Source organism: Aegilops tauschii, chromosome 2 (genome assembly GCF_002575655.3).
Source record: "Aegilops tauschii subsp. strangulata cultivar AL8/78 chromosome 2, Aet v6.0, whole genome shotgun sequence".
NCBI lineage: Eukaryota > Viridiplantae > Streptophyta > Magnoliopsida > Poales > Poaceae > Aegilops > Aegilops tauschii.
Window position 1 is genome coordinate 147,124,302 of NC_053036.3, and position 72,089 is coordinate 147,196,390.

At 42.4% G+C, this 72,089-nt stretch overlaps 3 long non-coding RNA genes across 3 annotated transcripts; 1 reads left to right on the forward strand and 2 right to left on the reverse strand.

Annotated features, from left to right (window-relative positions):
- Window positions 1-23,711: 23,711 nt before the first annotated feature.
- On the forward strand, window positions 23,712-25,624 carry LOC109775990 (uncharacterized). Its single transcript, XR_005767315.3, has 4 exons — window positions 23,712-23,967; window positions 24,171-24,233; window positions 24,808-25,332; window positions 25,537-25,624. It is a non-coding gene; the product is annotated as an uncharacterized lncRNA (long non-coding RNA).
- A 7,585-nt stretch (window positions 25,625-33,209) lies between these two features.
- Window positions 33,210-40,657, reverse strand: LOC123497037 (uncharacterized). Its single transcript, XR_012202134.1, has 4 exons — window positions 40,608-40,657; window positions 40,380-40,529; window positions 34,105-34,237; window positions 33,210-33,453 (listed from the first exon to the last, which is right to left on the reverse strand). It is a non-coding gene; the product is annotated as an uncharacterized lncRNA (long non-coding RNA).
- A 1,066-nt stretch (window positions 40,658-41,723) lies between these two features.
- Window positions 41,724-43,043, reverse strand: LOC123497347 (uncharacterized). The gene is made up of 4 exons (XR_012203777.1): window positions 42,277-43,043; window positions 42,137-42,196; window positions 41,981-42,064; window positions 41,724-41,889 (listed from the first exon to the last, which is right to left on the reverse strand). It is a non-coding gene; the product is annotated as an uncharacterized lncRNA (long non-coding RNA).
- Window positions 43,044-72,089: the final 29,046 nt, after the last annotated feature.

Below are 72,089 nucleotides of genomic sequence, written 5' to 3' on the forward strand. Positions count from 1 at the left end.
TCCTTCTTATCCGCCAAGTACTTGGGGTAGTTCCACTTCCAGTGACCATTTCCTTTGCAGTGGAAGCACTCAGTTTCAGGCTTAGGTCCAGCTTTGGGCTTCTTCACGGGAGTGGCAACTTGCTTGCCATTCTTCTTGAAGTTCCCTTTCTTTCCCTTTGCCCTTTTTCTTGAAACTAGCGGTCTTGTTAACCATCAACACTTGATGCTCTTTCTTTGATTTCTACCTCCGCTGATTCCAGCATCACGAAGAGCTTGCGAATCGTTTTTGTCATCCCTTGCATATTATAGTTCATCACGAAGTTCTAGTAGCTTGGTGATAGTGACTAGAGAACTCTGTCAATCACTATCCTATCTGGAAGATAAACTCGCACTTGATTCAAGTGATTGTAGTACCCAGACATTCTGAGCACATGCTCACTGGCTGAGCTATTCTCCTCCATCTTGTAGCAAAGTACTTGTCAGAGGTCTCATACCTCTCGACACGGGCATGATTCTGAAATACCAATTCCAGCTCATGGAACATCTCATATGCTTCGTGGTGTTCAAAATGTTTTTGAAGTCCCAGTTCTAAGCCGTAAAGCATGACGCACTAAACTATTAAGTAGTCGTCATATCGAGCTTGCCAAACATTCGTAACATTTGCATCTGCTCCTGCAATAGGTCTGTCACCTAGCGGTGCATCAAGGACATAATTCTTCTATGTAGCAATGAGGATAATCCACAGATCATAGACCCAGTACACATTATTGCTACTATCATCTTTCAACTTAGTTTTCTCTAGGAACATATCAAAAATCGGGGAGCTATATTGTGAGCTATTGATCTATAACATAGATATGCAAAACCTATTAAGACTAAGTCCATGGTAAATTAAGTTCAATTAATCAATTTATTTATGAACTCCCACTTAAATTAACATCCCTCAAGTTATCTAAGTGATACATGATCCAGATCAACTAACCCATGTCCGATCATCACGTGAGATGGGGTAGTCATCAATGGTGAACATCTCTATGTTGATCATATCTACTATACGACTCATGTTCGACCTTTCGGTATCTAGTGTTCCGAGGCCATGTCTGTACATGCTAGGCTCGTCAAGTTTAACCCAAGTATTCCGCGTGTGTAAATCTGGCTTACACCCGTTGTATGTGAACGTAGAGTCTATCACACCCGATCATCACGTGGTGTCTCGAAACGACGAACTGTAGCAATGGTGCATACTCAGGGAGAACACTTTTATCTTGAAATTTTAGTGAAGGAATCATCTTATAATGCTACCGTCGTTCTAAGCAAAATAAGATGCATAAAAGATAAACATCACATGCAATCAAAATATGTGACATGATATGGCCATCATCATCTTGTGCTTTTGATCTCCATCTCCAAAGCATCGTCATGATCTCCATCGTCATCGGCTCAACACCTTGATCTCCATCGTTGCATCATGGTCGTCTCGCCAACTATTGCTTCTACAACTATCGCTAACGCATAGTGATAAAGTAAAGCAATTACATGGTGTTTACATTTCATACAATAAAGAGACAACCAAAAGGCTCCTGCCGGATGCCGATAAATTACAAAACATGATCATCTCATACAATAATGTATATCACATCATGTCTTGACCATATCACATCACAACATGCCCTGCAAAAACAAGTTAGACGTCCTCTGCTTTGTTGTTGCAAGTTTTACGTGGATGCTATGGGCTTCTAGCAAGAACCGTTCTTACCTGTGCAAAAACCAAAACGGTGATTGATCAAGTTTGTTGTTTTAACCTTCTTCAATGACCGGCCGTAGTCAAATTCGCTTCAACTAAAGTAGGAGAAACAGACACCCGCCAGCCACCTTTATGCAAAACTAGTTGCATGTCAGTCAGTGGAACCGGTCTCATGTGCGTGGACATGTAAGTTTGGTCCGGGCCGCTTCATCCCACAATTCCGCCGAATCAAAATAAGACATTGGTGGTAAGTAGTATGACTATCACCGCCCACAACTCTTTGTGTTCTACTCGTGCATATCATCTACACATAGACCTGGCTCGGATGCCACTGTTGGGAAACGTTGCATGGAAAACAAAAAAAATCTACGCACACGCAAGATCTATCCATGGAGATGCATAGCAACGAGAGGGGGAGAGTGTGTCTACGTACCCTCGTAGACCGTAAGCGGAAGCGTTTAGTAACGCGGTTGAGGTAGTCGAACTTCTTCACGCTCCAACCGATCAAGTACCGAACGTACGGTACCTTCGAGTTCTGCAGACGTTCAGCTCGGTGACGTCCTCCGCCTTCTTGATCCAGCAAGACGGCGAGGTAGTGGATGAGTTCCAAGAGCACGACAGCGTGGGGACGGTGATGGTGAAGTGATCTCCGCAGGGCTTCGCCTAAGCACTTCGAAAATATGACCGAGGGACAAAACTATAGAGAGGGGCGCCGCACACGGCTAGAATAATGTCGTGGGTTGTGTGGTGCCCCTCCCTCATATACACACACACACACATAAACACTATTCTGATCACGGGATCAGAATAATATTCTGATCACAACCTGAACTGCCTGAGTAACGCGCGTGGACTTCCCTCTGTACGAACCCGACCTTTGGGCTAACTTCGCAACCGTGGCTTCCCCCGCGAATTATTCTGTTTAGTCGTGTTCTATATGATGTTAGTGTAATCTAGGAACGTTTTTAGCAACTAATTACCAGTTTTAAATAGGAATCTCGCTCGTTGGCGGATTTTGCTCTCGACTCGTGATGAAATTGCGTTTTTTGCAATTTTACTGCCTGAGTTGTTTGACCTGAACTTCTCCCGGTGTTAGGTTGAACTTCCGCCAACATTGCCCAAATGGGGCTTGCAATATACCGTTGGAAAGCTATGGACATCAGTATCATGACCCAAGTTAAATTTTTGGCAAAATGTAGGCGGTTTAAGAGCAGTTTTGAAAACCGTTTTTTCTTCATACAAAAAACGTGAATCGTATTTTCGATCACGTTTTTAAACCGTTTATCGGAATGAGGCAAATAATATGGCGTTGCAAAGCTGCTGCAAAACCGCTCCTTCCACATGTTCAAAGTTTTCTTTAATTACCTATGGATAAAGAGTAATTTGGAAAATCATTGAATTTCGCAAACGGAACACCCGAGTTCGTATTTTCGATGCCATTTCTAAACGGCTAATCCAATTGAGGCAAATAATATGGCGTTGGAAAGCTTATGAAAATACTCTACTTTTTCATGTTAAAAGTTTTTTCTAATTTTGAATGGTTTAAAAGTAATTTAGAAAATGATACAAGTTCCACCGAGTTCGTATTTTCGAGCTAATTTTTTAACCGTATGTCCGAATGCAGCAAATGATATGGCGTTGGAAATTTTGAACAAATGCGAAACTTTTTTGTATATATTGTTTCTCCCAATTCCTTACGATGTTAAGTCAATTTTGAAAATGGCTAAAAATGTATTTTCCCGTAATTTCTGCAAACTTTATCGGAATGAGGCAAATAATATACCGCTGTAAAGCTACGGAAAATGTGAAACTTTTACATGTTGATGGTTTTCTCTGATTCCTAGCCGTTTTCCTGTAATTTCAAAAATGGCGAGATCATTCGTTCTGCCTTTATCGCGAAACAGATTCTTCGAAAACGCACCGCGTGAAGAACCTAAACTTCTCGGCGCATGTACCTGAACTTCACTCTGTTTTTCACGTGATTTTTTTGCTCGTAGCTCTCCATCCACCGCTCGTAGTTCTCCATCCACTCACTGGAATTGAGCAAATGACATACCGTTGGAAAGCTGCTGTAAACATGCAACTTTCCCGTGTTAATCGTTTTTTCATACTCGCGATGATTTTAAAAGTTTTTCATCTAAAATTCATCCACTGTAGTAATTGAACTTCCTACTGTTTTCAGTTGAACTTCTGTGACGTATTTTCGTTTGTAATTTTCTCATCCATCGTCAGTGTTACACAAATGATATTTCTTTTGTACAAATCTCTCTCACAATAATTTTTTTAACTTTCTCCGACGAAGGACTTGAACTTGTAACAACAAAACTTTTAGTCTTTGCTTTTTTATTCTTTTTTTAAAACAAAATGCACACCGTGTAGTACATGAACTTCTGGCAGTTATCAACCTGAACCTCTCTCGGTTACGTGAAAATATTTGAGTTTTTTGATGAATTTTTCATCTGATTTTTCTTAATCTTTTTTATGAATTTTGAAGCGCTCCATTTTTAATAGTTGAACTTCTTGTTATTTTATTTTTGAACTTCTTGTTTCCATTCTTTAATAACGAGGAAAATCTGAGTTTTCTATAATCATCGAACTTCTCCATCTTTTTAATATGGCCTTCCTGGTTTTATTTCTTAATCCTTTTTTATGAAATTTTGAAGCGTTATATTTTTAAAAGTTGAACTTCTTGATTTTCTATTTTTGAACTTCTTGTTTCCATTCTTTAATAACGAGGAAAATCCGAATTTTCTATAATCATCGAACTTCTCCATCTTTTTTATTTTCTTAATTAAACACCAAACTTCTCCCCATTTTTAAATTGAACTTCTTGGTTTTATTCTTCAGTAACAAGAGAAAATGTGTTTTTAATGTACATTGAATTACTCTATATTTAAAAATTGAACTTCCTAATTTTTTTAAAAATGGGGAAAATCATTTTTATAACTTTTTTGTTGTTCCCTTATTTTAATTTGAACTTATTAGTCATTCTTTAGAACGAGAATCTAAGGTTTTTATAAACTTTGAACTTCTCTATTATTTTAATTTGAACTTCTAATTTTTATAGAATGGGGGAAATCAGTTTTGTATAATCTTTTAAAATGCTCCTCTTTTTAATTTGAACTTCTCTGATTTTTTTACAAACGGGAAAAATCCATTATAAAGATTTTTGAACTACTTTTTTTGACCTTCTTGCTCAAATTTTTTGAACTTCCAAATTTGTCTTTTAGATATTAGAAACTTCATTTATTTTAATGTTGACCTGTCTTCGGTTTTAAATTTGAACTTCTTATAGAATTTTGTCGCGAAATTTTATGCATTTTTTGCTTTTCGGTGAAATGGCCTAGGCGGTCCCTTTTTTCATTTGATGATTTTTATTCTGTACGTGGTACACGTGAACTTCAGAATTTCTGAAACATGACCTTCACGTGCGATTAATGTTTTTGAACTTTGTTTTCTTATTGAACTTTTTTTGAATTATTCCTTTTGTTTTAATTTGACCTCCTTTGTTTTTTTCTAAATGGAAAAAATATATTTTCTTACAAACATCAAATGCATGTATTATCTTTTTTTTGGGTTATTTTTTTGAAAAAAAGGAAATCCATGGTGAAAATTTTATACACGTGTAATATTTTCTTCGAACTATCTAATTACTTAAATTTACATAGTTAACATTTTTTGGGCGAGGCTTGTTTTCTTCTTTGTATATAAATTTTTAACTGCTCCATCTTTTAAATTTTGGACTTCCGCGTTCCTTTTAGAAATGGGTAAAATCGGTTTTCATTTTTGTCTCTGATTTGAATCAGGACTCCGTGTTTTGGGTGAACCCTAAGGGGTTTAGTTGCTTTTCAATTTTTAACATCAAAATGTTCGCTTTTTTTAGATTGAACTTTTGTTTTTTTTAAATGTTATTTTTAGTTCGTGGGTTTTATTTTGACCACTAGATCTTTTTTACTTTCTTCTGCCTTGCATTTAATATTTGAACTTCAGGTGTTCACTACGCAAAGTGGACTTTTGTTTCTCTATGTCTTTTCCTAAAATGAATAAATTGAACTTCTGCTATTTTTTCTACTAGGCTCCTATTAGCTTTATTTTTGTTATGAACAACAGAGTTGAAAGATGCAAGTTTTAGAGCTGATCCGTGACCACTTGATAATAAAATGCTTCTCTTTTCTCTGAACCACAAGTTCTTTAATTCACCGAGTAGTAATATATGTACATACCCTCGTTCACCACACACTTCTTATCCACACCACGAGGCCTTGTCCCTTTGACCTTTTTCTTCTTCGTCTTCTGCCTTTTGCTTTCTTCTCTGTACGCCCAAATTGACAGCAAATTCAAAGAAAAAACTCACTAAGCAGAGCCAGCCGTTGGGTGCATTAGCCTTACATCGGGAGAGCCACAAAAAATAGACTGTTTGAACAGGCGCCAGGGAAGCCGCCGAGCGCCATGCGCAGCTGCAGGAGAGACTCGGCGGAAGGTCGAAGAGAGGAGCCAGGGAAGGTCGCCCGTGGAGAGAACAAGGAAGATTTGTTTCTAATTTGCCCATCCGCTGAACCCGCCCATCACTGAACCTGCAAGTCGACGGAGAATTCCTCCACACTGGGCACAAAATGCACAAACACATCGCTACTGTTTTTTGTGAAGTTCAAGTGCAGAAAGATGATTCTCCTGCCCATTACATCCAACGTCTAGCATGCCCAAAATAGGAACACACAGATTTTACATGTCTAGTAGATCAATCAGGGATCAATTAAACTCATGTGAACTGAAGTATCACCAAACGAAAAATATAGTCAAAAAAATCTGAACGTGAACCTCCTGTGAGTGTTGGCAGTCGAAGGAAGAAACAGAGAAAAAGCGTGGTGGCCCGAGACCTCAGGGAAATCTTCTAGCCCGTGCAGGACCGCCCTGCCGACGGAGGAGAAGGTGGACTGCCGCGACGCTCCGGTGGTTGGGGAAGTTCAGGTGGAGGCGGGTGTGCAGGGAGCCGCACACGGAGGCTGCTTGCGGGAGGTGGAGGTGTGCAGGAGGAACCGCCGGAGGCGATGGCGCGCGGGGGAACGAAGAAGGTCACGAATCGGCAGGTGGAGCAGCGTCGCACGGTGGCAGGATCCCTCGGAGGCGCTCCGGCAGTAGCAGGCCGGTGGTGTAGGCGGTCCGGCCACGGGAGCAGCGGCGGCAGGAGACAATAGCGGGATCCGGGGCGACGGGGCGGCGTGCGACGGCGGGAGTAGCAGGAGAGGCTCTCAGCGGAGGAAGATGGGCGCCGGCCGTGGAGGAGGATGGGCGCCGGCCGCGGAGGAGGATGGGCGCCGGCCATGGAGGAGGATGGGCGCCGGCCGCGGAGGAGGATGGGCGTCGGCCGCGGGGAGGAAGGCGCTCCGGGGATCGGGGCCGGCGGCGGGAGGCACTCCGGGAAGGGTGGCGGCGGCGTGACATGGGGAGGGCGGCAGCTGCGCGATCTGGGGAGTGCGGCAACGGCGGCGGTTCGATTTTGGTAGGACGGCGGCGGCGGTTGCCCGATTCGTGGAGCCGATGCGGGTACTCCTGATGGGGTGGGGGAGTGGATCTTGTTTTTTTTTCCACTAATGTGCACCGTTGCGGGAGTTCAGGAGAGACCTGTGGAGCAGGGCGGATCGCGATCCAAATAACTATTCTAACTAATAGAGTGACCGTGCGTTGCCACGGGCTTTTGAAATAGTTTACAAGAGTTACATGTTAAATTCCACACGTACAAACAATAAAACACAAATACAATTATTTAATAACTGAAGTTCATTTTTGCAATGTAAATTGATAACATGAAGAAAAATTAACGACATTGTCCATGTAACAAAGCCAGCGATGTTCCAACTAAACATCTATTACAAAACTATTAATATCTAGATGATGCGCTTAAGTAATTCTTTCACAATATCAGGAAAGTTTCCTTTAGCTTCATTCCCACGATGTTTTAGCAAGTGTAATAAAAACTGTTTCCTCAATTCATACCCATCCTGCACAAACAATACATGTAGTTATTATGAAAATTTCACGCCGAAGGTCTTAAAACATGTAACTGACAATACTCACCGTGCAAATCGGCTTGACCAATTCTTTACCGTTCCACCAGAGCATAAAATGAAAAACAAAATAGCCAGACACATTCCTGCAAAACTTTAGATTAATAATATATAGAATATAGTGATAACAAAAGTAAATGTTTTTGTTATAAATCCATTACCCGTCTATACTCGTTGGAACACCGAACGGAAATAAACGTTGCCATTTAGATATATCATAATTCCAACCAGGCAGCTTTATTTCGAGTGCTTCTTTGAAATCCCTTGCAAAACTTTTTAATTTCAGTGCATGCCTCATTTTTTTTCCTCTAACGATTGTGATGTTTGAATAGGATCCAGAATATATAGACGACGTGCCTCTTTCTCGATGACGTACAAGATGTATCGGCCGATGGATGCATAGGGAAGATAAATCTACAAGTGGAGCTATTAGAAACAACAATAAACCATGATAACAATGGACAAAATAATTTACTTACCTTGTTGCACGATGAGATGTCATTGTCCATCCCAGGCCAGCTATCAAATAATGTTGCCAACGTCTGGATAGTTTTCTTCTCGCAAAACTTCTGACCTCGTGTTGACTCTAGCATCATGGACTAAGTAAAAAAGAAAGATATATTGCTTCAACATGTTGATGCTAATGACACATAGAATGAAGAGTTACGATAACTTGCACAAAATCGTAGATCCATGTAGTGCACAGGAGGGTCTGTGAACAATACTCCCTCTGTGACGCCCCCGATTTGACCGTACACTAATCATGCACGCAAATGTGTACGATCAAGATCAGGGACTCACGGGAAGATATCACAACACAACTCTAAAACATAAATAAGTCATACAAGCATCATAATACAAGCCAGGGGCCTCGAGGGCTCGAATACAAGTGCTCGATCATAGACGAGTCAGCGGAAGCAACAATATCTGGGTACAGACATAAGTTAAACAAGTTTGCCTTAAGAAGGCTAGCACAAACTGGGATACAGATCGAAAGAGGCGCAGGCCTCCTGCCTGGGATCCTCCTAACTACTCCTTGTCATCGTCAGCGGGCTGCACGTAGTAGTAGGCACCTCCAGTGTCGTAGGAGTCGTCGTCAACGGTGGCGTCTGGCTCCTGGACTCCAGCCTCCGGTTGCGACAATCAGTAGAAAGGAAAGGAGAAAAAGAGGAAGGAAAGCAACCGTGAGTACTCATCCAAAGTACTCGCAAGCAAGGAGCTACACTACATATGCATGGGTATATGTGTAAAGGGCCATATCAGTGGACTGAACTGCAGAATGCCAGAATAAGGGGGGGATAGCTAGTCCTGTCGAAGACTACGCTTCTGGCCATCTCCATCTTGCAGCATGTAGAAGAGAGTAGATTGAAGTCCTCCAAGTAGCATCGTATAGCATAATCCTACCCGGCGATCCCCTCCTCGTCGCCCTGTTAGAGAGCGATCACCGGGTTGTATCTGGCACTTGGAAGGGTGTATTTTATTAAGTATCCAGTTCTAGTTGTCATAAGGTCAAGGTACAACTCCGGGTCGTCCTTTTACCGAGGGACACGGCTATTCGAATAGATAAACTTCCCTGCAGGGGTGCACCACATAACCCAACACGCTCGATCCCATTTGGCCGGACACACTTTCCTGGGTCATGCCCGGCCGCGGAAGATCAACACGTCGCAGCCCCACCTAGGCTCAACAGAGAGGTCAACACGCCGGTCTAAATCCTATGCGCGCAGGGGTCTGGGCCCATCGCCCATTGCACACCTGCACGTTGCGTACGCGGCCGGAAGCAGACCTAGCCTAGCAGGCGTTCCAGTCCAATCCGGCGCGCGCCGCTCCGTCGCTGACGTCAAGAAGAGCTTCGGCTGATACCACGACGTCGAGTGCCCATAACTGTTCCCGCGTAGTTGGTTAGTGCGTATAGACCAAATGGCCAGACTCAGATCAAATACCAAGATCTCGTTAAGCGTGCTAAGTATCCGCGAATGCCGACCAGGGCCAGGCCCACCTCTCTCCTAGGTGGTCTCAACCTGCCCTGTCGCTCCGCCACAAAGTAACAATCGGGGACCGTCAGGAACCCAGGCCCACCTCTACCGGGATGGAGCCACCTGTCCTTTCAGCCTCCTCATCAGAATCACTTGCGGGTACTCAACGAGCCGACCCGACTTTAGTCACCACATGTGTCATGTATATAAAGTATATAGTATATACCCGTGATCACCTCCCGAAGTGATCACGGCCCAGTAGTATAGCATGGCACACGGACAAGAGTGTAGGGCCACTAATGGAACCCTAGCATCCTATACTAAGCAGTAGGATAGCAGGTAAGGGTAACAACTGTAGCAACAATGACAGGCTATGCATCAGTATAGGATTAACCGAAAGCAGTAACATGCTACACTACTCTAATGCAAGCAGTATAGATAAGGAATAGGCGATATCTGGTGATCAAGGGGGGGCTTGCCTGGTTGCTCTGGCAAGGAGGGGTCGTCGTCGACGTAGTCGATCACAGGGGCAACATCGGTCTTGGGGTCTACCGGAAAGAAGTAACGGAGAGGGAGCACAATAAATAACAGATCAATCAAAGCATCACAAAGCGTACCATGGCAATACGCGGTGCTAGGGGTGACCTAACGCGGTAGTAACCGATACTGGTGAAAAGGGGGAACATCCGGGAAAGTATCCCCGGTGTTTGACGTTTTCGGACAGATGAACCGGAGGGGGAAAGTTGCGTGTTTGCTATGCTAGGGATGTGTGGCGGACGAACGGGTTGCGTATCCGGATTCGTCTCGTCGTTTTGAGCAACTTTCATGTATAAAACTTTTTCACCTGAGCTACGGTTGAATTTCTACTAATTTTCTAAGTTTTAAAGGTTTTCTAGAATTCTGAAATATACCTCAATTCGAAATTTAAACAGTGTATTACTTTTTATACACACATGCAGCTAGCCTATTAGAATGACACGGGGTCCAGTGGCTGAGTCAGCATACACAGTCAACTAGTCAACAGTCAATGTTTGATCTGGTCAAAGTGTGAATAGTGGTCGTGCGGCCTACTTGTCATTGACTGCTATGTTAACTAAAGTGTTAAACAGATTTATTTAGCAAGGGGACCCACATTTCATCTACACCTAGGCTAATCTAGCCACTAAATAATCCCTAAACCATCTTATCTCTAATTAACTAAGCGGCCAGAAGCAAAGCCGGTTGTGCACGTTGTGCACACACGCACGCTTATGGCCAAGCTAATGCAGCGGCCGGCGGTAGCATCAATCAGTAGCAGCAACTAGTAGTAAAAAGAGGTAGCAGCTGCAAGCAGGGCAGCGCGCCTGCAAGCAGAAGAGCAAAGCAGCGGCAGGGGCTTGTAGTAGCGCAGCAGCAGCGGTGACCGCTAGCGGCGGCGGCGGCAACGCGGGCAGTCGCGAGCAGCAGCGGGCGGACGGGTGCGCCTGGGCGTGGCCTCGGGGCAGCGAGGGCGCGGCAGGGGATGCGGGCGCGGCTGAAACCAGTGGCAACAACAACGAGCAGCGGTGGGAGCATGAGCAGCACGCAGCAGCACAACAGAAGCAAGCAGCATCACACGCACGTACACACAAGAGCTCGAGCTCCCATTCATGGCGGCCGAGCGTAAGGGCGGCCTCAACGGTGACAGATCGAGGCAAGGAAAGGGAGAATCCGGTGGAGAAGCTCACCGCGGAGCCGTAGGCGTGCTCGGGGAGGTCGGGGACGGACCGGGGCGGCGGCAATCGACGGCGGACGACGACGATGTACGCGGTGGAAACGAGGTCGATGGCGAGCGTACAGGGCGGCCCTGCCCGATTTGAGGCCCGGGATGGACGAAGTCGATTGTGGCGGTCCTCCTAAACCCGTCAGTGTGGCGGACGATGGCCGGTGGGCGCAGTGATTCGTAGCGGCGTGCTCCGGTGCGTCGTGGTTAGTTTGGCCAGAGTGTGTGTGTGAGAGAGAGAAAGGACGTGGGGCGCGAGGGGGAAAGGGAGGGAGGAGCTAGGGTTCGCCGAGGGGAAGGGGGCGAGGCTATATAGGACGGGGGGCGGCGGATGCCCGCCACGGCGGCAGGGGCGCGCCATGGCCGGGCGATGAGCGGCACGACCCCCCTGCCTCCCTGTAGCAAGGGAAGGAGGCAAGTGGGGGTGGGCCGGCTGGGCTGCCCACTTGCCCGATGGGTCAGAAGCCCAGGGGGTTTTCTCCCCTTTTTATTTTTATTATTTTCCAGTTTCTTTTATTTATTTTTCTTTTCTGTTTTATTTTATTACTAGTAGATTTTAGTTTTATAAAAATATGAGACCAACACTTAAATTGGTGTTTTAAATTACCCCTCTGCCACAAGAAGTTTCACACTTTAATAAAATAGGTTTATATTTGTTTGCTATTTAAAAGCATGTAATAAATATTTTTAGCCCCTGTTTTAATTAGTTAAAGGCATTAAACCACTTTGCAAAGATGTTGGTTCACAACCGTAATTAGTTATGGAATTTTCCACACTTTGAACATTTTACTATGCATGTTTGACAAATTTGAATTTTTGACTTTAAAGTTGAATTTGAATACGAACAGTGATTTGGATCAAGTGAGGATTGGCAACGGTAATGTGATGACGTGGCACCACTAATAGAGGTTTACTGTAGCTTAATTATCCGAGCGTCACAATTCTCCTCCACTACAAGAAATCTCGTCCCGAGATTTAAGAGGTAGAGAAGGGGGGAAGGTATAGTTACGAAATTCTAAGGGATCTTCTCGGCCTTGGTTGCTCTTCTCGAAGAGGTCGATCCATTACATTGACGTCTGCATTCCTCTACTTCAGGTCATCATGGTGAAGTCGTCCTTTTCTTTGGGAACTCCAACGTACTTACGAATCGGTAAGGGGCAGCTCGGCTACGGCAAAATGATTATGAGGGAAACAATCTAGGGTTAACCCATGAATGATCATAAGAGTATCTCTCGAGTTGAACATATAAAATACATCGAGAGTAAGGTACGAAGGTACAATAAGAGGTTGCAAGCGGATAGATAGTTGCTCGAAGTCTGAACCAGAGTGAGAAAGGGGTTCAGAGCAGCGAGAGTAAGTATTGCGTCTGATACCAGAATAGAGCACTAGGAAGGTGGCCCGTGAATTAAATACAAAGCCAAGTGTGAGGAATAACCATTAGAAATAGGGTTGTATAGAAGATTCAGGTTTCGATCCTGTGGAACTGTGGGTTATGGGCCCACCATGTGGGTTTTTTTATAGGAGCAGTGACATCTTGCACGGTCATGATAGCAAGGCATGTCAGAGAGTACCCTGTCAGTTATGTCGGCAACATGTTGGTACCAAGGGCGAGGGACGAAGAGAACCATTTTCCTGCTCGTTGAAACGAGGCGGACCAATAGGCAAAGTTCTCATCCATCGGTGGCTACCGAAATGTCATCAACAAAAGTAACATGGTCTACTGAGAGAGTGGTACAACGAGGCGCTCAACTAAGCAGGGAATTATCTCTGCTCAGCTAAGTCAGATTACAAGAAAGGTTAAACAAAACAATGGAAAGGAAAATATGATTACCAGAGTAAACAGAACAATGTAAAGGAAAATGTGTTTAAACACATATTTCAAGGGTATATCCTTCCCAAGGACAAGCGGGGCATGATATCCGTGACAGGATATAATGTAGAAAACCCTCTAGGTAGGGGGAGAGAAATTTTCATGACATTTCCCATACAACGGTGTTTGGATAATTGAGCAAGAAACAATTAGCATTGGGATAAGTGTTCTTGTTGAAAATCGGAGTACCACAGACATGCTTCGAGATAGCATTGACATGGTCTTCAAGCAAAGGTCGGACTTGGATACAAAAAGGATTCATCAGGAACAACACATAGAATAAGTCTTTCAATTTCCTCATGGAAGAATGGTTAACCTTGCTAAAAAGGAAATTATAACAAAAGGTCCTCTGACTAGGGGTGCTAAGCAAAGACATCACCTTACCGGGTTATGTAGAGACCAATGTCATAACTCTTGGAAATATGTTCCAACCATCATATCTGACCGAGATTCAGATCTGATTGGTGTCAGGATAACTCAGACTCAGGATGCCTGAGAAGAAAGGTGCAACACAAATTTTCGAAATGACATCAAAGATTCTCGGGAGATGAACTATGGAAGCGAGTTCCGAACAAGGGTTCATCATTAAATCAAGGAGAGGTGAGGAGGTGACTGATTGACTCAGCGACAACCCATTGAGATTTCCAAAAGATGGATTTCCACAACTATGTGAACAAGGAGATAACATTAGCTAGATCAAATGACTTAATGATGTATGCTCGAGGAAAACATACACAGTTAAACATTGGTTGAAATGTGCACCCGAAATATGGGCTAGGTAGCACGATCAATGTTCGAATGATGATTCATTAGGCCATAGACGTAGAATGAAACTATAGACCAATAACTTCAAAGCAATAGGGTTGCTAGAAGTTTAGAATTTACACATCACAGACCATTTGTCGGTATTTCGTTTATAAACAACACGGGGACCAAGAAAGAATGGTGATGGTGAGAAGTATCACTGTACCAAGAATTCTTAAGAGGTGGAGTAATGCTCACGACATTCTTGACATCAAAGATGGTAATACTCCACGGTAGAACGTAACATAGGTTGGATAGCAGGGAAATCAAGATACAACACAAAATATGAACAAGTTTGTGTTGGGGGGAGGCAAGAATGTTGTCGATGATAACACAATTCATCGAGGGGCAAGGATGGTATTTCTCATCCTGAATTTCGATAGATATCTTGGAAGAGCTCAGAATGTAGATGATGATCATGACACATTTGTCGAGAGATTTCATGAAGATGTAATCGATCAACGATGACATCAAGCTAAAAGGTATGATGAAGCAAAAGGTTATTCGAACCACGGGTACGACACGAACTTGAAATCAAGCTTGTTGTTCAAGGAAGAATGATATGACGAGGAAGATCGACGTAAGCTTAGCTCATCGTCATAAATTATGCTCCGGGAAGAAGAACCAAGTAGCATAGTTAAAATTTGACACGATAATGATATAGCCGATCAGGCTAGGAATGACTTGAAGGGTTATTAAACTCGTAAGCAACGAAAATTATTTAGAGTTATTGAATCAAGGTGTGGAATTTATTCACTTATCGGTGTTCTTGAGTAACTAATAACTCAGAACCCAGGGAAATCTGAAATCGATGAGAAGCAATACTAGATGAAGACTCAAGGGAAGCAACACATTTCTTTGATATTCTCGAGATACCGGAGGGTAATACTCGAAGGAAGATCGAAATAGAGGTTGCAAGGATGTATTAATCTGCAGAAGACAAGTTCTTTAACTTTTCCGAGAAATGGAATCAAAGGAGAACAATCATGGTCGGAACCACGTCCACGGATACCAGATGAACTTATAACAAGGGGATAATTATTTTAAGAGAAGCTTCCATGATAAGGTATACATCGTGCCCATGGGCATGAACACAGGGTTCAAGGTCGACTCCCACTTGTTCAACGCATAACCTTTCATTCACCTCTCGTATTTCGAAAATGACATTAGTTGTTGAAAGTGTTTACCTGGTGCAATACCAGATAAGTATGACCCGTGTAATCTTTCGGGTTCACACGGATTAGGGAAGGCGTAGGTTCAACCCATCAGGGCATCTTAGGAACATATACCACAAACTTCGGAGTAAATATTACAAGCTCGAAAGTAGAGCATTGTTCAAAAGCAGATGATACAATTTACCAAAGGCATTATATACCCATGGAAAGGCTCACAAGGTTATTCAATATGAAGGACACTGTCGGATAAAATCCAACAAAGGAATCGATGGTCCACAAGGAATCTGATGTGAGCATCGGTACTCAATCAGAGGAAGAAGAATGCAAGGAGATCTGATTATAGAAACAACTAACTAATTCAAAATTCAAATGCAAAAGAACTATGATTTCCAAATCGGGGGATCAGAAGCAACGCTCTGATCAAGGATGGATAAGTTGAGTAGGCTTAGAGGTACAACCGATGGCAATTTGATTGGTCGAGATCCAGCTCACGTTTAAAATGACGTCTGAGCCAGAAGGATGAATTCTAGGATCTGATTGAGGATTGCGAGCATTCGCAACAAATTGAATCAATGGACTCAAAAATGATAATGACAAGAGATGCCAATAAGATTATAGACTTATGGGATTAACCATAATGTAAGCAAGTAAGAATTTCAAGAGCAATAGGCTACTCAAGATTTCGGAAGTTCAAATAGTATTTTGAAGACTTTTGTGAAATACATGGATCAACTGAGGATGAGCAAATATCCGGTGAGTGCTAGAAATTATCCATAGTGGTATTCATGTGGCAAAGAACAGCAAGGCAGTAAGCTCAAAGGATTCTCGGAGCAACAAAGAGAATTTCGGGGTATCTTGTAATAACAAGATCAACTGGGAAGCATTATATGAATGGCGAGTATACGTGGTTATCCACAGGGGTTTATCGATGGAAGGGAGTTGCAAAAGCGACACCATAAAGTCTCAAGAGAACATCGGAGAGTATCTTCGGATCCTTCTGGTGCAGCAGACGATCATCTGTAATAAGGGGCTCTCCGGGTGAAAGTGATAACGAGATCCTAATGTTAGAATTAGCAAAATTCATTTAACCCGAATAGAAGAGAGATCAGAGTCCCAAAGTATAGACAAGGAGTAAAAGATCCTAATACCACCCAATGGCGACGTGGGCCCGTAAGACACACAACCATGTTAGTAAAAGTTTTTGCAATGTCTAGACTCGACTTCGGCCAAGGAGTTGGAAAGGGGGATTCCTACAGGCAGTTGGCTCTGATACCAACTTGTGACGCCCCCGATTTGACCATACACTAATCATGCACGCAAATGTGTACGATCAAGATCAGGGACTCACGGGAAGATATCACAACACAACTCTAAAACATAAATAAGTCATACAAGCATCATAATACAAGCCAGGGGCCTCGAGGGCTCGAATACAAGTGCTCAATCATAGACGAGTCAGCGGAAGCAACAATATCTGGGTACAGACATAAGTTAAACAAGTTTGCCTTAAGAAGGCTAGCACAAACTGGGATACAGATCGAAAGAGGTGCAGGCCTCCTGCCTGGGATCCTCCTAACTACTCCTTGTCATCGTCAGCGGGCTGCACGTAGTAGTAGGCATCTCCAGTGTCGTAGGAGTCGTCGTCAACGGTGGCGTCTGGCTCCTGGACTCCAGCCTATGGTTGCGACAATCAGTAGAAAGGAAAGGAGAAAAAGAGGAAGGAAAGCAACCGTGAGTACTCATCCAAAGTACTCGCAAGCAAGGAGCTACACTACATATGCATGGGTATATGTGTAAAGGGCCATATCAGTGGACTGAACTGCAGAATGCCAGAATAAGGGGGGGATAGCTAGTCCTGTCGAAGACTACGCTTCTGGCCATCTCCATCTTGCAGCATGTAGAAGAGAGTAGATTGAAGTCCTCCAAGTAGCATCGTATAGCATAATCCTACCCGGCGATCCCCTCCCCGTCGCCCTGTTAGAGAGCGATCACCGGGTTGTATCTGGCACTTGGAAGGGTGTATTTTATTAAGTATCCAGTTCTAGTTGTCATAAGGTCAAGGTACAACTCCGGGTCGTCCTTTTACCGAGGGACACGACTATTCGAATAGATAAACTTCCCTGCAGGGGTGCACCACATAACCCAACACGCTCGATCCCATTTGGCCGGACACACTTTCCTGGGTCATGCCCGACCGCGGAAGATCAACACGTCGCAGCCCCACCTAGGCTCAACAGAGAGGTCAACACGCCGGTCTAAATCCTATGCGCGCAGGGGTCTGGGCCCATCGCCCATTGCACACCTGCACGTTGCGTACGCGGCTGGAAGCAGACCTAGCCTAGCAGGCGTTCCAGTCCAATCCGGCGCGCGCCGCTCCGTCGCTGACGTCAAGAAGAGCTTCGGCTGATACCATGACGTCGAGTGCCCATAACTGTTCCCGCGTAGTTGGTTAGTGCGTATAGACCAAATGGCCAGACTCAGATCAAATACCAAGATCTCGTTAAGCGTGTTAAGTATCCGCGAATGCCGACCAGGGCTAGGCCCACCTCTCTCCTAGGTGGTCTCAACCTGCCCTGTCGCTCCGCCACAAAGTAACAATCGGGGGCCGTCAGGAACCCAGGCCCACCTCTACCGGGATGGAGCCACCTGTCCTTTCAGCCTCCTCATCAAAATCACTTGCGGGTACTCAACGAGCCGACCCGACTTTAGTCACCACATGTGTCATGTATATAAAGTATATAGTATATACCTGTGATCACCTCCCGAAGTGATCACGGCCCAGTAGTATAGCATGGCAGACGGACAAGAGTGTAGGGCCACTGATGGAACACTAGCATCCTATACTAAGCAGTAGGATAGCAGGTAAGGGTAACAACTGTAGCAACAATGACAGGCTATGCATCAGTATAGGATTAACCGAAAGCAGTAACATGCTACACTACTCTAATGCAAGCAGTATAGATAAGGAATAGGCGATATCTGGTGATCAAGGGGGGGCTTGCCTGGTTGCTCTGGCAAGGAGGGGTCGTCGTCGACGTAGTCGATCACAGGGGCAACATCGGTCTTGGGGTCTACCGGAAAGAAGTAACGGAGAGGGAGCACAATAAATAACAGATCAATCAAAGCATCACAAAGCGTAACATGGCAATACGCGGTGCTAGGGGTGACCTAACGCGGTAGTAAGCGATACTGGTGAAAAGGGGGAACATCCGGGAAAGTATCCCCGGTGTTTAACGTTTTCGGACAGATGAACCGGAGGGGGAAAGTTGCGTGTTTGCTATGCTAGGGATGTGTGGCGGACGAACGGGTTGCGTATCCGGATTCGTCTCGTCGTTTTGAGCAACTTTCATGTATAAAACTTTTTCACCTGAGCTACGGTTGAATTTCTACTAATTTTCTAAGTTTTAAAGGTTTTCTAGAATTCTGAAATATACCTCAATTCGAAATTTAAACAGTGTATTACTTTTTATACACACATGCAGCTAGCCTATTAGAATGACACGGGGTCCAATGGCTGAGTCAGCATACACAGTCAACTAGTCAACAGTCAATGTTTGATCTGGTCAAAGTGTGAATAGTGGTCGTGGGGCCTACTTGTCATTGACTGCTATGTTAACTAAAGTGTTAAACATATTTATTTAGCAAGGGGACCCACATTTCATCTACACCTAGGCTAATCTAGCCACTAAATAATCCCTAAACCATCTTATCTCTAATTAACTAAGCGGCCAGAAGCAAAGCCGGTTGTGCACGTTGTGCACACACGCACGCTTATGGCCAAGCTAATGTAGCGGCCAGCGGTAGCATCAATCAGTAGCAGCAACTAGTAGTAAAAAGCGGTAGCAGCTGCAAGCAGGGCAGCGCGCCTGCCAGCAGAAGAGCAAAGCAGCGGCAGGGGCTTGTAGTAGCGCAGCAGCAGCGGTGACCGCTAGCGGCGGCGGCGGCAACGCGGGCAGTTGCGAGCAGTAGCGGGCGGACGGGTGCGCCTGGGCGTGGCCTCGGGGCAGTGAGGGCGCGGCAGGGGATGCGGGCGCGGCTGAAACCAGTGGCAACAACGACGAGCAGCGGTGGGAGCATGAGCAGCACGCAGCAGCACAACAGAAGCAAGCAGCATCACACGCACGTACACACAAGAGCTCGAGCTCCCATTCATGGCGGCCGAGCGTAAGGGCGGCCTCAACGGCGACAGATCGAGGCAAGGAAAGGGAGGATCCGGTGGAGAAGCTCACCGCGGAGCCGTAGGCGTGCTCGGGGAGGTCGGGGACGGACTGGGGCGGCGGCAATCGACGGCGGACGACGACGATGTACGCGGTGGAAACGAGGTCGATGGCGAGCGTACAGGGCGGCCCTGCTCGATTTGAGGCCCGGGATGGACGAAGTCGATTGTGGCGGTCCTCCTAAACCCGTCAGTGTGGCGGACGATGGCCGGTGGCCGCAGTGATTCGTAGCGGCGTGCTCCGGTGCGTCGTGGTTAGTTTGGCCAGAGTGTGTGTGTGTGAGAGAGAAAGGACGTGGGGCGCGAGGGGGAAAGGGAGGGAGGAGCTAGGGTTCGCCGAGGGGAAGGGGGCGAGGCTATATAGGACGGGGGGTAGCGGATGCCCGCCACGGCGGCAGGGGCGCGCCATGGCCGGGCGATGAGCGGCACGACCCCCCTGCCTCCCTGTAGCAAGGGAAGGAGGCAAGTGGGGGTGGGCCGGCTTGGCTGCCCACTTGCCCGATGGGTCAGAAGCCCAGGGGGTTTTCTCCCCTTTTTTATTTTTATTCTTTTCCAGTTTCTTTTATTTATTTTTCTTTTCTATTTTATTTTATTACTAGTAGATTTTAGTTTTATAAAAATATGAGACCAACACTTAAATTAGTGTTTTAAATTACCCCTCTGCCACAAGAAGTTTCACACTTTAATAAAATAGGTTTATATTTGTTTGCTATTTAAAAGCATGTAATAAATATTTTTAGCCCCTGTTTTAATTAGTTAAAGGCATTAAATCACTTTGCAAAGATGTGGGTTCACAACCATAATTAGTTATGGAATTTTCCACACTTTGAACATTTTACTATGCATGTTTGACAAATTTGAATTTTTGACTTTAAAGTTGAATTTGAATACGAACAGTGATTTGGATCAAGTGAGGATTGGCAACGGTAATGTGATGACGTGGCACCATTAATAGAGGTTTACTGTAGCTTAATTATCCGAGCGTCACACCCTCGTCACATGCCAGCATACGCACGGCTGTGTTGAAGCAATCATTGTCCATGGGCTGCTCTATGTTAAGTATGCACTGAAGTTTCTTAAGACTTAAGCCCATTGGATCGGGTGTCGAGCTCCGGACCCATACCTTCCTATAAATTGGATGGTAAGAAGAACAATAATATACAACCTCACATTAAATATTGATACCTGATACTTACTCCAAACAACCGGCATCATCGATCGACATGATGTAGTTGCAGAGGCCGGCAAGTAATTCACGTTGGTCCGTGGGTATGATAGTGATTGGTGCAGGACGTTTGTCTTTGACTACGTCAGATGGATTGTCCAGTATCTCGAGATCAGAATTAGCTAAATTTTCTTGATCGTCAGGTTGATGGTATATGGGACCTCCTTTTAGCTTATTCAGCTCTGAATCGAGCAAAATGACAGCTAATTTTTGTCGAAAATGTTTCATATCCTCCTACAAGATATATATAAAAACAATTTATATATTATTTTGAGATAAAATAACGAGATAATGTATAAAAACGAAATACCTGGGTGAATTGGTCTGACAGTGCATGTGATGTCCAGTATTCCATATAATTTAGCATAAACAGTCCACATGATACGCTATAATATTATAAAATAATGCTTTAGAATACCACACAGATGAATCAAATAAACAAACCATTGTAACAAGTGCTTACCCATCGGTTTGTATTGCCGCATGAAACTGCTCTACAACCGTCCATTTTGTAACATTCAGATCGGGCCACTTATGACCTCTGATAAAATCCGGTCTATGCTCTACAAGTTTCAGACACTTCTCGAGTCCTAGTAACTATTTTATATATAAGAAATAGTAGGGATCAAGGCAAACAAAAACATATGTTAAGATGAATAAAAATAATAGATAGTTACCGTAGTAGCAAGGTCATTGCGTTTGACCCGAGAACCAAGTGAGTCCAATACTTGAATCTCACGTTTTTTGGCATTGACGACTGCTAGATACCAATGGTAGCTCGGCATGTTAATCGGAATGAATAACTGGTGTAAATATCATACAAGTCACGGTCGCAATTAGATATAAATATTAATAAATCATTATATATATGAATTAATAAAAACAATACATAATTATATGCATGGATAACGAGACAAAAACTAACCATGTCTTGCTGTAGATAAGTATTAACATGATGCACGATGCGGTGATATTTTGATGGGTCTATGTCTCTTTCCGCGTCTTCTTTTATCTGGCTAGATACAAACGTGCTAACAACGTGTACCTTTTCACCCGCTCTGTCTTGTAGATGGTCGTGAGCAAGCATGCAATATATGTAAGCATTTATCACCTGTAATCAACATTTAGATTATGTGTACATTTTATAATATTAAATATTGTTCATATTATTAATTACAAAGTTTGTGCTATTGGTCTTACACCGTCATGTAAGAACATATCATCTTTCATAAGGCATTCCAAATCGTCGGTTGATAACAAGGCATCTCCAATGTCCACGAACTGGGTATTCTTGGGGGCAGACTTGATTGATTCGATGACTGTAATATCCCTAGGGGTACAAACATAGTCTGTCGAATTCATAAATAAATGAGCCAATTTAGCAATCAAACTGAGCAAAAATAGTTGAATACAAGAGGCAATATCACAAAAATAAGATTGATAGTAATATTAAAAAATACCTTGTGAGATAACATGTAAATTAGCATCCTTTTTTGGTTTGTTATGAGATATAACCTCTTCGACATTTTTATGTTGTGAATTTTTGTCCCCTTGCAGCAACATCGCATATGAACCCTCAATGGATTCTTTCCGTGCATCTCCAAAGTCCATATCCATGTCTCCTATATTCTGAAAAAACAAAAATATAAAAATAGACCTTTCGTGTTTTCATGTATAATATACATACAGAGGAAGGTTAGCTATATGCACCTCTTCTCGTGGTGTTTCAGTGCGGTCTGTCATCGTTACATCAGTGCATATGTCGGAACCCATCACTTTGTATCTACGATGAAATATATATGATGAAATATAAATGATGTTTTCTACTGCATAATATAATCATATATAATATCCGAAAAAATAGTAGTGACGCCCAGCAGCAGCAACCATGGATGAAATTTATTTATTTTAATTCCCAATTAGTTAGTAGTAGCGCGGGGCCTGACAATCTTCTTAATAATCAAGAAAACATCAAAGCTTTTGGCTCGTGTTTGAATTTATTTACTCATACTCATTTCCTCAACTAAAATTCAGATATATCAAATGTGTTTTTTACCAGTATTTTTTTTCAACTTTTATAGATATTATTTATACAGGAAACCTTTTAAAGCATCAAATGATTATGACTATAAAAATAATGGATTTTATTAGAACAATGTGAGTTGAATCAGACACGGCCGATAAAAAGAAGACCATTTCTTTTTTGGATTGGACAACGCCGTGATCAATCACAATCTCTCCCCCGTCACTGCCTAGTACAGTAGTCTACGTAGTAGTATTAAGAAAAAAAAGTCAGATTTCTCAAAAAAAACGTCAGTCATCCTCTCCACTGCCGCCTCACATTCTTCTCTGGATAGTTCCCCACCACTGCCTCACAATCTCCTCCGTTCCCCATTCTCTCCACCACAACCAGCGCTCCCTGGTCAGGCCGCCCCCTCCCCTTCGTCACCACCGCCGGCGCTCCCTGGTCAGGCTGCCCTCCCCTTCGTCACCAGCGTCGCCGCTCCCTAGCAGGCCGCCCCTTCCCTTCGAATCATATCACAGAAGTGGCCGAGGAGGTCCTCGAGCTCGGCATGCTCGCGCCAGTGCTAGGCGCCGTTGGATGCGGACGCGGAGGCTCGGGACTTGCACGCCCTACTCTACCCTGTTTCTTCCAATCCGGCCCCGAAGTGCTCGAGGAGGCGCTCGAGGTCGGCATGCTCACCGGCGACGCTGGGTCCCTCCATCCTCCTGGTTCCCTCGCCATCGCCAACATGAGCCTCTCCACCCTCTCCCGCGCGATCGTCCAGGTCCAGGTAATCTCTCTCTCCCTGACCCTGCCGTATGCTCCTCCCCGTCAATTCGGTTAGTCGCCAGGTGCATCGCCTCACTGAGATATCACCATGAATATTCCTTTTCAAGACTTTCCATATTTTGTTCTGTTAAAGGGCTTTGTTAGAAAATCTGATTTAACTGAGTATTATTCTGCTCTAAATTGCGGCCCCTTCTGGTTGTGAGTGGATCCAAGAGTTCACATGATGCAGTATCTTTTTGAAAGATGATACATTATCTTCATAAAAGAAAGGAAGTTGGAGGAGTTATTATTGAAGAGGGATTCAGTGGTATGTGCTTCTCAAGAGCTAAACTGGAACAAGAAGTGCATGACTCTCATGCCTACACTAACTAATCAGGTAGCATATGCAAATTTTTAACCATACTACATCCAGATATGACATTTGAATATAAAAACTGGCAATTCATATATTATAAAATGGAACAAAAATGGGTGTCGCGTTTATTCTTTAGAGAGTGTGTTTTCCTTTCAAGAATGTAATATGAGAAATCATCTGCTTAGTTGGTGGTTGTATTGATGATTCGGCCCTTAATGGTTCAGACTTCCCGAAGGAGAAGAAGGAGGTGCGGAAAGAGGATGGGAGCAACAAATCTGAATCAAAGAGTATGCTTTGTTGTGGATCTTCTATGGAATGTTGTTGCTAGTAACCAAGCATGCTTTCTCTTTAGTTCCTCTATGAAAGTAGCATCAAATTGGGATTTTGTTGATGATTTGCAAAGCTTAATTGAGACATAATTCTCTCAGTTCCCACTTTTGCAAATCGTGATTGTTAGTTGAAGTTAGTTGGTTCTCCCGATCCCAGTTGCTTCTAATGCAGGTCTGTAGTCCTGAGTTTAGTGGGTGATTCTGTACAATCTTGCGATGATTATAACTGCAACACTTGAGGGTTGGTAGTAGCACATGCCCAAGGCTTGATGAACTCGTATGGCTTTTGTTCTCTTTCTTTTGGAGGGGAGAACTCTTCCACTTGCTTCTGCCTTTTCATCAGCTTCCATGCTGCAGTTTGACAATTTTTATTTCGGTGATATTTTTTGGGTTCCCCTTTTCCATCTTTTATGTTTGTCGATGGGTCATTAAAACAGAAAACGGTGATGTATGAACCATTTTCACCAATGATTTATTCATTGTGTCCACCAGTGATCTTTTGAGATACTGACGCTTGTTTTTTTTGAATTAGGGGTGAGAATTACTTATCGATGACTCGGGCATCAACTCTTGATTTTCGGCGGAAGACACAGGGTCAGAACAACTGGTCTGGGCCGTTGCGCCTAGTAAATATCATCAGAAATAAATTCCCTACCTACAAGAATGGTACGAATGGGATAGTCATCAAATTTGCTGATGAGCCAGAAACGCCATGACTTAAGGAGTCTGTTGCCAAAGAGACAGCAGATTTGCTTGATCGGCGTCAGCGTCTTTCAGTCCGCGAGCTCGCAATGAAATTTGAGAAGGGCCTCAGTACTGCCACATTATTATCTAATGAGGTATGGGTCTTCCTGATTCCTGAACACTCATTTAGCAATTGGTCCAGTTATTACAGACCTTAAGTTATTGCATTGGCTTTAACTCTTAGGTTAAATTTAAACAAGTGGCTTTATTGGAGCGAGACATCCTTCTGAAGAATCTAAAGAGTGTATTGGAGTCACTGAGAGGACAAGTAGCTGGCAAATATAAGGATGAATTTGAGGAATCAGTATCTATGGTTGGTTTTTCTTCTTTTGAACCATATTTACAACCACGTGAAGGATTATTGTTCCTCAGTGCATTTTTAGAGTATCTTTAATGACGCTGCAAGTGTTCTAAACTAACCAATATGGTTTCTTAAAAGAAGTCTCCAGCTAAATATATATATGCCTAAATCATCCCTTTGTTTGTGAGCACTTTAATAGTTTGACACTTTCTATAGGTGGATATTTTAGCAGTTCAGCTGTCCAAAAGAGAAAATGAGTTGCTTCAGCAGAAAACCGAGGTCACGAGAATAGCGACTTCACTGACACTGGTGAGTTGATCCTCGTACTTTGGAAGTATCTTTATTCTATGGACCTTTGTAAGCACATTTTAGTACCATGATCCATTCTGTGTTCTCTGTTTACAATGTACTATCAAATGTCATGTGTATTTTCCATGCTTGCTACTGGCTCTGGAGGAAAACTAAGTTCCGTCGTTTTTAAATGTAAATTATCTGCCATGATTAAGCAAGCCAAGCTGAAGTTTTGCCTTTGTTGGGACTTCTGAAACAGACTATCAAACAGTACTACAAATTTGAAATGGTGTTCTTTCCTTGCAAATGCACAGCAAATTTTCAGGGGCCTGCCGATGGTTTGTTGAACAGCAAATTTTTAGGAGTTCTGCCTGATTTTCTTACCATGGTTAAGAAAAAACATGCTGGCAATGATTTGTGAGTAAAGCATGTTCCAATTCCTCTTGGATTGGCGCGTCGTTTTAGTATTTTATAAACATCATTTATCCATATCAAGTATGCTTAATCTTGGTATATTCCCATTTTTTCATTTTCACAAATCACTCTTTCTATATCGTTCACAGGCTTCTGAAGATGCTAGGAGAATTGTTGACGAAGAACGAACTAATGCACGGATGGAGATTGAAAATGCTAGAGCTGTTGTACAAAGAGTTCAAAAAGTACTTCAAGAGAAAGAGAACAGTTCACAAAGAATTGGAAAGCAGGTAAATTGTATATAATTTTATGAGCAGCATATTATCTTGTTTTCTGTACTTTGTACCATGCTTACTGGAACTTATGCCTGAATCTGTATTCCTTATATATTCTTTTATTTATGTCATATACAATTACTCCCCTTGACTTCTGTACAGTTTTTCTGTTCAAAACCAGTGGTAGTTTATTTTAATTTAACTATGCAACCTTCTACGTACTGCATCATACAGCAACAGATCTTCCTGCCCAACTTTCCTTTTATTGCTTGCTTGTCCAGATGCTGTGCTTTGACACTGCCCTCAATTTGTTATATTCATTGTATTACTTGCTCTATCTTGATAATGTAGATTCATTCGGTTGGGATATAGTTGGTATTAGAGTATTACATATCCATTGTGAATAATTTTAGACTATTCCATCGAAGCATTTTGTCCTCAAGCAATTTCTATTACATGTAATGACTTAATATTATGACTCTGATGATATATATCTTCAAGCAGTCCTATTATATTTGTTTGTTTTCTGGCATGTTGAAACACTTAATAAGTTATTTGTTTGTTTTTCTGGCTCAAATATATATATATATATATATATATATATATGAGATTTCATTAAAAAGTTAGGCAGTCAACTATGGTCATGACTTCAAAAGTTAGGTGTATGACACACGTGCGATGTCCAGAATAGACTATTAGCCTATAATATCTGAAAGAACTGTTTGTATTCAGTTGCAGCCCACCTAATAGGACTGCTTGATTAGATCTACAGTCAATTGTATTGGCTATGATCTTTTTATAAGATGGCACTATCTCCACTGGTGTATTTTTTTCGGAATTTGATGGTATGCCTGACCAAACATGATCCTAATATAATAATTGTTACCCTTTTACAGAAGAGGAAGATCTAGAAATTTGCATACCTAGAGGAACTCGCCTTCTTGATGCCCCTTGCTTACAGAAGGTACTCCTCGGGAATTTTTCCTCCAAGTCTGGGTATTTTGATCCTTTGATATCTGTGATGGGGGAAGGGAGAGTAAGGAGGGGGATGAGGGATGGCACATGAGGTTAACATATATAGGTAGGCCATGCAGGGGAAGGCTGGGTAGCAGATATCTTTCCTTTTTTCAGATATATTCTTATGTATGGTGCATATATCTTTCCTTTTTCAGATATGTACTTATGTATGGTGCAGATATCTTTCCTTTTTTCATGAAACGCACACCTCTTAATAAATTAGAAAATATGTCAGAAATCAGAACTTACTAAATAATTAAATTGTTGTATTAATTAAATAAACAACTTATCATTGATTGCATGCCACTAAGTTACTTGTTTGTTCTTCTAAAATTTTCCCATATAAAAACGAAATATCTTATTTGTCTATTTAAATATTTATTCTTTTTTTAATATTGTCCAATTTGAAGAGGTAAACATGAACTTTCTATATATTTTATGTGTATTTAATTAGTTCAACATGTACTATAAATCAAGTTAAATTAACAAACAAACAATCTTAAATGTTTTGTTTATGAAAGATGGCAATTAACAGCCTTCGGATTTTGTTGTTTGCACAATCAAAACACAAATGCACCTAATGCATCATCGATCTTTTGCAAGGTCGACATCGACTGAGTACGAGCGGCCGTAGGTCACAAGGGGCGTGGAACTGCTGCAGCCCATCTGTGACAGATCATACTCCTGCGAATTTGCCCAGCTAGGTACATCCTCTACATGGTAGCAACATGAAGAAAATTCTTCCTTTTTGCTTCCATGACCTGATATCCTCCTCGCTGATGTATCGAGGAGCCGTGACCCGGCCTCACAGGAAGGGCCAGGGCGAAGACGTATCCCCGACGGCCAAGACACGGCCACGATGGTGATTTTTGATGGTGAGACAGAGCAGACTCGAGCGACTTTGCCCAGCCAGGTACATCCTCTACACAACTACATGGTAGCAAATTGAACAAAATGTGACTTGATTAGTATAGTAGCTTAGTAGTAGTAGGTTCCTGTACTCGCAAGTTTATGTCGAACAATCACTGCACCGGATATGCAAGCCTGGGATTATATATGTGTGGGGGTCTGTGATATTGTGAGTACAACAGCAACCAGCCCACCAGGTTCCCTTTGAAACCACTTAGCCCGGCCTGAGTCAAATACAAGGCCACTGTCATCTTTGAAACCACTTAACCTCAGATAAGACCCCCAAGGTTGATGGTTTTAGAATGTTGATGGACAAGTCTGAGGGGGCCAAACCTAAACAAAACATTTTTTATCTAATTTTCATCACCCCTACTTGCTGAAGATCCTGCAAAAGTGTACGGGCAAAATGTGTTGAGATCAAATGGTTACTTAATTTGTTTTCTTTACAAAAGACCGTAGTTTTCAAATGCCAGCTTGCTTATGGTGTACAGTTGACACAGGTATCAGATAAAATGCACACACTCGTAATCTTGTTGCACAACACTGGGATCAGATTTTTGACAACATTATACAGTAGACTGAGTAAGATATAAGTAGGGAACATTCTGTAATGTGCTTATGGATATTGATAGCAGAACAGATAACAAAATTGACTTGAAGCACAAGCCCAAACCACTGAAGCTTCTGTTGGCTGATGCAGTCTAACTTCTCGCCCATCTCGCGGCTCATGTGGTTCACCCAGTCCCCTACTCCTGATTTCCTATAAACCAGGAATTACCAAATTAAACTTTGTTTCCGTGGCTAACGGCCCCAACCTGGTTAACTTATAGGCTGGTAAGTGTCTCAAAACTGGAGAGTCTCACCACCTCTTTAGCAACACCAGAGCTCTATCCTCCTCTTCAGTCAGTGGCACGCTGAGGAATTTAGCTAACTTGCTCACAACTTGCAACGGGTTTGAGGACGTATTTTACACCAAGGCACCCGCGGTGTATGTAACTCATTAAATTATGAAGTTATCATTGATTTGTATGCAACTCATTAAAATTCACAGCCTGCACACTAACATATCTACTGTTACCGTGGTTTTACTTTTTTACTGTAGGTACTGATCAATAAGAAAAACTATTCCTCTCTCATTTTTGTTACTCTATTCAGGAGCACATAAAAGATAATCAGCGTTTATTCGCTAGCTGGAATTAAAGGCAACGGCGAGAGAGCAAGATCAAGGACAACTTCAAAATTTAAGAATATATGCAAGGTACGTGCCGTATGACCGTCATATGTTTATTGACTATTCTCTAGCTGGAATGTGATTATTTCGGACGAAGAAAACCTCGTATAGTATAATAGTGCGTGTATGGATGGAGTTATACTATACGAGGTAGTATATGGTGCCTGTATGACCGTCATATGTTTGTTGACTATTCTCTAGCTGATTATTTCCGATGAAGAAAACCTCGTATAGGATGGAGTTATACTATACGAGGTAGTATATGATGCGAGGCACGGAATGTCTGAAAACATCACTTACCGGACTTTGAGTACGTTGTGAACCTGCCATGGTCCAACACAAAAGTACTTAGGTTCACCTGGAGCAAACCTGGTCCAAACTGTCTGGTCTACAACCATAAAATTTAGATAGAAGGAAAGATAGATATACAACCAACATAGCTAGTGGATGCCACCATCAATCACTCTTTAAACTTTAAAAATATTTCAGAAAATGTCATCTGATCATCTGATCAGCACGGGCATTCAAAAAGATTATTACCTTCAAAATGCCTCCGGTTCACCGGGAGCAACAAACCTGCTCCTGACCGCACAGGTATTATAGTACAAAATATACATACAAGCCAAATTATATAGATAGAACCAAAACAAGCAGACAACGTTGAAGCGAATACGAAGCTAGAGGGTGCCATCGAAGCATTTATTCCCTACATATATATAATCCAATACATTATTCATATTGCCAAAAGGATAAATCTGATATTTGATCCCTAACAAAGCTCTATTGGCTTATTATATCTGCGACATTTCAATATGCATCAGTCCATAGTCATTCGTCCAAAAACCTCAAGGCCGCTGTAATTTCAGCTGGGATGTTTCCAGCTGCTTCATTGCCTTTGATCGTCAGCATCTGGACCAGCAAGTTCTTTCTGAGCTGTATTGAATCCTAGAAAACATAAAAAAATGAATTGTTATATATATATATATATATATATGTAGGGAATAAATTGTTGAAGAATGAATTGCACAACAAACCTATGTGAGTGGAAGAACATAAATTTATATTCAACAATGATATGGAAGAGAGAAACTTGTTATATATGCACCTACCGAAGTCCTGGAAATGTTATGCCCGAGAGTATCATCTTGGTGAGCCATCTCCTGTAGGAGTTTGAATCCAGAGTCCAGGCTGTGACAAAAAAAACTCCATATGTTAGAACCTATACCAGTGAGGCTGTATTGTGCATGACCAATTAAAACTATTACCGCGGGGCTGTAATATAGGTATGATCTTGTGGCCAATCCACGAGTTGGGGATTCAAACCAGGCCTCTCCTGTTGCAATACACTGCCAAATTCTTTCAGAACTATCAGGGCTTCCTTCTTAAGTTCCTTGTCATGAAAGTCCTCTGAGCCTAGGAATGACTCGTTAGAATGATCAATCAGGAGAGTCCTCCTATTTTCAATATTAACTGCAAGGAGGCCGTAGGAGGAATCCACCAAATACAACGGCAATAGGTACTGCAATAGGTATACAAAGTTAATGGTGAACAGATAGTATACACACCAACTTTTAAGAAGGAAAATCCTTACAATGGACGGGGTCATGAGCACGTTGTATTTCGGCAAAGGCCGTACAATGACATTGTTAATCAACAAGTTGGTGCGTTCAGCTTGGCATAAGCCAGTCTGACTCAGCACCCGTGCTAGGCCATGGAATTGCAAATCAAACATATGCGTGGAGCCAACAAAGTCTGTTCCTGCGTTCCTTTGTATCGCGTCGCTACTAAGCTTACGCACTGCAAGATCGAAGCAGCTCGGATTGACCCATGTATCACCTCGCATGGTGTCTTGGATAGTCCGTAGACTTAACTCGATCACGAATGGACGAGGGCTCCTTATCCATATTGTGCTGCAAACAAACCGGCATGATAAAATCAGGGTATCATAAAAATATTGTACTTCAATGTGTGGGCAAACAATAGTATATTTTTTCAAAACTTTAGAAAGGTCTGAAATGTATGTACCTAAAAATTGGAGTTGTAGTGTCATTTGAGGACATAAGTACTATTTCGTAAGATAACCAAATCTATTATGATATGTTCGGTTGCAACTTGTTCCTATTACAGTTATGATAAAATCTATAGATGGTACATGTATCATGCACCAGGACCCGTTGCAATATACTACAGTTCATAGAAAATTTGTAGTTTAAAATAACGTGCTGTGGATGGTACTAACATGGCGTAATGTAAAAGGATAATATTAGCGCATGACCAGATTTTTGCAACCACTACGTTAGATCTTAAGAACCTTATGGACTTAGAAAGGATCGCATGATCCTAACCAGTGCATGCATGCAACAACTTATGAACGTGACCAACTCATCGACGTGGATTAGGTGAAAGAACAGATTTTTACTCGGGTTTAAAATAAGAAGCCGATAATGCATAATATAATGGTACTGATCTGCAGCTAACAATTGCAAATAAATTATAGATAGAGTTTAGGGCTGCCAGAACAAACTCTAACTGCTCCTCGACTGAGGAAAGCATGACGTAGTTGTATATGTACTCGACTGCATCGTTCACTCCATCAAAAATCGGCATTGCAGCCATTGGCACGGGCAGAAAGTCGTCTTAGCACCAGGACGAGCGAGCGAGGGGGCAGTGGACAACGGTGGACTCACAGCCGGACCATATATATGAGTGTCGGAGGGGAATCGTCCGGCACCAGGTCGGTGACGCATTAGCATGTTGTATGGATTGGAAGGTGCCCCTTATCATTCCATCCGTGCATGTTTCATTACAAATCCTTGCTAATAAAAGGACAAGCATATGTTTTTCTTCCATACTCCACTGGGCAAATAAATATACGCCGGATTATATATCTATTATATATGTCTCCCTTTCCCGATCGGAAAAAGCATAATTTAACTTTCCTTATAAACAAATCCGATTAAGGGAATATTAATGGCCACACTGGGAAACCCATTGAACGTATGGTAGGCCGGACCGGGAGATTGGACACTATAACGTTTTGGAAGGAAATGACTTTAAGGATAATTATAGTTCTAATTGACATATCCTGGCCGGGAGGAATCGTGGGCATGTACTCGGAAGGTGGCCCATATCCTTCCGTAGTTACAATATTCCATAACAAAAACTATAGGAAAACATGGAATAAAATTATTTTGGTTGCATGCTCCACCCGGCAAATGCATCAACGCCGGATTATATATTTCCTAATTTATGTCTCCTTTCCAAACTTTGCCTCCAGATATATAGAAAGAAACAATTAATTTATTTCCCAAATATACGTCAAACACGGGCGTCCGAGAAATATAAAGAAACACAACGTTTTTTCTTCTTCTGTTTTTGTCCTCCTCACCACGATCAAAAAGCCCGCGCCACTTGAAGAACTATTGTTTCCGTGTGTAGAAAGAAACACAACGCACGGGCATACGGCAATCCTTGATTCCATGTACAAAATTAATTATATTATCTTTGGAATGTCATAATGCATGATAGCATGCGATAGCATCTGTCAAGGTAAACGTATTTTCCTTTTTGCGCTGCACTGTATATTAAAAAATTTGAACCTACACTGAAAGAGATTCATACGTGTAGCTCAAATGAGAGTAGACAGGTTACCATTTGAAGTCCATTATTGACAGTTTGGTCATCAAATATATATTAGTCAAATATATAGTTCAGAACTTCACAGTATATGGCTCCGAAATATGACGACAGTGTTAAATAGATTTTTTTTATTGAATATCACATATTATTAAACCTCCAAGACATAAGCGAACACTTCATAATGTGACAATTGGCAACAAAATGTTGCATGCAAAGCGTTCATACATTTTTATATCTAAGACAAATTGTGCACTTGTGTACACAGATACTTCTAGCCTCCATTGTTCCTAGCTTGAACAACACCATTGACGTACGCACGTGTTTCGTCAAGTGTCATGAGGCTGGCTTCATGGATATCTACGCTAAAAATCAGTGTTATATAGTAGTGACATAGTATTACATAAAAAATACATTGACAACAAATGTAAAATAGAACGCAACCCCTACCTTGTAAAAAAATTCAAACATATGGAAATTAGTAATACCAATGCAGTAAACAAAATGTTCAGCTACCATCTTCTAATTAGTACAGATATGGTTCTATCAGCTGACTGCTCCGTATAGGATGTCAGAAATCACTGCCGGAGCACATGAATAATTTTGCAGGATGAAGTCTCCTGTTACAGACACACTTTTGGGCAACTACCACATGGCAACCCTGTCACAAACGGCTAGGTCACAAAGGGGAAGCTCGATAAATCTTCATGGCTGGGAGCTCTGCGGAAGTCCTCCAAGCTTATCTTTTAGGAGTTATCTATCTCTAATAATTTATTTCTTAGATTCATGTTGCCCAGGTTTGATTCATGTTGCACCAGAATTTCCATAAGTAATACAGAAGCTTGCTCTAGATAATTAGCTAAGATCCTTACTCGCCATGCTAGTTGCTAGGGACGTACCCAAAAGAATAATCTGGTGCATGCTCTGATCAGAAGGTAAAAAGAGAAACCTAGTATTACATGGCATCTAGAGAAGGATACACATTTTGATGAACATTTAAACAGTTGATACCTGCACAGCCAATCGTCTTGGCTGGGTGCAACCTATAAGTCGACCACCCTCAGCCCAACCAGCGTCCTTAAGATACTGCAGAACGATGCTTGCTCTCTGAACCAATCCTCGCCAGGTCCTAGATTAATGCAGCCTTGTACAATTTTTTAGGTTAGAACTCTTTCAGATCCGCAGTGAACTCATGAAGGTACATGAACCAATGCAAAAAATAAAAATGAAACTTGAACTGAACTGATAAATAATTAGTTCAGACGCGTGAAAGTACAAGTAATCAATCTTTTTTCCAAAGATTGCACACTTCAGCGATCAGACACGTGCATTGTCACATTCTCCAGAGTCGCACGGGCATTTGAACATATTTGCAAGTACGCAGGCTACCATTTTATTATTTATTAGATGTACATATGCAAAATATATCTTGAAAAGCTACACAAACTTCCCTTCTGCGTGTGTTGGTCTTATAATTCAGACCAATCATAATCCTATACTTCTGACCTATCAGAATAATACAGGGATAATAAGGACGCCAATAAATTTACATTCAACAATATTATCAAAATATCAAAATAATAACAATGGATATGATCACTTGCCGTAACACAAAAGTTTCATTGCATGTTCCAGGTATTTTTCAGGCCAATCATTATATCTGAATCACATATTACACATGAAATACTACGGTGGGTGACATGTACACTGCCAGAAACATTGCGATAGTAGAAAAGATATAACAGCGATGATGGTGCCAACATGACGGCTGATTATTGAAATGCACTTAGTAGCTCAACTAAATGGAGTATACCTCCAACTATCAAAATACCAAATAAAAAAGATATATGTAAAAAAACGAATTACAATAAATCTTGACCATCACAAGAGTAAATGTTGTGTCATTACATAACCTGCCGGTCTATTAAGACCGGACTTCAGCCTGTAAGGACTTCCTTGTAGACGATGTTCTTCATCGAGGTTAGTAATGACACGGTCGGTCTTTTCGCTTCTTTGGTTTGTCCTTTTGCTTGTTGGACTTCTCCTTCGGCTTCTCCTTCTGAATGAGTATCTTTATGTTTCTCTTTGCGGTGGCTCGAGACAAAGCAACATAGAGTTGACCATGAGAGAACACGGGATTGGGTAGGTAGACACCAACAATCGGGATTGTCTGCCCTTGAGCCTTGTTAATGGTCATAGCAAAGCTAAGCCTTATAGGAAATTGCTTCCTCTTAAACTTGAACGGAAACATGTCGTTTTCAGATGGGCAGAGAGGTATTCGAGGAAGGAAGACCCTCCTGCCAGCGTGTTGTCCAATCACGATTTCTGCATCAATGGTGTTCCTCTCAAAACCTCTAACAACAAGCCTAGTGCCGTTACACAATCCATTTGCTGGATCAATGTTCCTTAGAAGTATGACAGGGCAGTTCAGCTTTAGCTTGAGTGCATGCGGAGGAAGACCGTTAGGAGTCAATCCATTCAGAAACTCCTGAGCGTAGTAGCCATATGGGTCGTCCTCCGCACTGTCAAAGCTATGGTATATTACTTCATCTCCCTGAAAACGCTCTATCATGCGGATGTTTATCTTGTCGACATTGTCGTTTGTCGTGGAAAGGATTGCTCGAGATGTCATGTAATTTGAATCAGACATGTTGTCATCTAGACTCGGAAACACGTGGTGAATAAGCTTCTCCAGGTCGTCAACCTCGCCTGTAGACGGCAGACAAATGTCTTCAGGGAGTAGTATGTTGCCTTGATCGTCGACTTCCTCAGTGCCATTGCCGACCCTTAGCAAGTAATTTGCAAACCACGTGTCATTATGAGCCCTCATGTTGGTGATGAGCCGAAGCTGCCGCATACCCTTCCATAGATGAGAACTTCGTAGGGTTGCATCAATTATCTGGCCCCGCGACCCCCTTCTGACGACCGGAAGCACCTGCCTAAAGTCCCCGCCAAAAACAACAGTCTTTCCTCCAAAGGGTCGGTCACGTATTCCCATGATGTCGCGCATGCTATTGTCCAATGCCTCGACCGCTTGTCGTTTCGTCATGCTGGCCTCGTCCCATATTATCAATGAGGCCATCCTAAGCAGCTTGGCGGTCCCACTCTGCTTCGTGAAGCTGCATGACGCTCCATCATCGCAACTCAATGGGATCTTGAACCTCGAGTGGGCAGTCCTGCCGCCAGGCATGATAGAAGCGGCGACGCCCGACGTCACGGTAGCGATACCAATATTGCCATCGCTCCTCACCTTGGCAAGCATCGCCTTGTATAGAAAGGTCTTCCCTGTACCTCCAGGGCCATCAACAAAGAATACACCCCCATCACCGCGTTCAACAGCCGCTAGTATCTCGTCGTATGCGGCCCTCTGCTCCAAGTTCAGGGAAGATGCCAATTTAGTATCATCCACGTCAAACTCAACAGTTGATTCCTCGATGACCTCTCTTGCCTCACCCTCGGTTGGGTCAAACGCATCATCTATGCTTGGAAGAGCGAAATCAACAATGTCTTTACCCATGGACTGCAACATACCCCTAATGTCAAGCAACACCATCTGCTCCACCTCGATAGGGGACGTGCGTGATCGACGATAGTCATCTGACATAGGATCGAGGTGCCTATCCCATAAACCACGCACGTCGCCTGGCTCGCAGTGCACCAAGATGGTTGCGAAGAGCCTCCTAAGAGAACATGGCATCGCCCACTGCTCAGCCTCAGTAAGACAGTTGTCGAGCGTGTTGTCTGCCTCGATGAGTCCCAACCTTTCAGCAGCTTCTCTAAAGCTCCCACATAGAACACCGTCCATGGTGAGCAAGTCGTCGAAGGATGTTTTGCCCGTAACATGGTTTAGCAACACACGCAGGTAGTATCGGTCACCCTCGGCAGGATTGGCAGACACGATGCGACCTATTTGAAAACGCTCGACCCGCGGCTTCCAAAACTTCTTTTTCTTCTGCCACGTGAAGCTTCCGGGAAAATCCTTGTACAATATATGCCTAGCCCGAGGGTGTTCCTGGTTAGCCTTGAAATACTCCGTTAACATGGATTTTGAATTATTTTCGGAGGCGACAACATTCTTCAAGTCAGCCTGCGCATTGAATGCGACCCTGTGCATATTCGGGAGATGAAGAGGCAACTGCAAGACAGGTGGGTAATTGGCGCAAAGTGGAAAGCCAAATATCCTCCACATAGCCTCCGGAGGGGTGATCCACCTTGCATCAACGTATCTCTTGATCTCATCAATGTTACCATCGGCGTCGGGATGGTCGATGCTGAAAGAAGCCTTATCATGGCCCTTGTAAATGTACTTGTAAAGATATTTGATGGCCTTTATGCTGGAGCAGACCTCAACGTTGATGTGGCAATTGAACATCCGCAGCAGGTATGGGTTATAAGGCACAACCCATCTGTTGTCCAACATCTTCCCTCGGACCTTAGCACGCCTTCCATCGTCTCTACGCCGATAAATTGGGTACGAGTCCTTCCCCTGTGATGTGTTTTCATTGAACGGCCGTGGGTATCTGCACTTGCATCTGTTTTCTTGCATGCAAACATTCTTCGGGTTGAGAGCACCGCATGGTCCGTGCATCATATGTTTTACCACCATAGCATACAATTCCGGATACTTATGCTTGTCTGGGAGCTCTGCGGAAATGAGTCGGTCATACTGCTCCGGGACGATAAGCTTATATTTAGAGTCCATGATCAACAAAAAATGTGCGTGGGGGAGGCCCCTTTTTTGGAACTCGACTACGTATACATATGCGACAACAACACCCAGGATATGCTTCTTGAACAACATGTCCTTCATAGCCTCTAGCTTGCCGTAGAACACGCGAGCCACAATATCAGGTCGGTCTTGCGCCGTCTGACCAGGCAGCAACTCATTCGTTATCTCTTCCCATTTAGGATTGCAAGTCATGGTCAAGAAGATGTCAGGCTTCCCGTATGTATGGACAATTGCCATGGCATCCATATGCCTCTTCTTCATGTCGCGGTCGCCACCAGGGTATGTTCCAGGGAGCACTATTCTTACCCCAACAGCGCTTGCTCGCGTCTCCCCCGATGTGATTGCATCAACAACTCCTTTATACAAGTCGGCACGAATCTGCGTCTGGTTTTTCCTGTACCACCTCAACCGACAACTTTCAATCTTGACGTACATGTCGACCGCCCATTGCTGCAAGAGGCGTGCTCCACAGAGTATGGGATTGAAGATTCCAGGTCGTGTCTGCAGCATGTAACAGTAGTAGTCTCTGACAGAGACGCACAACCTGCTGTTGCCCTCTGCACATGATTGAGTACCATCAAAATGAGGATATATTCGAGAAATAAGATATTATTTGTAGCAAAATGGGACGCAGACGGCATACCTGCATCCTCATCATCATCATGGACCAGTTGAGAATGCAGTACAACCTCCTCCGTTACATTACGTTTAAGTAGCTTTGGATGCCAACCTAGCTCCCCCCTTGGATAGAATAGGGGATAAGACAACGGGTCATATGCTCCGGAGGTCACACGTATACTATGCCTTTCGTTGTTGTTACCACAAAGTGTTATCCTCCGGTCAAACCTTTTTGCTAGGTCGTTGCCCTCAACCCAAATTGCAGCGACCTCAGATGACAACGGTCTATTATATCTTCTTTGGTCAAGCCTCTTATCGGTGTTTAGGTCTATCCTATAATCATCGAGGTTGTCCTTGTGTGCACCCAAACTCCTAAATTGCTGGGAGTACAGGTTTTCTTTGAGTATGTCTACTAACTTCTTCACGACATCCTGGTCTAATTGCTTGGTGGCCACCTTACGATGAGTTATGGTTGGGTCGTCATCATAGAAGTACAACTGCAGATGTTCTGGAAGGGAGCTAGGCCCGAACGAATGCACATTGTGGTAGATGGAGCCGTGCGCACGGAATGTGTACACCCCAGACTTCATGTTTGTGTAGTTCTCATCAAGGCTGACGCCAAGGGTTGTGAACGCGAAATGCCCGTTGAAGAACCGTATGTTCTCCCGAAAATGTCTAGAATCTGCATCCATGCTTGACTATAGCCTCATCAGCTCTGGGATTGGCTCCGGTTGTTTAAGTTCGATCTGGCCATTGCGACAGCAGAACCTGTCGGTCAGAGACAAACTTTTTGGCCTTGCAGTGTTTGCAGTTTGCGTCGAGCTTCAGGATGTGAGTGGTGTCGGGGATGTTTGTGTAAACAAATTCTAATGGATCAACCTCGCTAGGTATAGCAGACGACATGCTCCCTTCCTCGTCATCATCCATGTTGTCATGATCGGACCCTACGAGCATTTGTTGAAACATAACGTTAAAAAAAATACAAAAAAAAATTTAACTACAATATAGATGCACGCCGTCCTACTTCATATCTGACCATACCTTCGTTGTGAAACATGTAGTACTCCTCATCCATCAATTCGGCTGCTGTCGGCTCATCGCCCACGATGCCGCTTTGTAAAAATTCAATGTCCTCTGGACATTCGTCGTTGCGAATGTCACAGTAGATAACATCATGTTAGAAGATGGTTGCTCATAATGAGCAGAAGAAAGTGACATTAGCAATTTCATACCTTCGATACCAACAATGTAATTCGTCTTGTTCGTCGGAGGGTCGCCATCAGATGAATCATCTTCGGCGACCCGAGAGACGGATGATGCGCGGCAGATTAAAGTGGGACATTCAGAGGTTGAGTTTGCTAGGTCTGGACGTGGGAGCGCGATGGATTCGTTGCATGGGGTGTTTTTTCTTCTGGCATAATTGGCCTTCCTCTGAGCACTTGACTCCCCCTTCTCAATCACTGACATGCTTTTGCGACGTTGCATTCGCTTCTCTCGTACTTTTTCATTCACTATTTCTCTGACATCAACAGATACCTTGTCCTTATTCCGCTGATAATCTGCACGCCTCTATGCATTTATTTGCTCCCTTTGCGCGTTTGTTAAATTTCTTTTCCGCTCATTATCACGTTGCCTCCTAGCTAGATCATTGTCATGAGTGACAACAGACGCGTCTAATGTTGAATGGGGAAATGTTGCTGCGTCACCCTCGAATTCTATATAGCTGGAGCTATTAGGGTTGGCTGGTTTCGTAATGATTTTAAAACATAGTTAGAACCAATATTATTTAAGACGTCTATAGGAAAAAAAACCATGATGGTGCATTAATATGCAGCATTAAACTGTACGCATCGAGCATGATGGTGGCTATAAGAATATTTAGCTATTAGCAGCAAAACAAGATATGTAAGTCATGGTGAAAATATAGATCATGTTTTACCTGATAACGAAAGTGGACGTATGTTTTCATCATGGATAAGCTTATCCTTTTTCCTCCTATAAGCAGCTCTCCGCAGGGCGTTTCTACGATCTCTCTTGAGTTCTTCGTCGGTTTTTTGCTTTGTTTCTTGGGTGTTATTCAAGACCACATCTGATGGCGATCAGGACATTAGACAATAAAACATAACAATGACAGCAATTGATGATGGAGTACGCACAAATCGATTACCTTGTACCTCCATGTCATTAATGAGACCAGATGTGACAGTAGTTGTAGCATCAAATGTCGTTGCATCAACCAAGAATGATGTATAGTTGGAGCTAGTTGGGTTGGCTGGTTAAACAAATTGATGAAAACATGTGGAAAACTTAATCATTAAGACATGAAGTCGGGTACTGAATATAATGGTCAAAACCTTTAGAGGTTACCAGATAAAATAAGGGCCTGTGCATGTTCATCTTGGAGATTCCGATCTTTTCTCTGCCGATATGCAGCTCTCCTCAAAGCTTTTTTACGGTCTCGTTTGCGTTCTTCTTCTGTTACTTGCGTATTTTCTGTGCTATCATTCAAGTTATCTACTGATGTCTTCCTTGAGTTTCTCTCAAAAGCGAAAGGTAAAAACAACATGACAGCAAACGAGTATGGAAAAAGCACAATCATTTTACCTTTTATATTTTTATCTGCAATTACATCAGACGCTCCCGTAGCTTTAGGAGGATATGTTGATTCATTATGCGAGATTGATGTATCAACCGAGCTAGCTGGGTCATCTGATATAACATGCTTGGTTAGTATTTATTAAAAATGGCTGAACCATGAATGCTTATCATCTCGCGTGGGTTTGATTAGCTGCCCCAACATATGATCTGCCCCAACATTAGTTCCTATAGTTATCCACCACGGGCGTTCAGAAAGCAAAGAGAAGTTAAACATAATCACAAATAGTATGATTGTCAAATACGCACATATAATTAACGACATTGTAAATCTACCAAATAAGTACCAGGGATCACATATGAAGGTTGTTGAACATTTGTGATATCACGTAGAGTACGACGGTGAACAATCGGCCCATCGTCTAGATGGTTTATAAAACCATCTGACTTCTTAGTGCGATAAGATTCCCGCCTCCACGCGTTGATAAGATCCCTATGGTCTACCATTTTTACAATAGGTATGAGAGTTAGAGAACAAAAAAAGTATTGATGTTGATACAACATCTATGAAACCAACACGGGGAACATCTATGAAGTCAGGTTACTATAACGATTAATTTCCATACTATAGGTATTCAGAAAAAAGCAAGAGTAGTCAGCAAAATCACGCTTAAATACTTACCAGTCTTTGAAAGGGATGGCTGATTATACTCTTGTAACCTGACCATATCCTCCTCTTTTTTCTTCCGATAAGATTCACGCCTCTGTGCGTTGAACTGCTCCCTTGTTTCGCCAACGTTTTTTTTCTTCATTAAATACAGCTACTGTTGCATGCTGCTCGGAAGTTTTGTCATCTGCATTACGTTAAGCGTAAAAAACACAAAGCCCATTAAGCTCATCTGGGAGATGTCGATTTGGAAGCTGTATAAGCATGCCTGTGAATACCTTGAGTATCATCTCGTAGCTTAGTCGTACCATCCTTATTATTCTCAGAATACGACGGAATCCCGTCGTTTGAAGGTTCCCGCCCTACATCTTAGCAATCAACAAAATATACGGTATGCACGAAACATTAGCAGCAATCTTGACACAGTCTTATACCTGCATGTAAGGGTATGAAGTTTGCATTGTAGTCTCCAACATTTATCCCGCCCGTAAGGACTGCAACACATAATGCATTCTGCCACTTTCAGAAATGGACGTGAAGCAACATTTATACCAATCTCCGGACAGTATTATACCTGATTCCGTCGAGTAGACGTTATCAACAATTTCAGCTACGGGTATGATGCTCGCATTGTGTTCTGCATCACTTCTCCCGCTTGTAAGACCTGGAAGACATTATGCATACTGTCATATATTCAGGTCTCGCAACTAAACGAAAACATGGTAGGTTGCATCATACCTGTAGTTACGTCATCTTCAGGTTGATGTTCGCCAACCGTGCTTTTTGAATTCCCCATATGCAACTATTGAATGGCAAAAATCATGAAGACAGAAATGGTAGTTATTTGATGACATTCTGGAAGGGTTATTGTTCTACATATATACTGCAACCTGTTGCTAGCATATACTGCAATTGTATTTTATTCTACATAAATACTGCAATGGCACTTTCATCTACATCTTCTACATCTCTGTACTTTCTTAGAATGCAAGTGTTTTTGTTCTATCTTCAGTTCAGCACAAGTGGAAACATACTCTAGGGTCCTGTATGGTTTGTGTTTTCTTTTTTGCCATATTTATACAAGTGCAGGATGCAGGATACCCCTTGGTAATTTTTTTTGCCAATTGCCATCTGTAAACATGTGTACTTGAGTCTAGTTTTAACATGGAAAAAAACCTAAACTGTGTAGAACAGAAATCAATCTCGCAGGCGGATCCATCCCTGTGAAAGCACTTGCCATGGCTGTATGACATGCGATGGATGTATGGGCTGTGAGATGTATGAGATGCGATTGTATGGCATTTGAGATGTATGAGATGCGATTGACGTATGAGATGGTTTGTATACCTATTTTTTGGATCCAGGACGTGTTCTGGCCGGATCCTGGACGTGTCCGCTTATCCTCGTCCAGGATCGGCGCCGGATCCTGGATCAAGGGCGAGGAGTTCAGCGCGGCGGCGAAGTGATGGAGGGCGGCGGCGACCTGATCCAGGACCCGCGCCGGATCGTCGAGGTGTTCAGCGCGGCGGTGAAGTGATGGAGGGCCGCGGCGACCTTGTCCAGGATCGACGCGGATGGAGGACGGCGAGTGAAGCGGGGCGGCGACCTCGACCAGGATGGAGGGCGGCGAGGATGGAGGGCAGCGACTGAAGCGCGGCGGCGCAGGGATGTAGGGCGGCCACGAAGGGTCGTAGGTTTTTTTTGTCGCAGGTTAACCTTCGTACGTCTTTTGAGGGTCGCATGTGGATAGGTGCGGGTTCGGGCCTCAGGAGGAGGTTTTTTCGGTTTGTGATGTCTTAGTGAGAGGTGGGAGGAGGTACCAAAATAAACAGTGGGAGGTGGGACTAAAAAAAACCTGAAAGCGAGACTACCAACTGCTCCCTTAGGAGTAGAGATACCATGATCATAATAGTGGGAAGAGGAGAGGCAGCCCCTAGGGCGCCCCAAGTGGCCGGCGGCTGCCCTAGGGCACCTGCCTAACAGCGCCCCCATTTCCTTATTTAAACATGAGGGGGAAAGGAAAGGGAGTGGCTGCCTTAGGGCGCCTTCCCTTTCCTTCCCTCCCTCCTTTGGTGTGTGGGCATGGGGTAGACGGGCGCACCAGACCCTTGTGGGCTGCTGTGCGCCTTTCCTTTTGGCCCATAAGGCCCAATAACCTACTAGGGCTGCCCAGAACCCCTTCCGGTGACCCGATAAGTACCCGGTACCACTTGAAATATTTCCGGTGTCCAAATACCATCGTCTTATATATCAATCTTTACCTCTCGACCATTTCGAGATTCCTCGGCATGTCCGTGATCTCATCCGGGACTCCGAACAACATTCGGTCAACAAATCACATAACTCATATAATACTATATCGTCATCGAACGTTAAGCGTGCGGACCCTACGGGTTCAAGAACTATATAGACATGACCAAGACACCTTTCCGGTCAATAACCCATAGCGGAACCTGGATGCCCATATTGGCTCCTACATATTCTACGAAGATCTTTATCGGTCGAACCGTTATGACAACATATGCAATTCCCTTTGTCCATCGGTATGTTACTCGTCTGAGATTTGATCGTCGGTAACTCTATACCTAGTTCAATCTCGTTACCGGCAAGTCTCTTTACTCGTTCCGTAATACGTCATCTTGCAACTAACACCTTAGTCACTTTGCTTGCAAGGCTTATTATGATGTGTATTACCTAGAGGGCCCAGAGATACCTCTCCGATACTCGGAGTGACAAATCCTACTTGATCTATGCCAACTCAACAAACACCTTCGGAGATACCTGTAGAGCATCTTTATGATCACCCAGTTACGTTGTGACGTTTGATAGCACACAAGGCATTCCTCCGGTATTCGGGAGTTGCATAATCTCATAGTCGAAGGAATATGTTTTTACATGAAGAAAGCAATAGAAATAAACTGAACGATCATTATGCTAAGCTAACAGATGGATCTTGTCCATCAAATCATTCTCCTAATGATGTGATCCCGTTATCAAATGACGGCACATGTCTATGGTTAGGAAACCTTAACCATCTTTGATCAACGAGCTAGTCTAGTAGAGACTAACAAGGAACACTGTATTTGTTTATGTATTCACACATGTATTTAAGTTTCCGATCAATACAATTCTAACATGAATAATAAACCTTTATCATGAATAAGGAAATATAAAATAACAACTATATTATTGCCTCTAAAGCATATTTCCTTCATTTTAAATGAATCAGTGGCCGAATTAAGCGGGAGGAGGAGAGGACGAGGCAGCGGCCAGGCAGGTGTACATGCCTGTTTTTGTATGTTCTATTTTTATGTTTAGAAACACTTCTGTATGTGCTTCCATGTGACGAGTATGATGACATCAAAATCTTCTATTCCTTCGTTGTGCGGGGCAGAGCTAGCACTTGAGCACACCCGCTTCCCCGTGCTTGTGCTTTGGGCCGGCCCAAATGCGGTGCCGGGCATCCCCTGTTTTTTCAAAAAAAATGTTTATGTTAGTTTTTTGCTTTATTTTTTAGGTTTGAAAATTGTTCATGAATCTGAAATTTGAATATTTTTGGCATTTCAAAAACTTTGGCGGAATAAAAAACCTTTTAAAAATTTGAACATTTTTAAATTCATGAATATTTTGAAAGGTTTTTCATGAATTCATAAACCTAAAATATAAAAAACTTTTACCAATTTGAAATTTTTAAAATTCATGAATATTTTCTGAACATTTTTAAATTTCATGAAAACCGGTAAGAAGCACAGTGAAAATAGTTGAATGGGCCGGCCTAATACAGTGTGTGTGTGTTGTTGGAGGGGTGTGTGTTTGGTCGATAACCATCTGGAAGTCCTAATTGGCGCCTTCAGCGCGGGTTAGGAGACCACACGCCCACGGGAACGCAGTGGGCCCAATTAAGAATCAATTCCCTTGCTCGCTCCGGCATCTTTTCCATCTCTCGGTCGATGAACTCACATTTTGTATTTTTCGGCAGTGATGTGTTGCTGGTTCGGGAAAAAGACCGGTCCGATTTTTGTCATTTTGAATATATTCGTGAAATTAAAAAACGTTCACGCATTATATTAAAATGTTCGTGTGTTTAATTTTTTTCATGAAATTGAAAATAATAGACAAATAGTAAAATCATAAGTTATAAAAAAGTTAATTTAATTTTAAAAAGGTTTACCGGTCCAGGAAAAGGCATCAAATTTCGCAAAGGATTTTCGTACAAATCATCGATTAAAAAAACATTGAGTTATGAAACAAGTTCATCGATTTTGAAAAAAAATCATAAATGTTTTAAAAAATTCAACAATTTTGACACAAAGTTCACGAACTTGGAAAAAAAGTTCATCAATTTAGAAAAAAGTACATCATATATGAAAAATATTCATCAAATTTGCATCAAGTTCATCAAATGAAAAATCATATAATTTTAAAAAGTTCTTCAATTTAGTAAAAAAAGGTTCACTAACTAAAAAATCACGCATTAAAGAAAACAAAAAGAAGAAACAGAAAAAGATAAGAAAAAAGAACAAACTGAACTGAATAACAAAAAAAAGGAAAAAAAGAACTATATTTGCGCTAGTGGGGCGGTGGCCTGGTGGTCAGTGCGGAGCCGGCGCAAGGGAGGGATCACGGGTTCGAACCCCTGTGCCCACACGAGGGGTTCTTGTAGAAACCGGAAAAAAAGTTTAAAATAGGTCGGCCTAGCTTGGAGTGCTTCTGGCGCCCGTTTGCTAAATGCACAGTAACAGGCGTTTCGCATGCCAAATAGGATGTGCCATAACCACCGACGGCCAATCTATGTTTGCCGCCTGCAAGATGTAGATGGCGGACCCTATATGGCGCGTAGGGCGCCCCCGAGCGCCGTAGCGCGCACCCCCAGCTCCCGTGCGCGCCTTCTGGTCCGGCCCATGTGGGCGCCAAGTCCTCCAGTTTTTTTTACTTTTTTCTTTTATGTTTCTATTTCGGTTTTCCTTTCGGTTTTTTTCTCAAATTTAAATTTCTTCTTCCTCACCATTTTTCTTCTTTTTATTTCTTATTTCTTATTTTTTTGATTTTTTTAAATCTATAACATTTTTTGTGCACTGAATTCAAAAAATGTTCATGAAATTCAAAATTTGTTCACCATAATTTCAAAAAATGTTCATAAAATCCAAAAACAAATCATCAAGTTTTGAAAAAGTTCATCCGATTTTCAATAAAGGGGTTCTTGAATTCATAATTTGTTCATCAAGTTCAGAAAATGAAAAATGTTCATCTTATTCAAAATTTTGTTTGACGTAATTTTTAAAAATGTTTCTCAAATTCAAAAGAAATTCATCCATTTTTCAGAAATTTTATCCAATATTTTCAGAAATTTTTCTTGATGATAATTTGTTCATACAGTTCAAAGAATGTTCTGCAAATTAAAAAAAAATTCATCTGATAAAAATGTCTTCAATATCCAAATTCACGAACATTTTTCGAAATCATGAACTTATGTCAAATTTGTGAACACTATTCGAATTCAAATACATTTTTTTGGCTCCACGGACATTTTTCTAAAATTCATTTTTTTTTATTTTAGAATTTTTGGAAATACAGAATTATTTTAAAAAGAGAAAAACAAAAAGGGAAAAAACGAAACAAAATAATTGGGGGCGTCCTGCTGCCGCTCATTGCCGACCGAAATGGGCTTTCTGGGGCAGCGGGGGGTGTGCGCACGTCCGATCCTTGGCGCGTGCTGCGCCATATAGGAGCTCGCGCCGTGGCTTCGCCGTGGGAGCGTCTCTCCTGACGGCCTAGTTTGGCCGGCCCACGGCAGGTTGGCTATTATAGTTTTGTTTTCGTTTTCCTTTTTGTCTTGTTTTTTTCCTGTGTTTTATTATGCAAAAAGTTCACCTTGTATTATGAAAGGGTTCATCGAGAAAATGTACACTGTATATTAAAAAAGAGTACCATCCTATAAAAATGTACATTTATACTACGAAATTGTTCAAAGGTTTCTAGATAAAAGTTCATTTTTTTTAAAATGTTCATTGTATATTAAGAAATTGTGCAACATAATTACAAAAAATATCCATGTGTATGTTGAAAACGTAAAGCTTATACTAAGAATTGTTCACCATATTTTCCAAAAAGTTCAATGCATATTTAAAAAATGTTCAGTGTATATTTCAAAAAAGTTCATTGTATTTTGACCATATAATAAAAGATGTTTAGTTTGTATTTTCGAAAATGGTCACTGTATATAAAAAAAATAAAAGGTTATTTAGGGATATCAATGTAAACATGAACATGAACCATCTCGCTATAGTGAATGAGACTGGGCCAACATTTTGTGCTCGGGTTGCAAATAGGAGCTCTCACCATCGACCTATGCTTGGAATAGGGGAGCTCTTATACAATGACCTACGCGCTGGGGGGGGGGGGGGTGTCCCTATATCTCGTGTTCAACGTAATGGTAGGAACCATCGCTGAAGGGTGCGCGAGTTGTTCCAGCCCAGGCGCACAAGAGCAACTGCCTCGTTTTTGTTTTCTTTTTTTCCATATATTTTTTGATTTCTTTTTTTAATTTTATATACTTCCAAAATAAATAAATATATTAAAAAAACACTACATAAAACATTTAAAAAATGTTGAGCAAGCACTTGAAAAATGTTAAAACCGTATAGAGAAAATGCTAATCATGTATAAGAAAAATGTATAAAAAATAAAATGTGTATGAAACAATTTGACCAATCAAGCAATTGAAAAAAATGTTGACCAAGTGTTTGAAAAATGTCAATCAAGCATTTGAAAAGAAATGTTGAACAAGTATTTTAAAAAGGTTTATCAACTATTTGAAAACTGTTAAATGTGTTTAGAAAAAAGTTGTCCATCTATTAAAAATGTTAATATTGCATTTCTAAAATGTTAATCAAGCGTTTGAAAAATGTTAAATGCGCATAGAAAAAATGTTGACCGTGTATTAGAAATGTATTGGAAAATTTTCATCAAGCATTTGAATTTTTTAAAAGGTGTGTATAGGAAAATTGTTGATCTCTATTCAAAGAATGTTAATCTTGCATTTGAAAAATATGTATAGAAAAAAATGTTGACCATGTATTAAAAAATGTTAAATTTTTATTGTAAAAATGTTAAACATAAATTAGATAAATGTAGTTGACATATAAAAAAATGTAGAATGAAAGGCAAAAGAAACAAAGAAAACTAAAAAATGAAAACCGAAAAGGAAGAAAATAAACCAAAGAAAAATGAAATAACAAAACAAAGAAACAAATGCAAAAAGAATGAAAAAAATGGAGAACACAAAGAAAAGAAAGAAAGAAAAAATAAAAAAAAATGAAAAAAACAGCTCGACTCGCTTCAAATAGGCCGCGCCATAGTATGTATCACGAACTGTAGGAAGGTGAGGTGGCTAGTAGCGTTGGTTTTCTTCCTGGCGACCAGGGATTGATCCCTCATGCTCCACTTTCCCTTCTCTTTTTATTTAACGGTGCGCATTAATAGGCCGGTCCAATAACAACCACGAAGGTGAAAATCCCGTCGCGAGACTTTAATGGGCGGTCCGATAACAACCACGACCGTGAATCAGGTCGCGAGGCTGTCCATGGTATCACTGAAAGGGAGATATAGTCGCTGCACGCGCTGGGAAAGAAGGCAGCGCGACCCCGTCTAGCCAACCGGCGACCTTGGGCCGGCCCAGGTGCGGAAAGGGGCTCCCTTGTTTTTTTTTCTTTGTGCTTCTTTAAGAAAGTTCAAGATTGGAGAGAAAGTGTGTAGTTTCAGAAAATGATCACTAACGCAAAAACAATCATGAATTTCAAAAAATATTTATGAATTCAAAAAAATATTTACAATTTCTGGAAAAAATCATGTTTTTTGAATATTGATGGATACTTTTTTTATTTTGATGAATAGATTGGGTAAACAAAATTTGAATTTTGGTGAACATTCTCGAATTTTCATGAACAATTTTGTATTTTAATAAAAAAAATTGAATTTTGGATAAACAATTTTTTATATGCTGAAAAAACTATATTCAATGAAATGTTTTGTAAAATTAATGAACAAAATTTATATTCAATGAACATTGTATTGAACTTTATGATTTTTTGAATTTGAGAACATTTTTCAAATTTGAATGAATTTTTGAATATCATGATTTTTTTTAAATCACGAACATTTTTTGAATTTGATGACTTTTTATTTCAATCAAAATTGAATTTCCAAAATATGACCGGTTTGGAAAAATGCTCGAGTTTCAAAAAATGTTCACCAATTGGAAAAAAATGTTTGTGAATTTGGAAAGGATAAAACGGAAAAGTAGAAAAAAGGAAAATGAAATAAAGTAAAGAATAAATAGAGTGAAAAGAGAAAGGAAAAATGGAAAAGGAATAAGAGATAAGAACGAAAGAAAAAACTAGAAAAAAGAAAAATGGAAACGACTAGCTGGGTCGGACCAAACCTACACAACGTGAAGCGCGGGGGCTGGGGGTGGGGTTGTGTGCGCGGTCGTTATGTAGGTATTTATATGTAAAAATAGGATTTTTATTCCAAGATGGCTAACACGTATTAAATATCCTATCAAAGAAAATAACAATGTGTATCTATTCAATCAATTCAATAATTGTCCTCGTCTCAAGATTAAACTCGTCGCCTATTTGACTAACACTTGGTTTTGAACCGAGATGCTCTGAGTGGAGGGATCTTATCTAGCAACATAAAGGTACAAATTTTCAGTAATTTGTGTATGATAGTAAAGTGGTAAAATCAAGCTTGAAATAGACCCAAGAGGATTGCATTTTTTATGACATTCATCAATTCCACAACGATCTTCATTGATAGCTAGACAAAATTATACGACAAGGAGAATCAGGCAAGGTGATTACATGAATAGGTACATACATATGCATTGGATGTAAATCGAATCCCAAGAAATAAGAATATCAAACTGAGAGCATTAGAAAAGAATGACCGAACTAAGTACCTCTTCCAATGCAGCCCCATGCACCTTCCGTGACAAACTGATGTGAAATCTTTGGATATACAAAACCACCTAGATGATAAGATTTACCTCTCTAGGTAATTACCAAACAACGCAGAATCATGTCCACATTTTCCAAAGATTGGGCTAGGGAATTCACAAATACCATGAACCCTGATCCATTGAAAACAAGGGAGGTCCAAATTAGTGATTTCTGGTTTGAGATCCATTAACCAGTGGAGACAGAAGGTACAACCGTATAGCGTATTGTTTATCGGAGGATGGGGATGCCAATAAGAAGATGTTGCAGAGAATGTCACCAGTATTTCTGGATCACCATGGTGCAATCGAAGAGGAAGAGGGGACTGTAGATGTCTCTCACGGGAGGCCACCGGCCCTGTGACGCGGCAAAGGTGGACACTGTGTTGTTGGCCACAGCCTACAGCCACGCGGGAAACGCCCAGGGCGAACGCAGTCTCTCCATTTGATGTAACCTCGCTCGCAGCACTCACGAGATCCCACCAGGGCAGATGAGATGTCGGCAGCCGATGGTGTGGCTTAATCGTGCGGACTCGACACGTCTCCAACGCCATGGCTAATTTGGACCATCGGCATCGTCATCATCATCGTTGGTGGTGGGGCAAGGGGCGGAGGTAGAGGAGTGGTTGGCAGGAATCAGATGGTGGAGGGCGTCACACCCGATCCATGGATCTGTGTCCAAGGGGAACTTAAGACCGAAGTTGTAGCGGCGGGGAGTAACCCTCAATGCGGGCATTGCACCCAGGCTCGCATCCCCTCTTCGCGGTAGTACTTGCTTGATGGGCTTCGTGCGGGAGCCGGATTGATGGGTTAAGGTCAAGTTAACCACGTTGCACCAATTCTTCCATGGGAGTAGCCACCCTTAGGACAACTAGCCCATTTAGCGATTGATTGTCCTAAAAAAATTAGCAATTGATTACTGGGAGTTGCTGCGATCGACGATCGAAACTGATATGCAGACGAGATCTGACGGCTAAAATTATTGAGGCGTTGAAAGAGCTTGCTTTAGGCTCAGTTTTACTGTCCTTAATTAGCACAATTAATATTTGTAAGTGCATCAAGTGCCCCTTTGATGGTTTTGGAGTATTGAAGACAAATAGGTTGAGGGACTAATGTGTTGTGAGTGTACACAGGAGTTATAGTTCCTGAAGATTTGGTTTAACACATGGAAGACAGCCCATAAAAATGTATTTCTTCAAGTGAAGAATTTGGTGATGAAATTGGTACAGACTTTGAAGAAATTGATGTGAAGACTTTGAAGCTTGAAGACTTTTGTTTTTGTAGTTTCTTTCTTCTTATTTGAGTCATCGGAAAAACCGCACTGTTAAAGGGGGTCTAGGTGAAACATATTTCACGTTTCCAAAGTGATGCTCAAAACCTATACTACTCTGACCGCTTCGAGTGAAGCCTTTGGAAATCTCCAGTACGACTCACGAATTTGCTAGTGACAGTGACGAAGTTCATCTGGTCGCTGATGAATTTGGTCATGCTGAGGAGTTAGGATTTCGCCAGTGCGATCTCCCTAAAAGTGAGGAAATTGAGTGCCCCGACGAATTTGAGAGTTCAAATTCCGACCGTTGCTGCAGCGCGGGCCAATTGTCGAGTGGATCTTTATCCTGACAACGGTCGAATGAGAGAAGGGCGTTTATGAAAATTCATCTCGGGTTGCCCCTGGCTATAAATAGCCGCCGCCCACAACCACTTGTTGGTTGGATGCTCCGAGAGAACTTGACACTTGTCATAAGAGACCAACCCATCCTCTGACGACTTTGAGAGAATCCTAAGTGAAGAAAAACCCAGAGCCAAAGTAATTGAGCATCACTAAAGAGACTGATCTGTGTGATCCGGCGCCTATTACCTTTGAAGACTATCATTCTTCCATACGGTTAGGCGTCAAGTTCTGAGCACACCAAGAGCCATTGTGGTGTGCTAATGAACAAGTCTGTGAAGGTTTTGGAAGTCTACCTTGAAGACTTACCACGAGTGATTGGGCGAGGTCTGCGTGGCCTTAGCTCAAGAGGAATACGGTGAGGACTGTGTGTCCTCAGAGTTACGGCCCAGCCGCCTCAACCAGACGTACAGTTGATACAACAACTGGAACTGGTCTACCAAATCGCTGTCTTCACCGAGCCAACCTGGTTTCAAATTCCTCAACCCTTACCTTACGTTATTCCGCTGCCAAAGAATTTGAAGAACTTGAACTAAAGTCTTTCATCATGATGCTTTCTATTTCTTCAGTTCATCTTCCTCATGCTTGTATGACTGTATGATTGCATGTTCTTCATTTGTATGTATCTTGTATGCATGTTTTTCATTTCTGTGATGAATTAGTCTCCCCGCATTTCCATTTCTTCACTCCGATCTTCGTCAAATTCCTCAGAGTTTGACGAATTTCAAAAATCTCCCATTCAGCCCCTCTGGGAGTTAACCTGCACTTTCAATTGGTATTAGAGCAAGGTACTCCCTTGTTCTGTGTGATTTTGGTTTAACCACTTGAAGTTTTAGTTTTGTCGACTGCAAGTATGATCAAGGTATCCGCTGCTGCCCCATCTTCGATGGCACAAACTATCCTTACTGGAAGAACAAGATGCACATGCACCTTGAGGAAATTGACAACGACCTCTGGTTTGTCATTGAGAACGGTGTTCCTGATATCGCTCCTAGTATCAACGCTGCTGATGTGAATAGATTCAAGCAACTCGACTCTCAAGCGAAGAACATCATATGTGGACATCTCAACAAAGAACAGTATGGCCAAGTAAGTGCTCTAGAAATAGCAAAGCTTATCTGGGATAGGCTTTCCAAGGTCAATGAAGGCATTTCCACACAAGGTCTTGATGTGTTTCACAATCTCTTCAACCGCTTCGAAAGAACCGACAATGAAAATGTTCAGCAGACCTTTGACTGCCTCACCGATATCTCCAATGAGCTTCAAGCTCTCGGTGCTGCTGACATCACTGATCATGTGGTAGTGAAGAAATTGCTGAGGTCTCTTGAAAACTCCTTTGACACCTTGGCCCTGATGATTTAAGAGCGTCCAGATTACAAGTCAGTTGATCCAGCTGATATTCTTGAGAGACTCAATACTCATGAATTTCAGCAAGCTGAGAAAAGAGATATGTATGGTCCCAGCTATGGACGACCTCGTGCTTTGAAGGCAAAGGCTAAAGCTAAGGCAATTTCTTCATCTGAAGAAGAAGAAGTGTCAGAATGCAGCACTGATGGCGCTGAGGAAATTGGGAGAGAGCTAGCTATGCTTGTGAGAAAGTTCCAGAAGTTATCCAAGAGAAATCGCTTTGGAAAGTCTTCAAAGTATGACTCGAAGAACACTGGAGAAGCTTCTACTCGAGACTACGATAAGAGAACTTGCCACAAATGCAAGAAGCCAGGCCATAACATCGCCGACTGTCCACTCTGGAAAAGGGGGTCAAAGAAGAAGAAGTCTGGCAAGGATGACGACGCTGATGACAAAGAGAAGAAGTCTTAAAAGTCATCATCAATGAAGAAAAGCACCTCCGGCAGAGCTCGCGCTTTCATTGGGAAGGAAATGGATTCTGAGGAAGAAGTTGAGGAAGCTAAGGAATCTGAGGGGGAGTTCGACTCTGGGGATGCAAGCTTGGCTCTTGCTACGAAGTTCGTCAGCAAGTCCATCTTCGACCATGAAGAAAAGGGTAACTCCACCAACACTGAAGAGTGTGCTGATGTAGTTGCTTCATGGAAAGAGGTGCCAAGGTAACCTCACGAGAAGCTTACTTCAATACTTCAAGTGATGATGACTCTGAATGTGAAGCAAAACCTAGCTATAAGAAACTTGCTAAAATTGCATCTGAACAACAAACTGCTATGGAAAAGATGTAAAAATTGCTAGACAAAAGTGATGATCTGTTAGATGAGGAAATGATCGTAGCCAAGATCTGTCTGAAGACCTCAGATGTATTAAGTCAGAACATGCACTGGTGCGCGTCGGTGCTATACAAACGATTTTTAACCCCTTTCTGCGACGGCATTTGGAACCATCGCTAAGTGAGTGTGGGCGATAGGGGGTCCTTCCCACACGACCCAAAAACTGTCGGGGACAGGGAGCCTTGATGCATACAGTTGTCCCTATATAACCATTTCCAATATCTTGAATATCCCAAACGCTTCATCCTTGCTAATCGTTTGTGCTCGCATTGCCATCGTAGTCGGAGTTTTATGGTTTTACCTAAAACCAGGCAGATTCCAGGCATGGGAGCTTTCCAGGCAAATTCCAAGCACGGGAGTTTTAGATGTCTGGCACATCACAAACAGTTCATGATTATAAACCGTGTACGATAGGTAGACAATCACACACATTTAGTTTCCCCGCACCGTATGTGATAGTGTCTGACATCACACACGCTTTGCAAACGGCAAATGTGTGCATGCTTGCACACGTTTCCTCTCTGTGAACCGTCTCGTATTATGGTGTATATCGCAAACGTTTGTGTTTTACCAACCGTGTGTGCCGTAATGACCTGAACACCGTAATTTCGCCCTAATTTAATTGCTACTATTTAAAACTGTACCTAATTTAAACTTGAAAGTAGGCTATAGCTTTATTCGTATCGATCAGGTTCAAACAACCAATGCATTATTCGATTCACAGGTACATATGTTTAAGAATTACATAAGCACCAAATAAAGAATGAGGAACCAGGGTTCTATACTTGTACTATTACAGATGGTAAAGAAAGAGGTGACAGACATTCCGGTTGCTGAACAAGGTGAAGCGGAATGGCCCTATTGTGCTCTCCTGGATACAGAAGGCATGCCGGACTCTAGTCCAACCCATTGTGATGGCCGGCCCCCAATCATGTAGTTTGAGAGGTAATCTTGCTTCAGGATCCACTGCAAAAGAAAAAAGATTCAGACATTGTCATCTAACACAACTCATTACAGGCAGTAAAAAGAAGGCTACAGGATTCTTACTTACCATCTTGCAGTTCACTGTTGTCTTGCATAAAGTGTAAACAAATAGTTCGATTGACATCTTTTGACCCATTTTAATAACAATCTTTATCAGTTTCCTCACTTGATGCTGGTTCATCAATATCTCATTGCCCCATACGCAGAAAGGGTCGAAGTGTGGATCTTTAGCAATGATATATGTACCTAAAAGCAGCAAGTTAATATTATAAGCTAAACAACAATTGAAAAATGATGTAGTACAACACTCCCTCCATCCCATTATATAAGATTTTATTACATGTATATCTAGACATCATCAGAACATTAAGGTAACACTCTTCCTTGTTGCTATGTAGCCTGGGATTGCATATTTAGTCATTCAGTACAATGCATGTTGCTATGTAGCCTCAGATATAATAAATATGGCCCTAGTTAACCTACTGATAAATGGGTTACAGATATATTCAGTGAAATGTCTGATTCGACAATTAATCCCTTGTCAGCCCCATGCTATATGGTACCAGCTACCGATATCCTGAACAGTGAGTACATATAAGCAATGCGATGAAACTAACCTCGATGAAAAACAACACTGTTCTCAATATTGTCCTGCATGAGTACATATAAAGGCATGTTAAGCACAATAGGCTAAACATCAACCAAATATATCCATGGTAGACAACATAATGTACAAATGATAGCTTCAGTGTGCAGGCTTAAGCATGCTAGTTAAGCAAAACAAGAAGTGGAAAGGTGTGTTAACTGCATCAGGCATAACATTTAAAAACAAGCAAATAGTCATTCAAGCTGGTATTGTGCAGGTCTACAATACACTAGTTATTGTTAAAAAAACGAAGAGGCATGTTAACTGCAATATCCTTAACGGCAACCAAATATCGTAATTCATAGTGGTATTGTTGAAACTGTTATTGATGAAATTGAACTGCACGACAAATAGTTGCACATATAGAGCATCACACTATGAAGAACTAAAATAAACAAGTCACAAGGACATCTCTAGCCGATCCTTAAAAAGTTAAAGGACTAAAACCCTTAGTGGATATATATATATACTCCAGCAATTTTTGGCCTTTTCTAGTCGATCCCCTAAACTTAAGGTTGTAAACTTCAATTCGATCAAGTTCAAAGCAGGTTCAACCGAAAGTAGCATGCATTCAAACATAAACATAGATAGTTTTGCATAACCGAACATAAAACATAAATTTAAACTAAGCTAAACTACTTTCGGTCGAAGTAGAGGTCGAGCCAATCCTTCCTCGTCATATACGGTGTGCCGCGAGCCGGGTCCGGGCCGGTACCGTCGTCGGGTTCGGTGGGGAAGGCACTCCTCCACTCATCAACATCAATCTCCTCGTCCTCAGGGCCCACCTCGATGCCCTCCGCGCCGCCGTTGCCGCCGCCTTCGACCTCGTCATCGGAGGAGAGCGCGATAACCTCGCCGTCGTCCTCGCCGCCTTCGACCTCGTCATCGGAGGAGAGCGCGATAACCTCGCTGCCCTCCACACCGGCAAAGATCGCCCGCTCCGCCTCCACGAGATTCGGTTGCTGTCGGCGGAGCTCTTGCATGTAGGCCTCATCGGCGGCCTCGGCCTCGAGGCGCTCCCACGCCTCGTGGTCCTCCCGCGCCATAGCTGAGCTCACCACCCCTGGCTCCGGCGGAACGAGGTCGACCGGACGTGTGCCGAAGGGGAAATTGAGCCTAGCCGCCGCGCCGTGGTAGCGGACCTGCCAGCGGTCGTACTCCATGGCCGCGAGCTCGGCCGTGTGGAAGCTACCGAGCCACCGGCGGGTGTGGGTCTCCCAATCTGTAATCTCGGCGACCCACGTCCCCCACCGCCGCTGCCGGACCCCGAGGTAGGACCTCGTTGGCTGCCGGGTCCGAGGGAGGACGGGGAAGTCCTCGAACCGGCGTAGGGGCGCGGCGGCGGGCAGATCGGGGGACCGGTAATGGCGGATCGGGCCCGCGGAGGACGACGGGGACACCTCGCCGGCGTCGGGCGAAAAGGCCGCGATAAACCTCTTTTTGGCCATTGGCTCCTCGAGCTCCCCTGCACATAGGCAGAGGTTGAGGATGGACGCGCCGGCAATGGCGGCGACCTACCAATGGTTTCGAGGGTTGTGTGTGTCTGTGTGAGCGGAGGTTTTGGGGTGTGTGTGGAGGGGGGGCGGTGGGGGGGGGGCAAGGTTGCGTTTGAGGAAATACTGCGGCAACTGAAAATTTTACTAGGCGGGAGTAACAAGGCGGGGCTACTGAAAATTTGGATCAAGGGCGAGCTGATATTTTTGAGATTGCGAGGGATGCAGAGGCAGGAGTAAAATGCCGGGGCTACTGAAAATTTGAATCAAGGGACTGAAGCAGAGCGGGAGTAACAGACATCGCACACGGTCCGCACATACTAATCGTGTGCTATCAAACATTAAAACCTTCCAGGCGGTAGATATTTTCGAGATTACGAGGCAGTAATATTTTCGAGATTGTGAGGGATGCAGAGGCGGGAGTATTTGGGGAGCGAGCTAGTTTGCTTGACACGCCGGCCGTGGACTGTAGCCGACGCACCATCTCGCATAAGCCATAGGCGTACTATACATGCTACCTCTTGAGCACTGCATTGGTTTTCCCTTGAAGAGGAAAGGGTGATGCAGTAAAGTAGCGTAAGTATTTCCCTCAGTTTTTTAGAACCAAGGTATCAATCCAGTAGGAGATCATGCTCGAGTCCCACGCACCTACACAAACAAACAAGAACCTCGCAACCAACACGATAAAGGGGTTGTCAATCCCTTCACGGTCACTTACGAGAGTGAGATCTGATAGATATGATAAGATAATATTTTTGGTATTTTTATAATAAAGAGAAATAAAGATGCAAAGTAAAATAAACGGCAATGGAAATAACTAAGTGTTGGAAGATTAATATGATGGAAAATAGACCTGGGGGCTATAGGTTTCACTAGTGGCTTCTCTCAAGAGCATAAGTATTGCGGTGGGTAAACGAATTACTGTCGAGCAATTGATAGAATTGAGCATAGTTATGAGAATATCTAGGTATGATCATTTATATAGGCATCACGTCCGCGACAAGTAGACCGAAACGATTCTGCATCTACTACTATTACTCCACACATCGACCGCTATCCAACATGCATCTAGAGTATTAAGTTCATAAGAACAGAGTAATGCTTTAAGTAAGATGACATGATGTAGAGGGATACACTCATGCAATATGATATAAACCCCATCTTTTTATCCTCGATGGAAACAATACAATATGTGCCTTGCTGCCCCTGCTGTCACTGGGAAAGGACACCGCAAGATTGAACCCAAAGCTAAGCACTTCTCCCATTGCAAGAAAGATCAATCTAGTAGGCCAAACCAAACTGCTAATTCGAAGAGACTTGCAAAGATAACCAATCATACATAAAAGAATTCAGAGGAGATTCAAATATTGTTCATAGATAATCTTGATCATAAACCCACAATTCATCGGATCTTGACAAACACACCGCAAAAGAAGATTACATCGAATAGATCTCCAAGAAGATCAAGGAGAACATGGTATTGAGATCCAAAAAGAGAGAAGAAGCCGTCTAGCTAATAACTATGGACCCGAAGGTCTGAAGTAAACTACTCACACATCATCGGAGAGGCTATGGTGTTGATGTAGAAGCCCTCCGTGATCAATGCCCCCTCCGGCGGAGCGCCGGAAAAGGCCCCAACATGGGATCTCATGGGTACAGAAGGTTGCGGCGGTGGAAATAGGGTTTTGGCTCCGTATCTGATGGTTTGGGGGTACGTAGGTATATATAGGCGAAAGAAGTCGGTCAGGGGAGCCACGAGGGGCCCACGAGGGTGGAGGGCACGCCCAGGGGGGTAGGCGCACCCCCCGTGCCTCGTGCCCTCCTTGTTGCTTTCTTGACGTGGACTCCAAGTCCTCTAGATCAAGTTCGTTCCGAAAATCACGTTCCCGAAGGTTTCATTCCGTTTGGACTCCGTTTGATATTCTTTTTCTGCGAAACACTGAAATAGGCAAAAAAAACAGCAATCTGGGCTGGGCCTCCGGTTAATAGGTTAGTCCCAAAAATAATATAAAAGTGTATAATAAAGCCCATTAAACATCCAAAACAGAATATAATATAGCATGGAACAGTAAAAAATTATAGATACGTTGGAGACGTATCAAGCATCCCCAAGCTTAATTCCTGCTCGTCCTCGAGTAGGTAAATGATAAAAATAGAATTTTTGATGTGGAATGCTACTTAGCATAATTTCAATGTTGTTATTCTTATTGTGGCACGAATGTTCAGATTCGATATGATTCAAGATAAAAGTTTAATGTTGACATAAAAACAATAATACTTCAAGCATGCTAACCAAGCAATTATGTCTTATCAAAATAACATAGCCAAAGCAAGTTATCCCTACAAAATCATATAGTCTGGCTATGCTCCATCTTCACCACACAAAATATTCATATCATGTACAACCCCGGTTTTAGCCAAGCAATTGGTTCATACTTTTTAACGCGCTTCAGCCTTTTCAACTTTTACGCAATACATGAGCGCAAGCCATGGATTTAGCACTATGGTGGAATAAGGTATAATGGTAGGGGTTATGTGGGAAGACAAAAAAGGAGAAAGCCTCACATCGACGAGGCTAATCAACGGGCTATGGAGATGCCCATCAATTGATGTCAATGCAAGGAGTAGGGATTGCCATGCAACGGATGCACTAGAGCTATAAGTGTATGAAAGCTCAACAAAAGAAACTAAGTGGGTGTGCATCCAACTTGCTTGCTCACGAAGACCTCGGGCATTTGAGGAAGCCCATCATTGGAATATACAAGCCAAGTTCTATAATGAAATTTCCCACTAGTATATGAAAGTGACAAAATGAGAGACTCTCTATCATGAAAATCATGGTGCTACTTTGAAGCACAAGTGTGGTAAGAGGATAGTAACATTGTCCCTTCTCTCTTTTTGTCTCATTTTTTTGGGCCTTTTCTCTCTTTTTTTTCATGGCCTTTTTTTTTATATTTAGTCCGGAGTCTCATCCCGACGTGTGGGGGAATCATAGTCTCCATCATCCTTTCCTCACTTGGGACAATGCTCTAATAATGGTGATCATCACACTTTTATTTACTTTACAACTCAAGAATTACAACTCAATACTTAGAACAAAATATGACTCTATGTGAATGCCTCCGGCGGTGTACTGGGATATGTAATGAATCAAGAGTGACATGTATGAAAGAATTATGAACGGTGGCTTTGCCACAAATACGATGCCAACTACATGATCATGCAAAGCAATATGACAATGATGGAGCGTGTCATGATAAACGAAACGGTGGAAAGTTGCATGGCAATATATCTCGGAATGGCTATGGAAATGCCATAATAGGTAGGTATGGTGGCTGTTTTGAGGAAGGTATAAGGAGGTTTATGTGTGATAGAGCGTATCATATCACGGGGTTTGGATGCACCGGCGAAGTTTGCACCAACTCTCAAGGTGAGAAAGGGCAATGCACGGTACCGAAGAGGCTAGAAAATTGCGGAAAGGTAAGTGTGCGTATAATCCATGGACTCACATTAGTCATAAATAACTCATATACTTATTGCAAAAATTTACTAGCCCTCGAAGCAAAGTACTACTATGCATGCTCCTAGGGGAAGGGTTGGTAGGAGTTAACAATCGCGCGATCCCGACCGCCACACAAAGGATGACAATCAATAAATACCTCATGCTCCGACTTTGTTACATAACGGTTCACCATACGTGCATGCTACAGGAATCACAAACTTCAACACAATTATTCCTCAATTTCACAGTTACTCAACTAGCACAACTATGATATTACCACCTTTATATCTCAAAACAATTATCAAGCATCACATTTCTCATGACATTATAATTAAAGCAAATTGCCATGCTGTTTTAAGACTCTCAAAATAATATACGTGAAGCATGAGAGATCAATAGTTTCTATACAATGAAACCACAACCATGCTCTAAAAGATATAAGTGAAGCACTAGAGCAAAAACTATAAAGCTCAAAAAATATAAGTGAAGCACATAGAGTATTCTAATAAATTCCGATTCATGTGTGTCTCTCTCAAAAGGTGTGTACAGCAAGGATGATTGTGATAAAATAAAAAGAAAAGACTCAAATCATACAAGACGCTCCAAGCAAAACACATATCATGTGGTGAATAAAAATATAGCTCCAAGTAAAGTTACCGATGGAAGTAGACGAAAGAGGGGATCCCTTCCGGGGCATCCCCAAGCTTTGGCTTTTTGGTGTCCTTAGATTATCTTGGGGTGCCATGGGCATCCCCAAGCTTAGGCTCTTGCCACTCCTTGTTCCATAATCCATCAAATCTTTTACCCAAAACTTGAAAACTTCACAACACAAAACTTAACAGAAAATCTCGTGAGCTCCGTTAGCGAAAGAAAACAAAACACCACTTCAAGGTACTGTATTGAACTCATTCTTTATTTATATTGGTGTTAAACCTACTGTATTCCAACTTCTCTATGGTTTATAAACTATTTTACTAGCCATAGATTCATCAAAATAAGCAAACAACACACGAAAAACAGAATCTGTCAAAAACAGAACAGTCTGTAGTAATCTGTAACTAACGTAAACTTCTGTAACCCAAAAAATTCTACAAAAATAGGAAGACCTATAAAATTTGTTTATTGATCAGAAGAAATTGGAATCAGTATTTTATCACGTTCTGGTGATTTTTAACAATTGTTTTCGTGAACAGAAAGTTTCTGGAATTTTCAGCAAGATCAAATAACTATCACCCAAGAAGATCCTATGGGTTTCACTTGGCACAAACACTAATTAAAACATAAAAACAAATCTAACCAGAGGCTAGATCAAATATTTATTTCTAAACAGAATCAAAAAGCAAAAAACTAAAATAAAATTGGGTTGCCTCCTAACAAGCGCTATCGTTTAACGCCCCTAGCTAGGCATAAAAGCAAGGATAGATCTAGGTATTGCCATCTTTGGTAGGCAATCCATAAGTGGCTCTCATAATAGATTCATAAGGTAATTTTCTTTTCTTTCTAGGGAAGTGTTCCATGCCTTTCCTTAATGGAAATTGGAATCTAATATTCCCTTCCTTCATATCAATAATTGCACCAATCGTTCCAAGGAAAGGTCTACCAAGAATAATCGGACATGAAGGATTGCAATCTATGTCAAGAACAATGAAATCTAGGGGCACATAGTTCCTATTTGTAACAATAAGAACATCATTAGTTCTTCCCATAGGTTTCTTAATGGTGGAATCCGCAAGGTGCAAGTTTAAAGAGCAATCATCAAATTCACAGAATCCTAGCAAATCACACAAAGTTTTCGGGATCGTGGAAACACTAGCACCCAAATCACACAAAGCATAACATTCATGATCTTTAATTTTAATTTTAATAGTAGGTTCCCACTCATCATAAAGTTTTCTAGGGATAGAAACTTCCAACTCAAGTTTTTCTTCATAAGATTGCATCAAAGCGTCAACGATATGTTTAGTAAAAGCTTTATTTTGACTATAAGCATGCAGAGAATTTAGCACGGATTGCAACAAGGAAATACAATATATCAAAGAGCAATTATCATAATTAAATTCCTTGAAATCCAAAATAGTGGGTTCATTGATATCTAAAGTTTTGATTTCTTCAATCCCACTTTTAGCAAATTTCGCATCAAGATCTAAAAATTCCAAATTTTTGGAACGCCTTCTAGGTAAAGGTGGCTCATCTTCAGTACCATCATTATCAAGATTCATATTGCAAAACAAAGATTTAATAGTAGACACATCAATAACTTTTAGATCTTCATCTTTGTTCTCATAGAAACTAGAAGAACACGCTTTCACAAAGCAATCTTTCTTAGCACGCATCCTAGCGGTTCTTTCTTTGCACTCATCAATGGAAATTCTCATGGATTTGAGAGACTCATTGATATCATGCTTAGGTGGAATAGGTCTAAGTTTCAAAGAATCAACATCAAGAGAAATTCTATCAACGTTCCTAGCCAATTCATCAACTTTAAGCAATTTTTCTTCAAGCAAAGCATTGAAATTCTTTTGCGAATTCATAAACTCCTTAACACTAGTCTCAAATTCAAAGGGTATCTTATTAAAATTTCCATAGGAATTGTTGTAGGAATTACCATAATTATTAGAGGAGTTACTAGGGAACGGCCTAGGATTAAAGTTTCTTCTATACGCGTTGTTACCAAAATTATTCCTACCAACAAAATTCACATCCATAGATTCATTATTATTCTCAATCAAGGTAGACAAAGGCATATCATTAGGATCAGAAGAAATACTCTTATTAGCAAATAATTTCATAAGTTCATTCATCTTTCCACTCAAAACATTAATTTCTTCTATCAGATGCACTTTCTTATTAGTAGATCTTTTGGTGTGCCATTGAGCATAATTAACCATAATATTATCTAGGACTTTAGTAGCTTCTCCTAAAGTGATTTCCATAAAAGTGCCTCCCGCGGCCAAATCTAAAAGATTTCTAGAAGCAAAATTCAATCCGACATAATTTTTTTGTATAATCATCCAAAGATTCAAACCATGTGTAGGGCAATTACGTATCATTAATTTCATCCTCTCCCAAGCTTGTGCAACATGTTCATGATCAAGTTGCTTAAAATACATAATATCGTTTCTAAGAGAGATGATTTTAGCGGGAGGAAAATACTTAGAGATAAAAGCATCTTTGCACTTATTCCAAGAATCAATACTATTTTTAGGCAAAGAAGAAAACCAAGCTTTAGCACGATCTCTAAGCAAAAAAGGAAATAGCTTCAATTTAACAATATCATTGTCCACATCTTTCTTCTTTTGCACATCACACAAATCAACAAAGCTATTTAGATGGGTAGCGGCATCTTCACTAGGAAGGCCGGCGAATTGATCTTTCATGACAAGATTCAACAAAGCAGCAATAATTTCACAAGATTCGATATCGGTAAGAGGAGCAATCGAAGTGCTAAGAAATTCATTGTTGTTGGTATTGGTGAAGTCACACAATTTAGTATTATCTTGAGCCATCGTGACAAGCAAACAATCCAACACACGAGCAGACAAGAAGCGAGCAAAAAGGAGGAGAACGGAAAGAGAGGGCGAATAAAACGGCAAGGGTGAAGTGGGGGAGAGGAAAACGAGAGGCAAATGGCAAATAATGTAATGCGAGGGAGATGAGTTTGTGATGGGTACTTGGTATGTCTTGATTTGTGCGTAGATCCGACAACGGTGCCAAAAATGGCTCGTTGACACGAAATCAAATCTTGACTTGACTTGGCGCGAATCTCCCTGGCAACGGCGCCAGAAATCCTTCTTGCTACCTCTTGAGCACTGCGATGGTTTTCCCTTGAAGAGGAAAGGGTGATGCAGTAAAGTAGCGTAAGTATTTCCCTCAGTTTTTGAGAACCAAGGTATCAATCCAGTAGGAGATCACGCTCGAGTCCCACGCACCTACACAAACAGACAAGAACCTCGCAACCAACACGATAAAGGGGTTGTCAATCCCTTCACGGTCACTTACGAGAGTGAGATCTGATAGATATGATAAGAAATATTTTTGGTATTTTTATAATAAAGAGAAATAAAGATGCAAAGTAAAATAAATGGCAATGGAAATAACTAAGTGTTGGAAGATTAATATGATGGAAAATAGACCCGGGGGCCATAGGTTTCACTAGTGGCTTCTCTCAAGAGCATAAGTATTACGGTGGGTAAACGAATTACTGTCGATAGAATTGAGCATAGTTATGAGAATATCTAGGTATGATCATGTATATAGGCATCACGTCTGCGACAAGTAGACCGAAACGATTCTGCATCTACTACTATTACTCCACACATCGACCGCTATCCAGCATGCATCTAGAGTATTAAGTTCATAAGAACAGAGTAATGCTTTAAGTAAGATGACATGATGTAGAGGGATAAACTCATGCAATATGATATAAACCCCATCTTTTTATCCTCGATGGAAACAATACAATACGTGCCTTGCTGCCCCTGCTGTCACTGGGAAAGGACACCGCAAGATTGAACCCAAAGCTAAGCACTTCTCCCATTGCAAGAAAGATCAATCTAGTAGGCCAAACCAAACTGATAATTCGAAGAGACTTGCAAAGATAACCAATCATACATAAAAGAATTCAGAGGAGATTCAAATATTGTTCATAGATAATCTTGATCATAAACCCACAATTCATCGGATCTTGACAAACACACCGCAAAAGAAGATTACACCGAATAGATCTCCAAGAAGATCGAGGAGAACATGGTAAACTACTCACACATCATCGGAGAGGCTATGGTGTTGATGTAGAAGCCCTCCGTGATCAATGCCCCCTCCGGCGGAGCGCCGGAAAAGGCCCCAAGATGGGATCTCATGGGTACAGAAGGTTGCGGCGGTGGAAATAGGGTTTTGGCCCCGTATCTGATGGCTTGGGGGTACGTAGGTATATATAGGCGAAAGAAGTCGGTCAGGGGAGCCACGAGGGGCCCACGAGGGTGGAGGGCGCGCCCAGGGGGGTAGGCGCGCCCCTCTGCCTCGTGCCCTCCTTGTTGCTTTCTTGACGTGGACTCCAAGTCCTCTGGATCACGTTCGTTCCGAAAATCACGTTACCGAAGGTTTCATTCAGTTTGGACTCCGTTTGATATTCCTTTTCTGCGAAACACTGAAATAGGCAAAAAAACAGAAATCTGGGCTGGGCCTCCGGTTAATAGGTTAGTCCCAAAAATAATATAAAAGTGTATAATAAAGCCCATTAAACATCCAAAACAGAATATAATATAGCATGGAAGAATAAAAAATTATAGATACGTTGGAGATGTATCAATACACCGACGGTGCTCCAAGATATTTTGTACTACATCTCACATGGTTGGTGATAAGAAACTGTGTGGGATCTACTTGATTTGAATTTCTAGGTCCCATGCAAGAGATGGGAATGAAATTCAAACACCAGGGCACTGTTGATTGCCGGCAAAACATTGAGATGTGTGGTTTTTAAATTCTAGTAAATCCAAAACTCGTCTGAAATTCATGAAACTTGGCATGCTATCATGGAGCGGCATTAACATGCTGTGGTAAAAGAATTGTCCCATTTGGGGCATGTTTGGGTATAAGCTTCTCACAAACCAGAGCTTCTCACAACAAGCATGATGGTTTCGATAGGGAACGTCCCACCTTTGGGGACGAAACGATATCCATTGCCTCTTATTGCTTTCAATTTTTTTCTCGTGCCAACATAGAACAACACGAGTGTTGTGTCACTTTTTGTGATTTTTCGGGGTTCGTTTGGACATTTGTATGCATTAACTGACTTTTCAATGCATTTATGTGCATAATTAAAATTTGAACTACATGCACATGCTCCAGTGCATATAAATTGGTTGAAAAATCAAATCTGTGTCCTTGGGTGCATGCTTAGGTCCCATGCAAGAAATGGGAATGAATTTCAAACACCAGGGCACCGTTGATTGCCGGCAAAACATTGAGATACCTGGTTTTTAAATTCTAGTAAATCCAAAACTCGTCTGAAATTCATGAAACTTGGCATGGTATCATGGAGCGGCATCAACATGCCGTGGTAAAATTTTTGTCCCATTTGGGGCAGGTTTGGGTATAAGCTTCTCACAAACCAGAGCTTCTCACAACAAGCATGATGGTTTCGATAGGGAACGTCCCACCCTTGGGGACGAAACGATATCAATTGCCTCTTATTGCTTTCAAATTTTTTCTCGTGTCAACATAGAACAACAGGAGTGTTGTGTCAATTTTCGTGATTTTTCGGGGTTCGTTTGGACATTTTTATGCATTAACTGAGTTTTCAATGCATTTATGTGCATAATTCAAATCTGAACTACATGCACATGCTCCAGTGCATATAAATTGGTTGAAAAATCAAATATGTGTCCTTGGGTGCATGCTTAGGTCCCATGCAAGAAATGGGAATGAATGTCAAACACTAGGGCACCGTTGATTGCCGGTAAAACATTGAGATACCTGGTTTTTAAATTCTAGTAAATCCAAAACTCGTCTGAAATTCATGAAAATTGGCATGGTATCATGGAGCGGCATCAACATGCCTTGGTAAAAAATTTGTCCCATTTGGGGCAGGTTTGGGTATAAGCTTCTCACAAACCAGAGCTTCTCACAACAATCATGATGGTTTCGATAGGGAACGTCCCACCTTTGGGGACGAAACGATATCCATTGCCTCTTATTGCTTTCAAATTTTTTCTCGTGTCAACATAGAACAACAGGAGTGCTGTGTCAATTTTTGTGATTTTTCGGGGTTCGTTTGGACATTTTTATGCATTAACTGAGTTTTCAATGCATTTATGCGCGTAATTCAAATTTGAACTACATGCACATGCTCCAGTGCATATAAATTGGTTGAAAAATCAAATCTGTGTCCTTGGGTGCATGCTTAGGTCCCATGCAAGAAATGGGAATGAATTTCAAACACCATGGCACCATTGATTGTCGGCAAAACATTGAGATACCTGGTTTTTTAAATTCTAGTAAATCCAAAAGTCGTCTGAAATTCATGAAACTTGGCATGCTATCATGGGCGTGGGTATATGCTTGTCACAAACTAGAGCTTCTCACAACAAGCATGATGGTTTCGATAGGGAATGTCCCACCTTTGGGGACAAAACGATATCCATTGCCTCTTATTGCTTTCAATTTTTTTCTCATGTCAACATAGAACAACAGGAGTGTTGTGTCAATTTTTTTTTGATTTTTCGGGTTTCATTTGCACATTTTTATGCATTAACTGAGTTTTCAATGGATTCATGTGCATAATTCAAATTTGAATTACATGCACATTCTCCAGTGCATATAAATTGGTTGAAAAATCAAATCTGTGTCCTTGGGTGCATGCTTAGGTCCCATGCAAGAAATGGGAATGAATTTCAAACACCAGGGCACCGTTGATTGCCGGCAAAACTTTGAGATACTTTGTTTTTAAAATCTAGTAAATATAAAACTTGTCTGAATTCATGAAACTTGGCATGCTATCAGGGAATGGCACCCGACATGCTGTGGTATTTTTCGTGTCCATTTTGAGAGAAGGCGCACTCGAATAATGACAGCCAACAAAGGCATTTTGAAAAAATAGCTACGACTTTAATATCTCAAACGTTTGTATAATTCAAACCGTGTGCGTTCTGTTAACCATTCACGTGACGCCACGTGTCTTGGTTTTAATGGCTATAGGAGGTGCCGTGTGGACAGCTGCTTGACTGAACGGGAGGCGTGCGAGCGTAGTCTGGTGCGCAGGCTCACCAGGAAGCGTACAAGCTGTTCAATGCAGGATCTGTGCATCTCTTCAACGCAAACAGTTCAGATTACGGTATGCAAATTAAAGCCAGACTTCGGCGCTAAGCCAAGAGACACTGCGATTTTTCAAAATATGTAGCTAGAAATCAATAGCACTATCTATTTTTTGCAACTAAAATTCAGTAATTAAGCATAAATTTCATTCATAGAGATTAGGCAGTCGTTCTCATCGGGAAGCGAGACAGCCTTGGACCGCTGCCCGCCTCGCTCCCACTGGTCTATATTAATGGCGCCGCCGAGCGGCCGCACCCCCCATCCTCGCCACACACACAATCCTCTCTCTCCGCCCGCATCCTCGACGCAGCTCTGAGTCCTCAAAGCCGTCAGTGTACGAGGATGCTGTCGAAGCACCCCATCAGAGGGAGTGGCGACGCCGGGGCTGCTGAAGCACCGAAGCACGGCGTGAATATGGAGACAGAGGTTTCTGTCGCCGCCGACTAGGTGGAGAACGAGGCTGCCAACAAGCGGAGGCGGGTCGAGAAAGAACCGCAAGCGACTCCAGCAGGCCTAGACTTCATCAACAACCTCCCCGATTGTCGTGGAATTGTCACGGCAGATGTCCTTGAGCTAGGACTTAGTCGTGGAGCCATCGCAACTAGGAAGCTTAAAGGGGTTAAGTGGGACAAGGAACACGAGGGTTTATACTGGTTCGGCCCCTTTCGGTGAAGGTAAAAGCCTACGTCCAGTTTGAGGTGGTATTGATTAGGGTTTCGACAACCAGGGAGCTAAACTGCTGTGCCCGGCTCTCGATGAGATTGTTCTTGTCCCTAAACCGCTGCCGGGTCGTCCCCTTATATAGGGAGGCTGACGCCCAGCAGCTCTCAGAGTCCCGGCCGGCTCATAAGAGTGTCCGGCTCGGACTCTCAACTATTCTTGCCTTGTACTACAAGTTCTACCATAATCATGATTGTAACTACGGGCCTTAAGCCATATCCGGGTCTTAAGCCCAGCTTTGGCCCACCGTCTTCAATCTTGACACCGGGCTTCGGGTATTGGCCATATGAGTAACCCGGCCCCTCCTGGCGGGTGACTCTAAGGTCTATATCCTCAACATCAGGCCCCAGATTGATTTGAGCCGGCTCATGTCAATCTTCAATTCTTTCGACAGGAAAAAATCTCTGGCTTACCATTTGTGTGAAGGCCATAACCCGGCGTGATGTCATCCTCTGATCTCCGGATAATCTGCCGTGATGTCATCTTCCATTAAGCCCGTTGTTTACTCCGCCAGATCCGCAACGGATCTTTGCTTTTACTATCTTCCCGAAAATCGAGGCGTTTCGTGAGGAGATAACCACGCCGTAGACTCCTTGATCCTCGCGCCCACTCATGAGCTTGCCTTATAAATAGGCCGGCCCGTCGGGCCTCCAGCCACCTCTCTCTCCTTCGTCTTCTTCCTTACGCCACTGCTCCCCTGCCCGAGCTCTGCTGCTGTCGCCGCCGCGGGTCTCCTCGTCGTCATCAACTCAGGCCGCTGCATCACCCTGATCGGACCAGAGAAACGTGACAACCTCCGCGGCTCTCCGGCTCCTGTAAGTCCTGCTTGTCCTGTAGAATAGATCTGCCGTAGGGTTCGTCCGCGTTCTTCGTGTTCGTCGCCATTGCCACAAACTCCGGTAGTTTTCTTTCTTACTGCTCCTTTTGATCTTAGATCTGCATAGAACTGTTGCAGTGACTGTTTAGCACCCATTTTACACGCAAGCAGCTCTCTTTTTACCGCATAGGAACTTTGTTCAAGCCCAAGAACTCCCTCACTTCTGTTTCTAGGTCTAGAATTTTTTTCTTTTGCTCGACCATTTTGATCCAAAAAAGTTACTGCAATGTGTGAAACCTGTTTTACCACACTTAGTAAAAAACTGCAATCATTGAATCTTGGCGGTTTATAATTCCGGTTTAAAGAAACCACGCGCCGCAGAACCGTCTGGCTTAAAGAAAACCATGCGCCATAAAAATTTTCGGCTTAACTGTGATAAGGCCTGTAGACAATCAAATTATTCTCAATCCCTCGGCGGCTTAAATAGCCCGATGCACTTAGATGTATACCATTAGTCCCCTTTATAAACCGCCACCTTAGCTTTGAACTGTAGATCTCCTCCGGCTCATAATTAACCAGGACGTTTTTCCTTTTATCATAGACTGCCGACTTTCACCATGCCTCCCAAAGCTCCCAAAGCTCCCATCACTTGCAATTGGATGAGGTCCAATGTCACCAACGAGACACTAGCGGACTTTGTAAAGTCAGGCCACCTGCCGAAGAAAGATGTCATGTCCTACCGTGCCCCTGACCCGTCAGAAGAGAGACCACAGCCAAAGGACGGGGAGGTAGTCATTTTTGCGGATCACATGAGCCGGGGCTTCGCACCGCCCGGCTCAAAGTTTTTTAGAGATGTTCTAAACTTCTTCGATTTGTGGCCTCAAGATATAGGACCCAACTCAGTGTCCAACATCTGCAATTTCCAAGTCTTCTGCGAGGTTTACCTTGGAGAAGAACCTAGTCTGCTGCTCTTCAGAGAGCTTTTTTACTTGAACCGTCAGAATGAGTGCGCCAATGGGCCAAGTCTGGAATTAGGTGGCATCTCCATCCAGCGGCGTAGGGACTGCCTTTTCCCTTACGCAGAGCCGCCCAGCTACCCCAAGGACTGGAACCTGACGTGGTTTTACTGCCAAGACACGTCGCCGGCTGACGAGAGTCCATTGCCCGGCTTTCGCCCCTCACGTATGGAGCCGACTCACCCACTGTCCGACAAGCTGACTCAAGCGGAGCGCCAACCTCTGCTCCCAACCATCAACAAAATCAAGGCTCTCCTGGGCAATGGTCTGAACGGAATCGACCTGGTCCGGGTCTGGATCTCCTGGCGGGTGAGCCCATTAAGCCGCCGCCCCGGCTTAATGTGCGAGTACACGGACCAAAAAGATGACCCTCAGAGACACATCCGCAATGACCTTCCTGAGGATGTTGCAGAGGAGATGACCAAGGCTCTATTGAACGAGAGCTTGGCAGATTGCGGAAGGACCGGGTTAGCCCCCTTCTGTAAGACCAACC